The sequence below is a fragment of the Aedes albopictus genome, chromosome 2 (genome assembly GCF_035046485.1).
Source record: "Aedes albopictus strain Foshan chromosome 2, AalbF5, whole genome shotgun sequence".
NCBI lineage: Eukaryota > Metazoa > Arthropoda > Insecta > Diptera > Culicidae > Aedes > Aedes albopictus.
The window spans coordinates 453,469,426-453,541,514 of NC_085137.1; the positions used below are offsets into that span (position 1 = coordinate 453,469,426).

Here is a 72,089-nt window from a genome sequence, read left to right on the forward strand (position 1 = left end):
GGACCATCAACCAAAACGGAGAAGGACTGCCCGCAATCGAGGTGACTGAGCAGCAGATTGGCAAGATCATCGACGTTGCGTTCACGAAGTGCAACATTAGTAATGACTTGAAAACGGCCTTGTTGCGACTTCGTAAGTCGATGGACGATGCCAAGCAGGAACACGCGATACTCGCGAAGACTGCATCAGCGGCGGTACCTGTGAAAGAAAAGGATACGAGTCGAACAAGTCGAACCCCAGCCAGGTGTCCTGAAAAGCTGAGAAGGGTGGGCCTGAAAAGACTGGCCCGCCCCAGAAGGATGGGAACAAGGAGTTGCGACCGTTGGTTGGTAGGCCCTCAGCAGCCACAGCGTGGGGTGAACCAAGGGGAGGAACCCTCCTTGGACGAAAGTAGAGCGGAAGAAGAAGAAGATGGAACCGCAAGTAGAAGTAGAGAGGAACGCCTAACCAATGCGTAAAAGAGTAGGTCCCAAGCGCGTGAAAGGCGACGCGCGCAGTTGCTATCCATCTTTCAGCGAAACAGCACGCGTTCGGTTTCTTTTATTTTGCTTAACCACTATGCCGGTTACAAGGAAAAATTGTGTAGTGCTTGCCACATCTATTCTTTCGAAGCGGCCTAGCATCGCTGATGTAAAACAGTTCCTAGATTGTGAGTTGGAGTTGGATATGTCACTAGTAAAAGCCATCCAACCTCACATAGTACGGCATGTCATCTATATGACCATGAAAAGTGAAGAAGAAGCAGTCAGGATAGCCTCGAAGTACCATCTAAAGCACTTCATGAATTGTGAAGGAAAGAGACTTCCAATTCCAGTACCGATTTACGTCGATAGCTGCGCCGTTGACGTTCGTCTGCATGACCTTCCAGAGGAGATCGAAAACCACACGATTTTTACCCACATGCAGCAGTATGGAGAAGTAATCTCCATACGTAACGACGTGTGGAGAAGCTACTTTCCGGGTCTAAGCAACGGGGTACGTGTGGTACGTATGCAGCTAACCCAACCCATCCCATCGTACATCACAGTATCCGATGAAACAACATTTGTTTCATACACTTCGCAAACCCGCACTTGTCGCAATTGTGGTGGTCAAGACCACCCAAAGCTGCGATGCTCTGAAGCGGCAGCATCCACGACGAAGAAACAGCCAGTGCAATCTAATAAATCGAACGAGACACAAATTCCATCAACGCTTGCCGAAAAACAATGGCCTTCTCTCTCTAAGCCGAAGACCGGCGGTAAAGGCAAAACAATAAAACAAGTCAACAAGAAACAGGAGCCAAAGCGGCAACGATCAGTCGATTCGGACTCGGCTAACACAAGCGCATCCAAACGTCCACCACCAGCACCTGTTTCTATATCTAGCGAAAGCGATGGCAACGTAGCTGATCATGATGTTTCACCCTATCCCGCACCAGTGCGGTACCGACGTAGATCATATTCGCACATCGACGACCCCGATCTTCGAAAACAGTACATCGAGGAGGAGGGTAGACGGATAGATGAATTAATAAGACAGCGTTGTACACTTGATTAAAAAATGTAATCAAATACGTAAAATCGGCTCCGTTATGCCTAGTGCGCATGAGCCTATTAAATAAATGTTAAGAATAAAAAAAAAGGCGACGCGCTCGTCATCAAGACCGAACAGTCGAAGTACTCGGACGTCTAGAAGGCGATGCGGAGCGACGTCAAGCTTGTGGATCTAGCCGACGTGCGCAATTTCAGACGTACTCGTACGGGCGAGATGATCCTGGAGCTGAAACGCGATAAGGAGTGCAAGGCCACCATCTACAAAAGTTTAAAGGAAAAGGTCCTTAGCGAAGTGGTAGAGGTGAGGGCTCTCACACAAGATGCGACTTTAAAGGTGGAACACCTAGACACCGACGTGGAAGAGCTCATTACGGCATTGCGGCAACAGTGCGAGGTGCAGGTTAGGCTACGAAAGGGGCCGGCAGGGACACAGATATCTTTGGTTCAGCTACCTGTGGCAGACGCAAAAAAAGTCCGTTAAAATAGAGAGGCCATAAGGCACCGAAGGCCATAAGGTACAAGGCTGAACGTCCACCCATTTGTCTAATCTATACCGGGAAATCCGTGAAAAACAGGCATCCAACGGGAGGTCCAAGGTGTCCGGCCTTCAGAAGAAACGCTGGCCAAACTAGATGTCGACCTGGCTAATGTCGGTACTAAGAGTACCTTTAGTCGGACCGGGGGGTAAGCAAAAAGGCCAATGTGAATCCGTGGGATGGTGCTCACAGGATCGTGATGACAACGACAAGAGATGTAATAGCTCTTTCAGAGCAATTTCCGGAGATGTTTGAGGGGATCATCGAGAGGCTTTTTCCGCGTCATGATTAGGGTGGCCCACACTTATATGAAAAACAAAAATTTCAAAAAATGCCAAGTCTTACCTATTAAATCAGTTGTTTTGGACTCCCAGAAGCAACGTTCAAAATTTGAGCAAAATCGGTTGAGCCTAAGGGGGCGCTCAAAACGCTTGAAGTTTGTATGGGAAAACTTGGCCAAATGTATGCAGAAATTTTAAGTTTTCGAATTTTACCGCTAGGTGGCGCTGTAAGCGTTCAATAAATAAACCCCTTAGTATTTTTGTAGGTGACTATATGCCAAAGAACTTCGTCGAAGACCGCGAAGTGATCCGAGGGCTGTGAAAAAAGTTGTACCCTAGGCAAAATGAGGCAAAGTATTGAGATTTCATTATTGATATTATTCCTTTACATGTATTGGAAAAATAACAATTAAGTTTATCCTCACTTTACCTAGGGTATAACTTTTTCCACAGACGTTGGATCACTTTGCGGTCTTCGACAAAGTTGTTTGGCATATAATACCAAAGGGTTTGATAACTGAACGCTTACAGCGCCACCTAGCGGCCAAATTCGAAAACTTAAAATTTCTGCATACATTTCGCCAAGTTTTCCCATACAAACTTCAATCGTTTTGAGCGCCCCCCTAGGCTTAATTGATTTTGCTCAAATTTTGAATGTAGCTTCTGGGAGTCCAAAACATCTGATTTAGGAGGTAAGACTTGGCATTTTTCGAAATTTTTGTTTTTCATATAAGGCTGATACAAATTTTATTTTGACTTTTTGTCCCCCCCCCCTCCAACAATTTTTGGCTGGATTTTGAATTTTGAGGGGGCAGCTGAAAAATATTTATCAAAATATCGGGTTTTGCTTAAAATTCTTTAACAAATCCGATGAGTTTTTAATATTTTTTAGATTAAATGCTTTATTATTTTTATCCCCCCCCCCCTCGACCAGCCATAGAGTGGTGGGACAAAAAGTGAAATAAATATTTGTAAGGGGCCGTTCATAAACCACGTAGACTTTTTGGGGGGAGGGGGGGGTCTGGCCAAAGTCTACGCTCCATACAAATTTCAAAATTTTTGTATGGACAAAAGTCTACGAGGGGGGAGGGGGGGGTCTGAGATTGCCAAATTTTGGTCTACGTGGTTTATGAACAGCCCCTAACGGCCTAAGTGTGGGCCACCTTAGTCATGATCCTAGTACTTGGCCTCCTTTCGTAGAACAGCTAGGTACAAGCGGGGAGGGGGGGGGGGGGGGGTGATGAGGGGAGGGTCACCAATGTGGAACTTGCGGGGTTAGCCAAGTCCCTTAGCGTAGGTAAGGCCCCAGGTCCGGACGGAGTTCCAAGCCTAGCCTTAAAATTAGCTATTGCAGAGGCTCCCGAGATGTTCAGGTCTGCTATGCAGAAATGCCTGGACGAGGTAGTTTTCCCAGAAGCTTAGAAGAGGCAGAGCCTGGTACTGTTGCCAAAGGCGGGGAAACCACCCGGAGACCCGTCGGCATATAGACCAATATGCTTGATAGACACGGCGGGGAAGGTGCTCGAAAAGATCATCCTCAATAGAATGTTGAGGTTCACCGAGTACGAAAATGGTCTTTCGAGTAACCAGTACGGCTTCCGGAAGGAGAGGCCCACCGTAGACGCTATCTTGTCGGTTACAAAAACCGCCGGGAAAGTACTCCAGCCTAAGAGGAGGAGAATTCGTTTCTGTGCGGTAGTGACTCTGGATGTGAGGAATGCGTTTAATAGCGCCAGCTGGTCTGCTATTGCCGATGCGCTCTTGCGTCTGGGGATACCGGGGTATCTGTACCAGATTCTCGAAAGTTACTTTCAGAATCGAGTACTAGTTTACGACACGGAGGTGGGTCAGAAGTGCGTTCACATTACCTCAGGAGTCCCGCAAGGTTCCACGCTATGTCCGGTGTTATGGGATGCCATGTACGACGAGTTGTTGAGGTTGAAGTTCCCGGTGGCAGTGGCAATCGACGGTCTTGCTTACGACATTACGCTGGAGGTCTAAGGTGCAATTGACTGCTGTCAACTCAATCGCAGTTGTGCAGGAGCTCCAGGAAACTGGAATTGGCTCGCCACAAAACTGAGGAGGTGGTTGTGAACAACCGGCAGTCAGAGCAGCAAGCGGTGATCAGCTTAGGCGATTGTACTATCACTTCGAAGCGCTTCTTCGAATACTTGGGGGTGATGATCGACGATAAGCTTACCTTAGATAGTCACGTTGATTACGCCTGCAAGAAAGCCTCCACAATCCACAGCTATAGAGGCACTGTCCCGGATTATGTTCAATAGCTCTGCGGTGTATGTCAGCAAGCGCAAGCATATAGTTAGTGTCGCCTCGTTCATACTAAGGAACGACAACCCGGCGTGGGGCACGGCGCTAAGTACTGAAAGCTACCGTGGTAAGCTGGAAAGTACTTATAGGGTTGCGAGCGCGTACTGTACCGTGTCACACAATGCGCTCTGTATCATCACTGGCATAGTGCTGATCGATATCCTAATCGGAGAGGACAGAGTGTTTCGCAATGCGCGGATTAAGAGGCATATGCAGGACTGTCAGGTTGACCTCCATGGTCAAATGGCAGCGCGCGTGGGACAGTTCCACCAAAGAAAGGTGGACCCACAGGTGGATCCCAAGGGTTGGTAGTTGGGTTGACAGGCGCCATGGGGAAGTAACAGTCCACCTGATTCAAGTCCTTTCGGGCCATGGCTGCTTCCGACAGTATCTCCACCTTTTTCGGGAATGCGGGTTCTCTCGAGTGCCCTGTTTGTGCTGGTTTAGCGGAAACGGCGGAACACGTTTTGTTCGTGTGCCCGCGCACAAAGCGTGACCGAATGCTTGCCACATGCGGAGAAGCGGAGGACACAACTCCAGAGGATGTGTAGGGATGAGTTTGGCTGGTGTGCCGTTTTAACGGCTATCACCCATATCGTCTTGGAGCTACAGAGTAGGTGGCGCATGGAGTAGGAGAATGGCTAGTTTGGATGCGGTACAAGAGGTGGTCCAGAGGCTTGGATTCGGCTTCGTAGATCATTCCGGTGCCCTGCGGTCGAAATCAACCCTTACGGCGATTAAAGGGCCGCGGAGAGCAAGTCCTGGTAGCGTTACTGTCGTGGCCTCGGTATGCTGAGTTGGATCTGAGCCCGCGGTTGGAAAGGGGTCCCGGCAAGTTCGGACAGGTGAAGGCCCCATTTCGGCACTTCCTTCGGTGTGCTGGCTGATAGGGCCGTACTTGCTGGAAGGTCAAATCGTTGTATTAATTTTTGATACTTGCTGTGCAGTTGGAAACAGGCGTGGTGTCGACCCTGCTTGCCTTCCGAGGAGTGGGAGTGATAAAGACCACTCGGGAAACTGACAAAGCGCCAGCATGCTACCTTGCTGGACTCTCCAAAGGGAGTCATCGATGTTCGTTGCAGCAGGCAACACAGCTAACCTTGAAGGTGTGATGTGCACTAGCCCCTTTCTGAAGCAATTCCTGCTTGGTGGTTACGGAGAGACGTAGGGCGGTAATAGGAATATGTTTAGTGAGTCAGTGGTGCGATCCTGTCTTCTACTTTGCCTGTAAAAGGTGGTCACCAGCCTTACACTACCTGGACATCTCTGTTCAGGTGTCTGTTGAGCAGATTATTCCCCCATTGCTTAGAGAAGGAGAAAAATATGTCATAGGTATTGCATTCAACAGTTATAGATGTTTCAATCTAAGAATCCTTCTATGACACGTCATTCTATAATAATCCGAATGCGTCATTGGAACTAGTCCCCGAAAAGCCTCCCCCAATCTCCAACGCCAAATTCCATCATATTCAAAACATTTCAATTGACACGCCTAATCTGATCCAAACCCACCCGCGTGCAAGAATTCGCATCCTTAGCGCTTCCAACCCCTACGAACGAGAGTGTTGTTTGTTATCATCGTCATCACCACCGCCGCGCGCTCTGGTTCTTGCGAGCAGAGCTGACACACCGCGCGCGACGTCGCTACTTCAACGGTCGTTAGTCATCAACGCCACCGCCGTCGCGTCAATCCGTTTGCCGTCCGCCCGTCCGTCAGTTCGGCGAGTGCGAAAGTCTCGCGGTTCGCTGATCTTACCGTTGTCGTGCAGTCGACTTCGAAACGGCAACCAGAGTGGATGCAGCCAGCAGCGCAGAGCAACGAGCGCGCTTAGAACTCGGGAAGTAATAGTGAGCGAATTTTCGAAAAACTTAGAACAAAACGACAAACGGTTCGAATCGTTTAGTGGTGCTCTACTAGTGCTGGTCGTCGGTCGTCGTGCTGCAGTGCAAGTGGCACACGCGTGCGTGCGGTTCGTTGCGATCGTGACAAGTTCGTGAAATTAGTGCGTTTCGGTTGATTTAAAGGGGGACACTGCTGCGCCGCACCGCGGTTGCGTGAAGAAAGTGAGAGTGACGGAAGCTGGTGCACGACGTGTCACGACGGTGAATTTTGTTTTGTGCGAAGCGGTGAAGAAGAACAAGTTGTGTAGAAAAAACCAAAGGTAAATGAGGTTTTGTTTGAAGTGTGAAGATTTGGAAGACTTCGGTGACACAATTTTGGGAGGACGGTGCCATTCTCGGAAAGTTTCAAACGCAAAAGTGGTGGAACACTTGAGCAAATATGTTTGCTTATTTGAGGAGTGAGCAGCGTGGTACGGATTTTGCATGCGTGAACAAAGGGCTGTTTCGGTGCGAATTGTTTTCTACCGTGGATAAACTAGATTAGATTTCTTATCTGCTGGGTGACACTGCAGTTGGACTGTGCGGTTAGATAGAGGAAGTGTTTATTTTGTTTTCTATAGTGGCGCAAACAAACGTATCTGGTAAATCTGCGTTGTTGGAATTACGGCTCGTGTTACTTGTGATATATGTATCTGCAGTGAAGTCTTCTATAGCCAATGTACAGTGATTCACATTAATGCCATAAGTGAAGACAATGACTATCTGAATAGTATTTCATAACATTTTCAAATTCGCAAAGAACATGTCAACAAATTTTAAGTAACATAAAAGACTACTCAATAAACAAGTTACAATTGTTTGTACTTGTGCAATTTATCTAAAGAACGTGAAACTAGAGTTCTGAAGGTTTCAACGTAATATGTATATCGGTGTATTTGAAAGACAAATCCATGATGTGAATTCCAGTAAAAATGCTATAGAAGTTCATGACAACCTGTGAAAAACATGATGGAAAGCGGATTTTCTCATATATTTTGTGCAAACTTTTTTTTTTATTTTTGATTGAATTCTTGGTGAAGTCAGGTACAACATTTTCGAGGAAGGGTTTCTTAGAAAACCTGATGAATTTTGAAATAAAATTCCATGGAAAAAAAATCTAAAAAGAAGGCTGTCTAGTGAAATTTTGTGTGCTAAACATTTTGCTTAACATTTCCTGGATCAAGTATTGAAACAAAAAACCCTATTTAATCCACCTAGCGGTGATGGTGCCTTTCTCGTGCTTTAAAATATCCTTTCAACAAAACTCGAGCGACATGTTGATGACATTGACATAAATACAAAATGAAAACTGCTTGCTAAATCTACTCAATATGGATACATTTTATATTAGCATAACATCCAATATTCAGAAAATATAAGACAACGATCCAAAACTCAAACCAAACAAGTCATCATTTTATGACTCCGGATATCTACCCCAACTAAACTAACCGCCATCTTGCACATTGAGACACCATCTTGGATGTTCTGGTATTCATTTTTGGACTCTGCACCTAAAATTACATAAAATAGTCGCCGTATTGAATTTTGGCATGTCGTTTATGATTTTCTGGTTACCATTTTTGGACGAAGACCGGCATTCTTTCCCATTCAAACTATAGTCATATTGCAGACCTTGTGAAATAGCGCACAGCTTGGGTTTTCTGATTACAAATTTTGAATTCTGGACATATTTTCATACAAAATATGCCCATAATGCAAGAATTGAAAATCCTATAAAATAGGCACTAACTTGAATACTGAGCCATTATCTTGGACTTTGGACCGCTATTTTGGATACTCTGGTGGACTCCAAACAAATTTCCCATACCAAATACACTTATTTTACATAGTTTTAGAGCTCAAAATTCCTTAAAACAGCCACCATCTTCTGTTTACGCTATAACTTTACACCTTAGGAATCTGAAATGGTACGATTTGATGAGATCGCTTTAGTTTTGTCTATATTTTGTTCTCATATATGAGAACTTAGACCTATTCGTCACTGTTGTTCATACCTAATGTTTATCAGGCCATTAAACAAAGCCACGATTTAATTTTTCACATGAACGTTGGTTCTGCTACACAACAGCTAGTCTCTAATGTGATCTAAGGCTATTTTCTTGCTAACCGTTCATTAGATTATCAAAAAATCTGCGATCTGATGTGTCGTATGTATGGGTTTGGTTCATTTTTATACTTGGTAATTTCCGGTGGGATAGCCGGATCTGATTCCATGAGTCATGGACCATGACACTACCGGTTGTCCCAATTATGGTCTGAGAATATTTTATTGCTATTTATTCACCTTTACCTAATCACCGCGATTTGATATATCGCATGAATGGGTTTGCTTCACTTTTACTTCTAACCACTTTCGAAGCCACAGCTGAACCCGCAACACTACCGTGAATCTAATGTGGTCTGACCCTATTTTTCCATCAGGTTGTCGATAAGTCGTGATCAGTCTTCGTTCTATTGCTCGTGTTGTGTGTAGGTAAGAGGTAACGATAGCGCACGAATGTAACAAAGCCGACTGACACCCGACTGCGGCAACGAAATGAAGGTAGTAAAAAGTGTCGAATGTTTACAAGACTGGTCGTGATTTGATGTACCGCATCCATGGGTTTGGTTAAATTTTACATTTTACTACCCGGATCTAATTCCGGGTAACTACCGGCTGAACCAAATATGGTCTAACATTATTGTCTTGTTAACTGCTCATCGGTTAACCAAAAACGCTGCAAATTGAAGGTGCCACATGCAGGGTTTGACAATTTCGACGTGACTCTCTGAACCAATTCCGGACCACTACCAGTGACGTAAGGCTATTTTCTAGCTAACTGTTCATCAGGTTATCGCAAAAGCCACGATTTGATGTGTCACATGCCTAGATTTGGTTCACTTTTACATTTGGCCTCTTCCGGCCACTCAAAACCGATTCCGAAACACTTGCTGACCGTTCATTAGGTAATCTAAAAAGCCGCTATTTGATGTGACGCATGTACGGGTTTCTTTCTCTTTCAGATTTAACCACTTCGGCGGGAACCCCGGAACGGGTTCCGGAACACTACTGGTTCAGATATGATCTGATATGGTTTTCCTGCTCATTGTCCATCAGGTCATCGAAAATGCCGTGGTTTGATGTGTCGCATGTATGGGTTTGGTTCAATTGTATATTTGACCACTTCCAGCGGGACACCTAGAACCGGTTCTGGAACACTACCGGTTCAGATATGGTCTGAGATGATTTTCCTGCTCATTATCCATCAGTTAATCGAAAATGCCGTGGTTTGATGTGTCGCATGCATGGGTTTGGTTCACTTGTATATTTGGCCACTTTCAGCGGGACGACTAGAACCGGTTCTGGAACACTACCGGTTCAGATATGGTCTGAGATGATTTTCCTGCTCATTGTCCATCAGGTCATCTAAAATGCCGAGGTTTGAAGTGTCGCTTGCATGGGTTTGGTACAATTGTATGTTTGGCCACTTTCAGTGGGACGCCCAGAACCGGTTCGGGAACACTACCGGTTCAGATATGGTCTAAGACTATTTTCCTGCTTACCGCTCATCAGGTTATCGAAAATGCCGTGGTTTGATGTGTCTCATGCATGGGTTTGGTTCACTTTGATATTTGCCACTTCCGGCGGGACACCCGGAACCGGTTCCGGAACACTACCGGTTCAGATATGGTCTTAGACTATTTTTCTGCTTACCGCTCATTAGGTTATCGAAAATGCTGTGGTTTAATGTGTCGCATGCATAGGTTTGATGCATTTTCATATCTGGTCCCTTCCTGGGGTACCGTTCCGGAACACCTAAATGGCCATATCTCCGGAACGGCTGAACCGATCCTAACCATTTTCAATAGGAAACAATGGGACCAGATTCCGCGTCGAATGAACCGTCGGTCATTGAAATCGGATGAGGTTTACTGCCAAAAAGTGATGTGAGTTTTTTTGTACACACACATACACACACACACACAGACATCACCTCAATTCGTCGAGCTGAGTCGATTGGTATATAAGACTTGACCCCTCCGGAGGCTCTATCAAATTTTCGTTTTTGGAGTAAACATATAGCCTTTCGGTACACCTTGGTGTACGAGAAAGGCAAAAAACAGAACAGAAATCTTATGAAACTTTGTGTTTAATTATCTCGTAGTTAAAGCTCCCATATTATTAGACATTCATGTAAAAACTTGACGAAAGATTCAAACAGAAAACCAAGAATACCTCGGATTTACTTCAGAATAGCTTACCGAGCGTGTTTCCGGTGCAAATACGTCAATTTAATTGAAAATTTGAGTTTTTGACTAACGGAAATGGATTTTATGCTAATTCGATGAGTCTGACCTAATATCGGAAGTGGTGCACTGTGTAGTACAGTAAGGATCCGTTTTTGTCAGCCCCTGGTAACATTTTGGGCTGACGAAATCGAAACATTTTTTAAATCATTTTTTTAATGTAAATTGTTCTGAGCTCGTCAGAGACAGTAACAGCGAGTGTGGGGTTACGGAGAGAGGTGAGGAGGGTCTGTACTGTGAAAAAGGAAAAAAAAATGAGAGTTCTCAGTGCTTTGGCATAATGAATGTTTCTTTTTTGTTTTTTTTGCAACAGAACTATTGGGGTCTCCAGTTAGCCTAGTGGTTAAGGCTATGGATCGCCAATCCGGAGACGGCGGGTTCGATTCTCGTTCCTGTCGGGAAAATTTTCTCGACTCCTTGGGCATAGTGTATCATTGTACTTGCCTCACAATATACAAATTCATGCAATGGCAGGCAAAGAAAGCCCTTCAATTAATAACTGTGGAAGTGCTCTAAGAACACTAAATTGAAGCGAGGCAGACCAAGTTCCTGTGGGGACGTAGAGCCATAAAGAAGAAGAACAGAACTATTGAATATTACTTCTTCTTTTTGTCATAACACAGCCTTTGTGGTCTACAGAAAGACGGCAGCGGAAGCGGAAGCTTAAATCGTAAATTCTAGCTTGAGCTGTCAACGAATGAAAATGAACCAACATCTGATTCATGCTGCCCGAATTGGCTATGTTTCTGCTGCTTTTCCACTGTAATTTCCTGTTCCTGTCCACTGTAAAATCTTTGGAGAAATCTTTGATTTTTTTGTTTTGGAGGAATTCCTGCCCAACAAACATTTTTGCTGTACAAGAGTAGAACAAACAACTGTTAAGCAAACTTTAGCTTAAGAAACTGTTATTCAGATAGTTATGTTACTTGGGTGGATCTATCCAAAGAATTACGGGCGTAAACCTTAAGGCATTCCTGAAGGAATCTCGTTAGTAGGTTCTGCAAAAACCTTGACAGAAGCTTCAGATAAATTCCTCAAGAAGTTTCTGAAAGAATGTTTACTGCAATCTTTGTAGAAATCCCTAGAGGCATCCCTGGAAGATTTCCTGGAGTATTTCCTGAAAATAATTGAAGTTAGGACTTTTTGCAGAAATATCTACAGACATCTATGAATACAACACTAGATGAGTTCTTGTAGAAACTACTGGTGTAGGTCCTGCAGAAATAACAGCAAGAATTTCTGGAAGAATACCAGCAGGAGTTCTTGAAGAAATCCCTGGGGGGTATCATAGAAAGAATGCATGAACAACTCTTAGGGAAATATCTGAAAGGATTTTTAAAGAAATTTCTAAAAAAAAAAACTTGGAGGAGCTGCAGCAGAGCTTCATAGGTTAACCCTCTTGTGGATGTCCTTCTTGGGTTGCATAGAAACTCCATCTGGGATTTCGCCAGCAAGTCTTTCGCGGTTTTTCCACAAATTTCTTGCAGAATTCCTCCAGAAATTCCTTCTAAGATTCCCAGGGAGGTCTTTATGTGTTTCTTCCGGTGGTTCATTAAGGATTCCTTCAAAAGGTCCCTCTGAGAACCATTCAAGAATTTCTTCTGATATTTCTATACAGGTAAAATCTGAATAGTCCTCCTTTCAATATTTCTTAAGGATTCCCTTCTGGGAATCCTCCAGAAGTTCTTTACAGGATTCCTCCAGGTGTTTGTCCGAGTTTCCTCCATAGTTCCTTTTGGGATTCCTCATTGATTTTCTGCTGAGATTACACCTGTAGCTCCCCTCTGGGATCCTTCCGCCAGTTACACACGGGATTTATTCCAGGATTCCTCCAATAGTTTCATCGTGGAATGCTTCAAAAATTCCTTCCGAGATTTTTTCAAGATCTTCTAAAACTTCGTCAAGGATTCCTTCCAGGAATTCCACGGAGGTTCCTCCCAAAGTTTCTTCTGGGATTTCTTCGGGTATTCTTCCGCCAAGAGCTTCAGAATCTATCAATATACCTTTAAAACATCTCCCGGGATTCCTCCAGGAACTCCTTTCGGGATTCCTATGTAAATTACTTACAGGAACTTCTTCCAATATTACTCCAAGAACTTCATCCGGGAATCCGCCAGAAACTATTTCCGTGATTATTAGGTAACTCTTTCAAGAATTCCTCTTGGAACTGCCTCCGGGATCGTTCAGAAATTGCCTAGGATTTGTTTTCTTGATTTCTCCGGAAGTTCATTCTGAAACTCATTCATCATCAGAATGAAAATCATTCAGGACTTAATAAAACAATTCCTCCAGGAGTATTCTTGGGAATTCCTCCTACATTATTTTTATGAAATTCTTTATGAAGTCCATATAGGTGTTCCTTAAGGAATACCTTCAACAATTTCTTAAGGAATTCCTCCAGCATGTTCGTTTCCATAAAGTAAAAAGAAAATCGGGTTAAGTACTGCTCCTTTCAATCCAACTAAGAATTTGCATCCTCAGACAGATACGTGTTTCGATCTCAACTGTACGGCCGTCTTCAATGTCTTGTACTTGACTCGAATATACACCTGACATTTCGGTTATTTGTATTGAGTGTTTTTCTAAGAATAGATAATCACTCCGTTCAATCGTCAGCTGAAATTTGTTAAGCACAGTTGCACGTCATCCATTCAGTGGCTGAGTTCGATCGCTGATGCACTTCTTTTAAATCTACCGGTTCACTTTTATTGGGATTTGTTTTACCTCCTACGCTCTTGCACTTGCCAGTGACCGCGAAGATTGAAGGCCGAAAACCCCCGTAACTTAAAGGAATCCCGCGAGTGCTTCCAGAAGGAACCCTGACAATCTCCTGGAAGAACCCCAGAGGGAACTTTTGAAGGAATTCTAAATGAACCCCAGGAAGAATCTCATCGAGAACTCGCTGGAAATCGCAGGATAAAAAACTTTTGGAAGAGACCGGGAATAAATGTGGGAAGAAAGCACGAAGCAATTCCTGGAGGATGAATATTATAAATATTCTTGACATTCCCGGAAGCAGTTGCAGTATTCTCAGGATGCTTTTCAATACTGGCAGTGTAAGCGCTAGAATACAATAAAAAGTAATCATAGGTCCACTTAGCCACACAGAAAGAAATTCTGAAAACTATACTTGACGTAAATATAAGAACGTTCATATTTGCATTACATTCCATACGATTTTACATGAAATATTTTTTTGCACGCAAAGTTGAAAGTAAGCTCCATACACTACAGACCAGAGATGGCATGCTCCTCAGTGTGAGTGCAAGTGTGTGCGGTTTCAATATGAAAATGAGCTGCACTGTGCACATTTTCAGTGCGAAATGCCATGCCTGCTACCGACAACCTATAATTTTACAATCCGATGGAGAATTGTGTTGAAAGCGATGGAGGTTTTTTTATTACAGCAAACTCGATGTAAAGTGCCCCCCACAATGCATACGTTTTGCGTGTGCGTGACAGTAGTTTGACACATTTCTCATGGGAAAAGTGTCAAAAAATAAAACGCAAACATCGACGGTACGGACGCTATGTGTTCCAGGCTTAACAATTTTGAACTATGCACAGCTGTAAAGGGGTAGGTATTCAGCAAGACCAGTACGCATTTCATCAACAAAATCGTTTATTACTTATCGAAATCCACTTTAATGACAAGTAAATTTGTATTCAAACTGAAGGTTAGTATCGAGGCTAGTAGCACAAGGTTAGTTTGACAACATTTGGTTAAATAAGTGCGGCCCGCGGGACGCCTTTTTTTCGAACAAATCTCGAAAGATTGTAAATTTTAATGATGTTTTTCTCATAACTACACAGAAAACAATTCTGGAAACTACACCCGATGTTAATGTTAGAACACTCAAATTTCCATTTCAATTCATTCGATTTTACATAAAATAATTTCTTGCACGCTAAATTGTATGCAAGCTCCATACTGCAGACAACCTGTAATATAACAATCCGATGGAGAATTGTTTTGAAAACGATGGAGGACATTTTGTTACAGTGAACTCGATGTAAGCATTTTTTTAACTATCTAGTTAGCTACAACACCAAGCTTTGGATTGAACATAAATTTGTAACAAATCTCTTCAATTTCTATTGATTAATAACCAAATGTTGTGCAAAATAGCGAAAAGCGCTGGGCATCACTGAGCAAGATCAGCAAGATGTTTCGACTTATGTCTAATCTTGGCTTGAATTACTCTAGAGAGTGCATGCTGACTTGAATTGCTGTCAGCCTTCCAAAATCAACAATTTCCCTATCATTGCTCGTGAGAGGGCTGCAAAATGGTGAGTCGATAAGGAGAGCGTCCAACATAGTTCTGGTAACTCAACGTACATATGTACAGATGGGTAAATTATTGGTTTAATTGGGAAAAAATCCACAGCTCAGGTGAGATTTGAACTCACGACCCTTATTGTGTGTGTAGTTCAAATATTATCTGAGCTGTGGATTTTTTCTCAATTTAACCAACAATTTACCCATCTGTACATATGAACGTTGAGTTATTTGAAATTCATAATTGACCACACGGATTGGTATTACCGAAAATTTGCACTTTGAGTGAGTTATAGTTCTGGTCCTCATAAGTTCCTACCTCATGCTTCCACAGGTCAAGCGATGACAAAGGCCGCCAGCTAAGAGTTGTGTGCTTAGCTGGTAGTGCAGCCTGGGCACTGTTGTCCTTCTGACTTCAGCTAGATTGAGGAGGTACGACCCGAGCGTCTGCTCACCAAGGAGGTGCGGCTCAAACAGCGTCTGTTCTGGCATCCAGCAGCTGAGTAAGAAACGCTGCACCACGCCCAGCTAGATCCAAGGTGGTAGCCCCATCAGCGTGGTCGTCCCAGTGTTGGTTGGGACGTTAAACAGAACTGGCACGATGGCCCTCCGGCGAGACAGGAGTGTTGGCGTAGGCCCAATAAGCCACCCGTAAAAATCCCCATTGCGAATAACATAGGAGAAAATACGACTCGATACAATCGGCATAGACCCACGCGATGAAATAAGGACTACGATTGGAAACTTGGAACATGGAATTACAAGTCACTAGGTTTCGCAGGATGTGACAGGATAATTTACGACGAACTACATCCCCGCAACTTCGACATCGTGGTGTTGCAGGAACTTTGTTGGACTGGACAGAAAGTGTGGAAAAGCGGGCATCGAGCGGCTACCTTCTACCAAAGCTGTGGCACCACCAATGAACTGGGAACAGGATTTATAGTGTTGGACAAGATGCGACAACGTGTGATCGGGTGGCAGCCGATCAACGCAAGGATGTGCATGTTAAGAGTTAAGGGCCGTTTCTTCAACTACAGCATCATCAACGTCCACTGCTCACACGAAGGGAGACCTGATGACGAGAAAGAAGCGTTCAACGCGCAGTTAGAGCAAACATACGGTGGTTGCTCGCCGCGTGACGTGAAAATCGTTGTCGGTGACATTAACGCGCAGGTAGGAAGAGAGGAAATGTACAGACCGGTAATCGGGCGAAACAGCCTGCACGCCGTATCGAATGATAACGGCCAGCGATGCGTAAACTTTGCAGCCTCCCGTGGTATGGTAGTCCGATGCACCTTCTTCCCCCACAAAGATATCCACCTGGAGATCACCCGACCATCAAACAGAAAACCAAATCGACCACGTTCTAATCGACGGTAAATTCTTCTCGGATATAATCAATGTGCGCAAATACCGCAGTGCAAATATAGATTCGGATCACTACTAAGTCGCTGTATGCATGCGCTCAAAACTTTCGACAGTTATCACCACGCGTCGAAGCCGAACGCCGCGGCTCAACATCGAGCAGCTGCGTAACGTAGAAGTGGCTCAAGACTACGCGCAGTTAGCAGTGGCCCTACCAACGGAAGAGCAGCTTGGCGCAGCTACATTTGAAGATGGCTGGAGGGACATCCGATCCGCCATCTGTAGTACGCCATGCTGTAGTACCTCGGCTACAGCACTAGGCTTCGTGACTCCGAATCACAGAAACGACTGGTACGACGGCGAATGTGAACAGTTGAAAAACGAGAAGAATGCAGCATGGGCGAGAATGCTGCAACACCGCACGAGAGCGAATGAGGCACGTTACAGACAGGCGCGGAACAGGCAGAACTCAGTCTTCCGGATGAAGAAGCGCCAGCAGGAAGAACGAGATCGCGAAGCGATGGAAGAGCTGTACCGCGCTAAGGACACACTAAAGTTCTACGAGAAGCTGAACCGCTCGCGCAGAGGCTTTGTGTCACAAGCCGACATGTGCCGAGATAATCACAGGAATATTCTCACGAGCGAGCGTGAAGTGGTCGAGAGGTGGCGGCAACATTACGATGAGCACTTCAAGGGCGACGTTGCAAGTACCAAAAGTGGCATGGTAGCAGAACTAGGAGTATGTGCACAGGACGAAATACTTCCGGCCCCTGACCTCCAAGAGAAGCACTGGTGAGAGCACTACACTGGGTAATTACCAAGATTTGGGAGGAGGAACTATTAGCGGAGGAATGGATGGAAGGTATCGTGTGTCCCATCTACAAAAAGGGCGACAAGTTGGATTGCGGGAACTACCGCACGATCACACTACTGAACGCTGCCTACAAGATACTCTCTCAAATTTTATGACGCCGTCTATCACCGATTGCAAGAGAGTTCGTGGAGCAATATCAGGCTGGATTTATGGTTGAACGCGCTACAACGGACCAGATGTTCGCCATCCGCCAGGTGTTGCAGAAATGCCGCGAATACAACGTGCCCACACATGACTTGTTCATCGATTTCAAATCGACGTATGATACAATCGATCGAGAACTGCTATGGCAGATTATGCACGAATACGGATTCCCGGATAAACTTTTACAATTGATCAAGGCGACGATGGATCGAGTGATGTGCGTAGTTCGAGTATCAGGGACACTCTCGAGTCCCTTCGAATCTCGCAGAGGGTTACGGCAAGGTGATGGTCTTTCGTGCTTGCTGTTCAACATTGCTTTAGGGGGTGTAATAAGGAGAGCGGGGATAAATACGAGTGTGACGATTTTCACGAAGTCCGTTCAGCTGCTTGGTTTCGCTGATGGTATTGATATTATTGCTCGTAAATTTGAGACGATGGCGGAAACGTACATCCGACTAAAGAGTGAAGCCAGGTGAATCGGATTAGTCATTAATGTGTCGAAGACAAAGTACATGAGGCAAAGGGCTCCAGGGAGGAATCACCGCGCCCGCCACCCCGAATTTATATCGACGGTGATGAAATCGAGGCGGTTGAAGAATTCGTGTACTTGGGCTCACTGTTGACCGCCGACAACGACACCAGCAGAGAAATTCAGAGACGCATTGTGGCAGGAAATCGTGCTTACTTTGGACTCCGCAGAACTCTACGATCGAATAAAGTTTGCCGTAACACGAAGTTAACTATCTAAAAAACGCTGATTAGACCGGTCGTCCTCTATGTGCACGAAACGTGGACCCTACGTGCAGAGGACCAACACGCCCTTGGAGTTTTCGAACGGAAGGTGTTGCGTACCATCTACGGCGGAGTGCAGATGGAAGACGGGACTTGGAGAAGGCGAACGAATCACGAGCTGCATCAGAGACGGTTACTAGGGTAAGGGAGGTATTTTGGACCCCTTTAGGAAGTGTTTTCTGTTGAAAAAGGCCAAACAGAACTCAGAATTGTTGTAGTAAATAAAAGAAATATCAAAACTCCTGAAGGATCTCGGGCTTCTATTTTGGACCACTTGATTTTATTTTGGACCACCAAGTGCACATATTGTGGCCCACCAAAATAAACTTCAATTGATTGATGAAATGAAAGCCACCTCAGCAAAAATTTAAAACTAGTTAAAACTTCGTGAAGTTTACATCATTTCTATTCATTTTTTAAGTCAGGGAACGTTTAAAAATGACGTAACGGTAAAAAAAGATGAAATTTGGTTGCAATTGCCAGTTTTTACGCATTGTAGTATGGTGTTTCATAAAAAAAATGTTACGCAAAACGTGTATTTATTAATTATTGCATGACGTCAGTCACCATGCTTAAATTACGTAACGCTTAATAGGAAGTGTGAAAGTCTAGTGATTTTGCTAAATATAAAGGCGTTCCACACATATTGTAATGAGTGGAAAGGCCATCAAAAATAAAGGAATTTGAATGATACGTAAATTGTCAACCATACATTAGATAACACATTGTCTCAGTCATCAACTGATTGTCGAGAAGGACAATTTTTCTAAACTGGATGACTGAACACCTGAAAATTTCAACTTGTCGACAAGTTGTTAGGACACAAATCGAATCGAAATTTTTAACTTGGCGAAAAGTTGTTAGAACAAATCGAACCCACAACAATCTCATTGTAAAATAAACGTATAACAACCCAGATCACGGGAGGCCCCAACTTATTCTATTTATCTGTTTTTAGAGTACATTACATTGGCATGAATATTTTCTCCCTTTAGAAGGAACTGGAGAGATGAATTTGACAGGTCCACATCTGATTATGTTGAACATATTTTGGCCATACCTCAAACCACCATTTTAGTAAATATTATCGCTACACCGAGGTTAAGAACAGTTTATTTTGAGTTCTTACAAGGCCCTAACTACATTCACATGAAATAAATATTTATTTGTAAAATTTAATACCTCTTCGAAGCCGACTACAAATGTGTCACCTTCTTTGTTTTTGGTGCTTTTCCATGCGTTTCATTGGAAGTGAAAACATTTTCTCTATTTTTGATACTGAACAGCATATTTAACTGACATCCAAAATATAGGTCATCACATAATTGAATACTTTTCATGTTCCAATAAAAATTCACCAAGATTTAGTAGAGATTATGTGATAAGTATCATAAAACTCCCTAGGTGGGCCAAAATACCTGCCCGGTCCAAAATACCTTCACTACCCTATGTACAGCAGAGGCCACCCCGGGCTTAGCCTGATCGGTAAGGTAAGTATGCTAGTGACAGAACGCAACACTGCTAGGAATATCTTGGATGGACATTTTCTAGTTGGCATTGCTCAGTACTGAGTGCATTCAAACATATTCGTATGACTTACTATTATCGAATATCGATTAGTAAGTCAATGTTGTCCATTACATCCAAACCCCATCAAAAAAGTACATAATCGATAATGGATTTATTTTCCTTTTTTTTTGACTTACAAGCCCATTGATCTATTTCGAGGTTTTTAACAAATTAACAAATTTGCTGTCCACCCACCCACGCCTAGGGAAACGGCGTAGATACATCAAAAAACGGAAGCAACACGTTCCGTCAATTTCCAACTCATCATCGTTACTAGTGTTTGTTGCGATCGCCTCTTTAAGATCCATTTCGAGTTTCGAGTTTTTCCCTCAGTTGTCTCATATCATCACTATCACGGCAATCACATCTCGAACTGCCGTCGCGTCGTGAACTGTTTACTGGTTCATAAGATTGTATCTCAGTCAGTAAGACAGTCAGTCAGCCAGTGTGGTGGCATCGGAAGAAACCACCATATGTGCGACGCTCTGTTTGCCAACAAGCCACAGTCGCCGTGTCACCACCGCGACAACAGAAGTAAAAACAAAAATGCCTACCAAAAAAAAAAACCACAAGCGAAAGAAAGACATCAGCTCTTCGTTTGGTTGGGGCTACGTCGCACATCTGAGAGGAATGCATCCTCTTAACGCGCGCACGCTCGCGTCTTGGGGTGACGGCGGGCGAGGTGGTATCAACACCCAACACCCAAGAGAGTGCAAATGACTACAGCCCGCCTGTCGACTGATCTCTGCTGTTGCGATGTATGAGGTAATACGCCCGGATTATCCGCTAGCGAACTTAAGAACCACAACAATGTCACGGTGGGGTAGAGGAATGACTGGTTTGGCGAGAGGAGGCGTAATGCTTATATTTAGGGAAATTTTTTCTCACACTAATGTGCGGTCTTCGGATCCAACTTCGTCGATGATCAAAACCGATATGAACAGCAAAGATTGATTGATGGCATCTCATCTCAGCGCAGCAATGCTGATTAGCGGGGTGGGTTTCGAGTCGTCTTCGATTTTTTTTTTCTCTGTTCGGACGCGCAGACAACATTCTGCATCAGTAAGCAAATTGGGAGCTGACGTTAGTGGCGAAAATTGCCACGACTAGCTTGCCGGTAAGGTGCTAAACAGCTGAAGAATGCCAATCGCATTTTTGCCAACGTTGGGAATCGATTCGATGCAGTTCGCAGTACCAAATCCTTCAGGGATGTTAGTGATATTTTTTTTTTTTTCATTTACGGTTGGGTGGGTATTAAAACAATTGGGCAGCGATTCTAATTAGAGCACTCTAACCGCTGTAAAATAGCTTTGAATTAAAAGCGAACCACACTCTAAACTCTTTTTTTGTCTAACAAAGCTCAAAATCACGATCACGTTATCGTTACAGATAACTTTGTTTATTGCTCTTTCGAGTATTTTGTCAAGCACTCAGTAATCCCCATCAAGAAGGAATTGACAAGACCAGCATTTTTCAAGCTATACAGCTTAGTCGTAATCCACTCGTCTAGCATACTGGTATCGTAAGTTTGAAGCTGAACATTATTCTAATATCGACATGCATAATCTGTCCATATGTAATAGTTTGCAAAGATTGTTACGTATATCGAAGAACTTTGTCTTTGACAAAGTAATTTTGACTCGACTTGCAAAAGTTTGGAAGTCCACGCACTAGAGACGAGCTCAGAATAAGATAACCACAATTATCAATTCAGGCACATTTAGTTTCTGGAGATAGGCACACTATCAAAGATATCATTGTTCAAACAAATGCCACCTCATCCCGATTGCAGAATTCAGAAATTCCCCGGAATGCGCTTTATCTTGCTGCTTCCCATGGTTATAGATAAGAGTTTGATGGTATTGACATGTCTGTCAGCAGCTTCCATACTGGGGACATGATTCGTGCTTTTGGTGCGATGACTGTCACTGTTTCGGAGAAGATTCAATTATTTTGAGAGAACTTTCTGGACACTTAATAACTTATGAAATTTGGGACTTCTGGTAGGAATTCCTAGAAATACTAATTTCCTAATAAGTTTCGGGAATAAATTTCGAAACATTTTGCAGACATTTCTGAAAAACATCCATGAACTTCGTAACTGTTTACCGAAATGTTTATCGACATCATTAATTTTCCATTATTAACTACCATTTTGGATTGGTGATGGAAATAGACTGAAATTTACACCGATAGTGTTGGAAATTGATAGTGTCATGACATTTTATTCATTAAATTCCGTGACACTTCCCAACCTTGGTGCGTGAATCAAGATGATAATCTCCTTCCCTATTTCCTCCAGGAGTTTTTCTTGCAAATTCATGCTACAGAAGTATTTTCCCTTGTGGAAGTTTCCACAAAGTTACTATTGAGAGAAATTTTCAGATTTCTCTGAAGTTCCTCTTCGAATACATCCAGGAACAACCTCTGGAGGAGAAATCTCTGAACGATGCTTGGTGAAATCTCACGTGGAGTTCCGGGAGTTGTACCGAGAGGGATTATTGGAGAAAATAAAGGAGGAACTTCAGTAGCACTTCCAGAATAAACTCTATAATAAATCCTGTGGAAACCGCTAAGCGAAAGGAATCTGAAGGAATCCCGAGTAAAACTCTGGATCGTCCTGTAAAAGCTAATGTGATTAGTTTTGAAGAAAACATTAGGGAAATTCCGAGAAGAGTTCTGGAAAATGTTCTGGAAAGAACTCTAGGAAGAATCGTTAAAGAAACAAAGGGTGAAATTCTGCGAAAAGCTCGGACAAACTCCTGTGAAAATTTGCAGGACTTACTGTACTTACCGATCAGGCTAAGGCCGGGGTGGCCTCTGCTGTACATAGTAGCCGTCTCCATTCCACTCGGTCCATGGCTGTTTGTCTCCAGTTCCGCACTATGCGTAGGGTCCGCAGATCGTCCTCCACTTGGTCGACCCACCTAGCTCGATGCGCACGACGTCTTCTTGTACCGGTCGGATGACCATTTTAGTCGGATTGCTATCCGACATCCTGATGACGTGACCCGTCCACCGTAGCCTCCCGATTTTCGCGGTGTGGACGATGATTGGTTCTCTCAGTAGCTGATGCAGCTCGTCGTTCATTCGCCTTCTCCAAGTCCCGTCTTCCATCTGCACTCCACCGTAGATGGTACGCAACACCTTCCGTTCGAAAACTCCAAGGGCGCGTGGTCCTCTGCACGTAGGGTCCATGTTTCGTGCCCATAGAGGACGACCGGTCTAATCAGCGTTTAGTTAGTTAGCTTCGTGTGACGGCGAACTTTATTCGATTGTAGAGTTCTGCGGAGTTCAAAGTAAGCAAGATTTCCTGCCACAATGCGCCTCTGAATTTCTCTGCTGGTGTCGTTGTCGACGGTCACCAGTGATTCCAAGTATACGAAATCTTCAACCGTCTCGATTTCATCCCCGTCGATATAAATTCGGAGTGTCGGGCGCGGTGATTCCTCCCAGGAGCTCTTTGCCATCTTGTACTTTGTCTTCGGCACACTAATGACTGATCGGATTCGCCTGGCTTCACTCTTTAGTCTGATGTACGTTTCCGCCATAGTCTCAATTTTTCGAGCTATAGGTATCAATATCATCAGCGAAACCAAGTAGCTGAACGGACTTTGTGAAAATCATTCCACTCGTGTTCATCCCCGCTCTCCTAATTACACCCTCTAAAAGTCTAAAGCAATGTTGAACAACAAGCACAAAGGACCATCACCTTGCCGTAGCCCTCTGTGAGATTCGAAAGGACTCGAGAGTGTCACTGATACTCAAACTACGCACATCACTCGATTCATCGTCGCCTTGATCAATCGTATCAGTTTATCCGGGAATCCGTATTCATGCATAATCTGCCATAGCTGTTCTCGATCGATTGTATCATACGCTGATTTGAAATCGATTAACAAATGCTGTGTGGGCACGTTGTATTCGCGGTATTTCTGCAACATCTGGCGGATGGCGAACATCTGGTCCGTTGTAGCGCGTTCACCAATGAATCCAGCCCCACGAACTCTTGCAATCGAATTGATATTAACACAGACTAATGAAACTATTTAGACCTGAGCGTCTGTTTTCCAGGAGGAGCGGCTCACAATAGCGTCTGATCCCCATGTTAGGAGCGGCTGATCAACGTCCGAGTGCCAGGGAAGGACTCTAAGCTCAACTGTGCACCATGGTCCTCCGGAAAGTATGGGGTTGGTGTCAGGCCCTACGAGCCAGCCATAATAAACCATTGTAACGGAAAATCAGCAGCAGAATAATACGAACCGAGACCAACGGCAACGGCCCCAGCGAACAAAAAGGACTGCCGATCGCTCAACTTCATTGGATCACCCGCATACTCGCCGATCTACTGAAGGACCGCGGGTTCGGCATCGTAGCGCTGCAGGAGGTGTGCTGGACAGGATCCATGGTGCGAACGTTTAGAGGTAATCATACCATCTACCAGAGCTGCGGCAACACACGCGAGCTGGGAACAGCTTTCATCGTGATGAGTGATATGCAGAGGCGCGTGATCGGTTGGTGGCCGATCGACGAAAGAATGTGCAGGTGGAGGATCAAGGGCCGATTCTTCAACTTCAGCATAATGAACGTGCACAGCCCACACTCCGGAGGCACTAAGTATGACACGTAGGTCAAGAGAAGGAATTCAGACCGACGATTGGAATCTTCAGTGTTTACCTGCAGACAAACGAAAACGGCCTACGGCTCAGTGATTTTGCCGCCTCCGCCGCGAATGGCCATACGTAGCACCTCCTTCCAACATAGCTTCCCTTATCGTAACACCTGGGGATCACCAGAGCAGACGGAATCTCAAATCGACCACATTCTGATTGACGGACGGCACTTCTCCGACATTATCGACGTCAGGTCCTATCGTGGTGCCAACATCAACTCCGACCACTATCTGGTGATGGTCAAGCTGCGCTCAAAACTTTCCGTCGTCAACAATGTACGCTACCGGCGACCGCCACGGTACTGTTGTATAGACTACAGCATGATGATCTTAGGTGGCGATGAGCTACGGAAACCATCATAGAAGGCATTGATTATGGATAAATGTCAGAAAAATGAAAACGCATTTCAGTTCTTCAACGAACGTTAAACAGTGAAGACATACGAATGCGAAGAGCTGCCACAACGTCTGGTATTCCAATGAAGAACGAAGACTGGAAGAGGACCTTGGAGAACCTCCGGTCACAACATTGGCGTAGTTGTGTCTCCCACAAGTGGAATTCGATTGGATAGAAAAATATAGAAGTTTTGACGACGAATATTTGAAGTAATTGTTCACTCTGAAATACGGTATGCTTTAACTACAGTAAAACCTCCATGAGTCGATATTGAAGGGACCATCGACTTAAGGAAATATCGAGTAGTGGAACAAAATCCTTTAAGGTGAAACGGGACGCCGTGTTATTTTTCCTATCTTGCCTCTCTTTCTAACAATTTGCCTCGCGATTTTGAAGATGGTAATCTCGAGTTCTATCGCACTAAAGATGCTGAAAAACAATCAGCATAAGCACTGCAAGTGAGCATACACAGTGATAGGTTTTTGTTGCAAAATATGAAGTAGAATCTGAGATTACCATCTTAGTAGCAACAGAGCAATGGCGGATATTTCCCCGACCGTCCCGTCCGCCCTTAACAAGCTTTTTGGGGGGACCATCATAGTAACCCAGAAATTATTTTACAGTATGGAAAAATTTACCTCCATGAGTCGATATCGAGTCAAGGAACATCGACTCATGGAGGCTCGACTGTATAATTGATGTTGTTCTGTTACCAAACACTCTGGGCTCTGATAGATAATGCAGAGACCCTTGAAATGAACTCCGATAGAGAAGGCGGAGATTCATAGATAAAATAGGGCTCTGATTGAGAAGGCGGAGACGCTGAGACCCTATAGATGGACTCCGATAGAGAAGGCGGAGATTCATATAAATAGAATTGGGCTCTGATGGAAAAGGCAGAGTTACTTTTTAGTAGGACTCCGATAGAGAAGTTCCTTTAGAACAAATGAAAGGAGGCGGAAGAATTAACAGAATTTGGAAGTGTGAAGACTTCCACCGGTTGGAACAGAAAATTTTCCCCAAGATTTTCCCACTGATTACCGAATCAACAGAATACGGAAGTGTGAGGACTTCCGTCGGTTGAAAAGGAGAGTTCTGCTTCTGAATCAGCACTATTGGAAGTGATTGAATGTCTGATGCTCGGGGAAGGTAATTGCCAGCAGTTAAAACAAAAAAACTCAGGATTGGTTTTGTATTGGAATTCAGCTAAATTTGATTTTTCCCTAACCCGTTGTTGGGAAAATTGAGCCATTGCGTCCAATCAATTGAACGTGAGTAACAAGATTTTTTATTAAATATGGGTTAAACTTTGATGTTATTAGGACTGGCTTGGTATTGAATAATGATTGGATTTTTTTTTTGGATTGGATTTGGATTGGATCTGTATTGGATTTGGATTGAATTTGGATTGTTTTGAATTTGGATTGTTTTGAATTTGGATTGGATTTGAATTGGAATTGGATTGGATTTGGAGTGGATTTGAATTGGATTTGGATCTGTATTGAACCTGGATTGGATTTGGGTTTGATTTGGATTGGATTTGAATTGGATTTGGATTGGATTTTGATTGGATTTGAATTGGACTTGTATTGGGTTTGGATTGGATTTGGATTGAATTTAGATTGGTTTTGGTTTGATTTTGGATTTGGGTTGGATTGTGAATGGATCTGGATTGGATTTGGATTTGATTTGGACTTGATTTGGATTGGATTTGTATTAGATTTGGATTGGATTTGGATTGGATTTAAATTGAATCTGGATTGGATTGGCTTCCGATTTGATTTGGACTTGATTTGGACTTGATTTGGATTGGATTTGTATTGGATTTGGATTGGACGAGGATTGGATTTGTATTGGATATGGATTGGATTTGGATTGGATTTGCATTAGATTTGGATTGGATCTGGATTCGATTTGGATCTGTATTGGATTTGGATTGGATTTGGATTGGACCTGGATTGGATTTGGGTTTGATTTGGATTGGATTTGATTTGAACTGGATCTGGATGAGGATTGGATTTGGATTTAGATTGGATTGGATTTGAATTGGATTTGTATTGGATCTGGATTGGATTGGATTTGTATTGGACTTGGATTTGATTTTGATTGGATTTAAATTGGACTTGGATTGGATTTGGATTGGATTTGCATTTAATTTAGATTGGATTTGGTTTAGTTTTGGATTTCGATTGGGTTTGGAATGGATCTGTATTGGATTTGGATTTGATTTGGATTGGATTTGTATTGGATTTGGATTGGATGAGGATTGGATTGGATTAGGATTGGATTTGGATTGGATAGGATTTGAAGTGCACATGTATTGCAGGAAGATAATATTTGATTACGATGTGTTTGTCTTCATTCCGTGTCGTCGGGGAGCGTTCGAGACTCTTAAACATTGAAGGAATGTAATATGAGATTACAAGTTGCATTTTCGAGTTAAAGTATTTCGAAGAGCTAGGTTAACCAAGATTTAACCGTTATTTAAATAAGGTGTTATTGTGTTTTTGTAAAATTCCATCTACTAGCTGATGTTATGACTCGTTGTTCACGGATTATTGCTAAATCTATAAGTAAATATTGATGTTAATGATGAAATTAGAGTAGAGGCGGGAAGTAATGTTGTATAGACTACAGCATGATGATCTTAGGTGGCGATGAGCTACGGAAACCATCATAGAAGGCATTGATTATGGATAAATGTCAGAAAAATGAAAACGCATTTCAGTTCTTCAACGAACGTTAAACAGTGAAGACATACGAATGCGAAGAGCTGCCACAACGTCTGGTATTCCAATGAAGAACGAAGACTGGAAGAGGACCTTGGAGAACCTCCGGTCACAACAGGTACGACCTAGAGCGACTGAAACAACCGGATGTTGCCTCAGCATACGCGCAGAATCTTGAGGCCGCGTTGCCAGACGAGGGCGAGCTCGATGAGGCCCCTCTAGAGGACTGCTGGAGTACAGTGAAAGCAGCCACCAACGACGCAGCCGAGAGCACCATCGGGTACGTGGAACGGAATCGACGGAACTAATGGCTCGACGAAGACTGCAGAACGATTGGAGAAGAACGCAGCGCGGGCGGTAATGCTGCAGCAAGGAACCCGACAGCTCAGCGGTATTTAATTCAAAAACTTCCTTGAGCGGTACCAGGTGAAACACTGGACGAATGCTCGACACCACAGTCAAGCCAATCCTGTGGAAAGGCTTAATCGTAGTATCAATGCCTGTATCAGAACATACGTGAAAACGGACCAAAGGTTGTGGGACACGCGAATATCAGAGGTAGAGCATGTGACCAACACATCCGAGAGGTGCACGCGAGAGATTTGTCACCCGAAGAACGAATTGAGCAAAAGCAATCGGTCGATAGAAAGCTCGCGGATATCGTTCGTCGAAATTTAGAAAAGGCACATGAACACAGTCGTTGTAATTATAATCTTCGGTACAATAAACCGTCGCCGGTGTACCAAGTCGGTCAGCAAGTCTATCGTAGAAACTTCACTCAGTCATCCGCCGCGGATTCCTACAACGCAAAATTAGGACCCACTTACGTGTCTTGTACCGTAGTCTCGCGTAGAGGTACAAACTCCTACGAGTTGGCTGGTGATCAGGGGAAGATCGTTGGTATCTTCTCCGCTGTAGATCTTAAGCCAGGAGTCGCAGATTCAGAGTAGGTCGTTTGATTTGTCCTTGTTAATGTCATAGTTGAAGTCCGGTTCGTTTATAAATATTTACCACAGTCACGGTCAATCGCCCTGAGTTCAATAACCACTGCCCATGATAATCAGATGAGTCGTTTTGGTACATTGTCTGTCCTTCGTATTTTTGTAAAATTGTCGATCGATCGCTAAAAGTAAACAAAGTGTAGAGAGAGAAATGTTAGGTAGAGTCTCAGGTTTGCGTGTTAGGTGTTTGTGTGTATGTTTTTTTTTCATAGCCCCCCAATAATTTCCAACTACCGCCATTGCCATCTAAACGAGTAGCGTGCTCATTGAAATTGTCGGAATGATAAGAGTGATTAAAACTGCTAAATGCAGACATATTCAATGTGCAAAGTAGCAATTGTAACCGGTTTAGCTCCGCACTCAATTAGAAAGCACTGTTGGTGGATTTTTGTCCGCAATAGACCATTAAATTTGCACAATTAAGCCCAAAATTCAGCAACAACACTTGGCACTGCGATCCACACGAAGCTATTTGAGAAGCAAATGGCTATTGTGTAGCTTGAGAGATGCTCTATCAGTAAGCGAAACCGAGAAAGGTATAGGTTGAATTTCTTGCAGTTTAAGAACAATACACCCTCAAAAGCAGTAGGGTAGAAACGCGTAAAATGGTACTTGTTCGAGTTTCAGGAACGAGTTCACTATTTTGTTGAATTTCGCGTTCAGAATGCTACTTTCAGAATAGTCGGTAAACATGAAAGGTGTTGACTCAAACCTGGGCCTAATTTGTAGGTAAAGTTTGAATGAAAATAAACTTCATCTTTGATAAAGTTTATTTTCTAGAGGGAGTATGTGGTAGTGTTACCGTTTGTAACAGTAAGTCTGTGTATTTGTGTCAATTTGTTTATTCTATTTAAAAAAAATATATGTTGCATGTCTCCGGAGTATTTATTCAAAAATTTAAATTACCCTAATGCCATAAAAATACTCCTACACTTATTCACACAAACTCACCACAATGCAATAAAAAAAGCACAAATGAAATAGTTATAGTTCAGTGGAAAAGGAGAAATAAAAAGGGAAAAAGGGAAAAAGGAGAAGATGGCTATTGAACGATAGGGGGATTAGGCAGCGTTGAGGGAATGATTCAGGCTAGAGGGTCTTGTTTCCCGGACTGAAAAAAAATCCCGGGATTCGGGATTTTTATTTTTCAACTTTGAGTTCAACAGATTTCGAAAAAACCCGCTTGACGAAGAGAAAGAAACAGCCGAAAATACGTAAGTTCCCCCATATTGTTTTGATTATTCAATTGTTTGATTTCGCAAAAAAAAAAAGATGAAATTTTACGAAAAAAAATCTTAAAGTCCTAATACATTTTAAGCATGTAAGGCATGAACATGTTCTGGATGGAATTCCAATTGAAATTGTCGTCGAATTCTTTTAAGTCATTTCAAACTATGTTTTCGTTCCTATAAGAACTAATTGACTAAGACTCCACGGAATTTATGGTGAAATTATTTCATTGATCCAAGTGGCCTCTGCATATGGTATTCCAGCAAATTTGAGATTTTCTTAGAAGAATCTTTAAAATAATTTCTTCAAATAACCTTTAAAAGTTCTTTCAAAAAATATTTTATGAAATACTTAAGAGATTCCTTCTACCTTCAAACGTTTCTAATTTCGACTTTGATAATTTCATCCCGAAGCTTCACTGATCTTGTTTTCTATATATTTGAAAAAAAAATCAACCTTTAGGAATCTTCAGTTGTTTCCGTGTTGTTTTTGAAAGAAATCATTATCTTTTTATAATTCTTATTTCACAGTATTCATCACTTCTTAAAGAGGCTTTTATTTATCGAGTCATATACAGTTTAAAGCTGAATATGTACTTCCTATGCCAATAAACCATTTTTGCATTCGTATGCCTGTTTGATGATGTTATGTGGTATTTGGCAAGTTGAAAAAAAAAAACATAGATATTTATAATATTCCAAGGATTACATAATAAAGTCCTGTAGAAGTGTCGTGAGGAATTCTTTACAAGTTTTCTAGATGAAAGCCTCCCAAAATTCTGCGATTTATGTGAGCGACTTTTCGCCATAATTCTATTGTGTGTGCTTTAAGTGATTGCTCATAATACGAAAATATCAATACATTTTTCTAAAGGGATTTTTTTCATCTTCCTAGTACTCTAGGAATCCTGCTCCCAGAAGTGTTGCAAGGAAAATTGCCTGCAAATAAATCCTCAGAATCCACTCTCTGATTTCCTACCAAATCAGTAGCATATGCACAAGGATTCCCATCAAAAACTTGATTTCCGTAGAAAAAGATGGCCACTGGACGTGCCAAATAGTGTAGAATCGAATGCAAAATGGAAACATTGATGAAAAAACGTTTTATGTGAATAGTTAGCAAAACGCTATTGCCATTTTTTAAATTCCGGGAATTCCCGGGAATTGCAGAAACATATCCCGGGATTCGGGATTTTTCAGATCCCGGGATTTCCCGGGATTTTTGTCCCGGGAAATCCCGGGCAAGACCCTCTAATTCAGGCTATTTCTCGAGAGGCCCTCGTTCGAAAAAGTCGTTTAAAGGTTGTTGAAAATATAAAAGTTGAGAGTTAATTTGGAAAAAGTTTGTGAATACGTTTTAAAGTTAAACGTGGAGAATCAGGACCCGTTAGTTTTAACTCGGAATCCGATTTTGTCCGGTGTTACGGATACAGCCGGCTGCCCGGAGTTCCCAGACGTGCTGAGGTGGCCCGCAGAGCTTGGCCGACGCGACATACCGTAGGGCTTGCTGAGAGTCCGCCACCGTGAAGCTCCAGAACGAATAGGGCAGTGGACATAACCTCATTGTGTCTCCACACTGCGAATTACATCGAGTTTCGGACGTCATTGAGTTCTGCCGTAACCCCTCTACGCCAGGCAACCGTAGTTGTCGCTGGTCCAACCTCCAGACCGAGACCAGTAACCACCAAACGCTCCCGCCAATTCTCCAGCAGTTCCCGGCCGGCCCAATAGGTATTTGTTTAATAAGTGCACAACCCACACACACACACACTCATTCACACAGCTCTGTAATTGCTAGGGTAATAAATCTTGAAATTGTAATTCACCAGCTTTTGCATTACACCCACATATCCGAGGTCTGATTAGCCGACTAGATTCCATTCCAGCCGACCTTGAGACCAGAGAGGTGCTCCAGATCGCGCTAGCCAGGAAAAGAAGTTGTTGTAGAACCCGTCCTCACACGACAATCTGTTGCTCTGCCAAGCTTGCCGAGGTCTTTTGTCCTGGTAGCACGTGTGCTACCCCACCTACCAGTAACAAATGTGAAACGTTACAAACTGAAACGGAAACAGCATACCCGCCTTTTTCGGGAGAAAAAGCGCCGCCTGGAAGAAGCGGAGTGCGAAGAAATGGAACTGCTGTACCGTTCCCAAGAAACACGAAAGTTCTACCAGAAGCTCAACGCATCCCGCAACGGTTTCGTGCCGCGAGTCGAAATATTCAGGGCTAAATACGGAGGCCTCTTGACGGACGGACGTGAGGTGATCGAATGGTGGAAGCAGCACATGAGTACAAAACACTAATGAGACCGGTGGATCTCTACGGACACGAGACATGGATCATGCTCGAGGAGGACCTGCAAGCACTCGGAGTTTTCGAGCGACGCGTCCTAAGGACGATCTTCGGCGGTGTGCAGGAGAACGGTGTGTGGCGAAGATGGATGATCCAGATGATCGCTGCACTTTACGGCGACCCCAGCAACAAGAAGGTGGCCAAAGCCGGAAGAATACGATGGGCAGGGCATGTTGCAAGAAGGTCGGACAACAACCCTGCAAAGTTGGTGTTCCAGACAGATCCGGTTGGCAGAAGAAGCGCAGAGAGCATGATGAGTGGATCAGGTGGAGCGTGACTTGGCGAGCATCGGGCGTGACCGAGGATGGAGAACGGCAGCCTGGGAAGGGAACTTTTTTGGAAGGCCGCCATAATTCTGATGTCATTGTTTTATCATTATTCGATTCGTAATCAACCGCTACCAGCCCTGATGAGTGCTCACTCTGCACACAAGTTTCGCACGTAGGTGCGAAGCTACTGCACTTCGCATTGCCAGCAAAAATGCAATCCCAACAACGTATTTGTTCGGGTCAATGAGCCTCAAAATAAGATCGTCAAATATTTACGATGCTGTCTGCGTTTCGGATTAGCTGAGCTGAGTGATGCAAAGCATTTGACTTTCGCGTGGGTTACCACCCTTTATCGATAGAATTCTCGGAAACTCCACCAATGAATCGAAATCAAAACAACTTTGCTAATAAACTGACAAACTTAATTCCCTTCTGAACCGTCATAATCTTCTCCTCGCTCGAGCACACGGTTATGGTGAGTGATGCCATATTAATTAACATTTTCAGCTGGGTTTGCGGAACGGGCGACGCGTGTCTTGGGCAAACGCAAACATAAAATTATTGCACAAAAACAAGCAATAACTTGCCGTCCCGGGTGGTGTGAGGAATAGGATTACGAACGACGCACCATAGCTAGCACCTATCCTAGAGAGTGGATGCACATCTCTCATCACGAGACAAACCGCAACAAGTGCACGCGATCACGGCGCGGCACAACGACGACGACAACAGCCTACAACAGCGAGCGTGGTGTCGATGACGACGACGGTTCACATAAAATGAGACTGAATGTCGTCGTCCGGAATGTGGTAAGGGCACTGGGTACGACGGCGGTACGCACGGTTTGTCACTGTCGAGTAAAGAGCAACTGAGGCGGCGGCAGCAGCGACAAATTGGTGACACCACTTTGCACGGTTTGATGGTTTTGATTTTTCGGTTTTTGGTGTCGAGATCCGTTGATGCGGATGATAATTTTATGAACACTTAAGGAGGAGTAGGGATTGAGAGCATATTCTTGACTTTTTTGGGCAAAGAGTATCATTGCCCTTTGATAATAACTGTGGAAAGACTCAGAGACTTCCAAGGATAGTTCTTCTTGCCTAAGGAACGATCATGGGTGGTGTTCTGATTTTTGATATTCAATAAATACATACATATTATAGAAATAGATTCACAAAAGTAGTTTTAACAATAATAAATTAGTAAAAAAAGATTGCTGTTAACTTGAACTTATTCTCCGTCCCTTAGAATCTTCAATGATCAGCAAAGTTGTTCAACGCGTCTTGAGAAGCCTACGTATCGTTCTACACGCTAACGCCGCTCAGCACTAAAGTGCATAATTTCCAGACTACACCAAAAATGTGTAACCCTTGCACATTTACAAAATCAGCTCCAGTGTCCGCAAAATTGTTAAAATCGCAAAAATTTTTGTACGCCAATCTAGGTAGGATTACTAGTGACCTTGGAAAACAAAAAAAAATCAACATTTCGCATCTAGAAGAGTGTACGAGCTGTTTTTTGAGAATGTGTAACTGCTACACATTTTTGTGTGGTCTGGAAATTATGCACTTATGAGTAGGTCTTACACATTTTAGTGCTGAGCAGTTTTAGCGTGTATAGAACTACAGAAACAACATTCTGTTCTCTCTCACCTACAGTTATCTGTAAGTACTGTCAGTAGGTGGTTGTCAAACAACCTGTCATACTTAGTCGCACTGTCACCATCGCGCGGCCAGAGAACATCTCAATCACCCGGCATAATTCTGCAAAAAGTTTCGCACTCCAATCAGACATCCGAAGATCCGACACCTGCTGCATGGCGACCATAAAGCAAGAACACAAGTGCTGCACAAACAGAGTTTGCTCTGTTACCGTCATAACGATTGACGAGACGACGACGACGTGACGGTTGTTGTCGGTGAGAAGAATGTCAGTCAATGTCAATGGCAACGCAACGAACGCAACGCGCACGGTAGCAGCGGTTTACCTACCATCAGCAGCAGGTCTCACCTCATGTCCGGCTTGGACGCGCGCGCGCAAAAATATTTGAAATCATCGAAACAAAACCCCATCCCAAGTCCCAATACAAGCCGGTCCAGCATCAGCCGGTTGATACGGTCAGTCGTGGTCGCTGGCACTCAACCGCGATAATACGCCCGCGCACGGTAATGGTCCAATGCACGAATTTATGCTGGCCTGCTTACCCTCACGCGAAATTTGACGTTTGAGCGGTGCCGACACCGCTCAAACGTCAAATTTCGCGTGAGAGTAAGCAGGCCAGAATAAATTCGTGCAGTGGACCATAAGAGTGTGAGGGAACTCACTCTCTTGGAGAGCAGCGTCGCAACGCCACGCTTCTGCTCGCAGCTGTGCGATGTGACACCGCGTGGTGAGATGTGTCCGTTATTTTCAACATTTTGCTGAGAAGCATAATTGATATGCTTAGCATGTAGGGTATTGGTTCCCTTTTTAAGCATGTGGCTCCCATTTTCATCCTACGAAAAACAAAGGATTGAAGCGCTGTTTGTTTTATATCTTATATTTGTATTTTTTGTTTGAAGTGAGCACCCATAAAAACAAAAAGAACGGAATCAATCGGTGCCGTAATAACTTATTTTCAATTAGGATGAATTTGGAAGCGTGAGATTACTTATGGCACTTGTACCCTATATCTTTCAATTTGTGCTGAAATAATTAATTTTTTTCCAAGTTTTAGTGTATGTAGTTTTAATTTTTTGAAGTTAGAAAATAGTTGAAAAACACAAAATTTATTTGTTGCTTAAGCTTAGTTTCTTGTTGCCAAGTAGAGCGCTCAAGTAAAATTCCACCTTTTTCCGCAAGTAATTTTGACAACTGATCCAGTATGGGGAGAAACGTTACTTTTCCTTACGGAATAATAGCGCGGACTATTTTTCCGCAAGGAAAAGTGACAGCTCCATTTGATTCGCACGGGAGGCGTTACGAGTGTTACACTTTTTTTCTTACTTGCCATCTGCGAACTGCACAAGTAATTTTGAAGCGGAATCATTACTTGACCATTACTTGTCCTATCTTTTTGCACAGTACCTATGAAGTGGAAACTAGCCATTAAGGAGAAACTTCAGAGAATACAAACATGGCTGCTACAATGACCGACTTGGCCCCCTACTCACGTTTTCAAGAGCGCCAATCTTGAAAATTCGTAAATAAATGCTCATGATTTGGAAAAGCTGCCTCTTTTTACAAGTGAGCAAAGCCAGGATAAACAAATGCGGCTTGATTCGATGCTTCGTTCGTTAGATTTGTGCCTCTAAAGTTTGTATGGAAAATTGCAATGGTATTTCTTGATGTTTCACCTTAACAGGATGGATTTGGTTGACATTCCTATATTTCCTAAGTTATTTCCCATAAGGCCGTTACAAATATTTATTTCACTTTTTGTCCCACCACTCTTTGACTGGTCGAGGGGGGGGGGGGTAAAAATAATAAAGCATTTAATTTGAAAAATATTAAAAACTCATCGGATTTGTTAAAGAATTTTGAGCAAGAGCCACAATTTCGATAAATATTTTTTTATCTGCCCCCTCAAAACGCAAAAACAAGCCAAAAATTTTTGAAGGGGGGGACAAATAAATACATACTTGCTACACTGAAATCAATTTCATAGTATTCTAAACGACAAACAGGTTGTTAAATTCACAAGCATACAATTTTGTTAAATATACCATGAAATCAGTGAAATTAGCTGAAAAATAGTTGTTTTGATCCTGTTTTCCATGGTAATTTTATGGCAAAATTAACGACACAGAAATTTCAAAATACTCACTTAGCACGAGCACATTTGGTAGTAGAAACTATTATCATCGTCGTCAAAATAACAAAACAGTCATAGTTCAGTGATTTAACACTATCAATTTTACCATGCCAGTGGTAGTGTTAAATATATTCTACCAACAAAATTCAACCGAAGTGATTTTGTAGTTAATTGTACTGCTAGTGTAGTTAGGTATTTGTTGACATTCAAAATCTTGTTTTGTTTACGCAGTGAGTTCTTTAAAAAGAAATAAATCACCTTTTTGCATCTTTTTCATAAAAAAATAATTGTTTATAATATTAAAATGTAATAAAATCGACAAACATTTCCGGCATTTACCAGTAAATCCAAAAATTCATTGAAGGTAAGCCAGTGCTTCACGACATAAACATTATTTTTATATTATTTGTTTTTTGATGTGCCGCTCTAGGTGCTGATGCGGAAAGCTCCCGAACTATTTACGTATTTACGACGGCTTTGATAATTACTTTTCTATTTAATTGATTTCCCGAGCTGATCATGAGGATCCCATGGTAAGTTAACATTAATCAATGAAACAAGTTGATTTCAGTTCCACACTATGGACCGTGTTATTTTCAGGATTGGTTTACGGTGAAAGCTTCTGAATATTCCCGGCAGTCTGATGCGGGAGAGTTAGACGGTGAATAACTTTGAGGAAAAACCCGGAGCCTGCTGCAAACTGGCTCGCAACTCGAATATTTATGCAAACATCAGGCAAGAAGATGTCGGTATCGATAAACCGTTCCAGTGTTCCAACATTTCTATCTACCTTTTAGGCTAAATACGATTATAAGACAATGTTGTATATCATATAATTCTATTATGTAGTTATATAAATAAAATCAAATGATTTCAAATAAATAACATTTTGAATTCGAACTACGATGTTCATACGAAAATACTACCACGCTGCAGTAAATCTGAAACAGTCAAAGTAACTACCTTCTGTTGAATATTTGACCTATTCGTCAGTCAAATACATATACAAAAGTAGAGACATCAACCCAAAGTAATAGTGCAAAATACTATACTTAATTTTATAATAAACATGAAGTCACTTCGGTTGAAAAACGTTGGTGCGAGTCTGTTAATTATAACCCCTATTGTAGTAATTTTCACTATAAAGTTGTTTTCAGTGTAGAAGTAAGTCACAGTGACTTCTGCGCTACAAAAACCTGCGCTGCCGTGACTCTTCCGTGACAAGTGTGTTACTTGGGTATGTTGATAGCACGACTGGTGGTGTTGTTTGTAGACATTTTTCGGCATTGTAGCCAAAGAAAGCTTGCGTTTATTCTTTTCAATCATCTCCAACGTTTCGGTCCTTGTTAGGACCTTTTTCAGGGCAGGGCCCACCAGTTTTTCACTTTTAATTTTGGGGGACATTCCGTAGGCATATCATGCACGAACAAAAAGGTTGTCAAATCTGTCTAAGTACGAAGGGTGCTATCTCATCGATAAACAGATACAATCTTGTTTACAAAATCAATTGCAATGAATGTCGCTGCTGTTATGTGGAAACTACAGTGTCCGGCCATTAGGCCGAATTCCGTTTGGCCGGATGCCATTTTGCCGAATGTCATCTGGCCGAAAGGATCATTTGGCCGAATGCCGTTTGGCCGAATCGTGATCAAAAGAATTCAGAAGAAGTTTTTGACATTCTAACTGCCAATATGATCATCAGAAATATTTCCTTCTTTTAATTATAGGCTATTCTTTTTAGTTTTTTTTTGATATTCAGAGATTACTTGGCGTTGAAACTGCCTATATTTTATAACAGATTTTTCCTTCTTTGACTCATAGGCTGTTGTTTCAAGTTATACTGAGGCCAAATGACGTTCGGCCAAATGACCTGGAACCGGAATTTACTACCAACACTCTGAAGACCAGCATGTATGGACATCAAACCCATATAAACAAGCTTCAAAGATTCCTCGAAAACGGGGTCGAAAATGTTGATGCCCATATACAAGACTTCTGAGAAAAAATTGTTTTAATGGACCATTGCATCGTCCACAGACATCGGATCGATGCAAACCATCCACAAATCATGGACAGCACACACAAAACAACATCACTACCAATACTAGAAATATGTCATATAAGAGCGACCCCCTTACCCTAAACCGTCGCACACTGGGGCAGGATTGAAAATACATGGAAAAAACCTCTAGCTCGTCCAGATGTCGAGATACTCATTTGGTGTCTTCAGAGAAAATATTTCAATGGACATGGTCGATATTCTGAGCGGTAGTCAATTTTTCTTACGTTATTCGCATAAAAGTCCTATAAGTCATTTTGGCCAAATTGCATTTTAGCGATATGGTTTCTTCGGCAAAGTTGTTCGGCTATTTATGCTGAAAAAGTTTGCTGAAGACGTCAAATTTCCAAAGCCTACTATTCTTGAGATATTGACCGATTTATAAAATACCTACCTAAAATCGATTTATTTCATTAAAATACGTTTTTAAACAAATTTAATGTCCGTTTTCGAGTTATAATAATGAAAAATACTAAAATAAAACATATATCGAGGAAATTAGTTGAAAAAAATAAAATATGCATTGATTTTATATAGAAAGTTCCCGAAAAACACGCAAAATGTATATAGGACGTTCTTGCAGTCGGGCAAGTTCGGGCAAGTTTTTTCATCGGAAATCACCTAAAAAATACATTAGCTTTCATGTAAAAAATTTTCACAGACATAATATTTAATGATTTTTTCTAAATTGAGTTCAAAGTTTACTGTTTTGGGTAAATTAGTACAAAATTTTTGTTCATTAAATACTACGTTTTAAGGTGCCAAGTGAACCATGAAAAGTATAGATACCATCTAGTCATAGATTTAGTTGTTTCTAATCTCCAAACAAATTGTAAAACACAAAAATGTCCCAAACGCCAATGAAAGTATGCTTTGGTTTTATCATTCGTCAATGCGTTATGCAGTCACACATCATGAATATTGTTTGATTGTATGATTATTATCTTATTTAATAGAGATATTAAAAAAAACTTGGAGAGTTATAAGCATAAATAAATGTATTCAATGATCTAAAAACTCAAAAGCATGTGAGTAAAAAATGTAGAAAAGCTTTTCAATTATTTTAACCTAGTCGTACGTACTACTAAATATTCAAATATTTTGCGTACCGTTAAGGCGCCATTCACCGTGGGGGCTCCATTGACCTAAGCAACATTAATAACAATTCATCAGAAATAAACAGTAAATAACTATTCTTTGTTATTTGATTCCTCTATTATTTAGCTGAACAGGGCCCATATAGCCGAGGCGGTAAACGCACGGGTATTCAGCATGACCATGCTGAGGGTGACGGGTTCGATTCCCGGTCGGTCCAGGATCTTTTCGTAAAGAAAATTTCCTTGACTTCCTTGGGCATAGAGTATCTTCGTGCCTGCCACACGATATACGCATGCAAAATGGTCATTGGCAGAGGAAGCTCTCAGTTAATAACTGTGGGAGTGCTCATAGAACACTAAGCTGAGAAGCAGGCTTTGTCCCAATGAGGACGTTACGCCAAGAAGAGAGAGAGAGAGATTATTTAGCTGTCTTTCAAATTAGTGGCCATCACAGGAAGCAAACATATATGTCTAGATCTCTACAAAATCTGTATGTGTTGTAAAACAGTCAATGAATCATCACGCAAATACATTACGTGTGAATAAATCATTAACGAATGATAAAATCAAGGTATGCTTTTATTGGCGGCATTTGGGACATTTTTGTGTTTTATCAATTTGTTTGGAGATTAGAAACAACTAAATCTATTACTAGATTGTATCTATCCTTTTTATGGTTCACTTGGCACCTTAAAACGTAGTATTTTAAGAACAAAAATTTTGTACTAATTTACCCAAAACAGTAAACTTTGAACTCAATTTAGAAAAAATCATTAAATATCATGTCTGTGAAAATTTTTTACATAAAGGCTAATGTATTTTTTAGGTGATTGCCGATGAAAAAACTTGCCCGAACTTGCCCGACTGCAAGAACGTCCTATATACAATCAATACATATTTTATTTTTTCAACTAATTTCCTCGATATATGTTTTATTTTAGTATTTTTCATTATTATAACTCGAAAACGGACATTAAATTTGTTTAAAAACGTATTTTAATGAAAAAAAATCGATTTTAGGTAGGTATTTTATAAATCGGTCAATATCTCAAGAATAGTAGGTTTTGGAAATTTGACGTCTTCAGCAAACTTTTTCAGCATAAATAGCCGAACAACTTTGCCGAAAAAACCATATCGCTAAAATGCAATTTGGCCAAAAAGACTTATAGGACTTTTATGCGAATAACGTAAGAAAAATTGACTACCGCTCAGAATATCGACCATGTCCATAGAAATATTTTCTCTGAAGACACCAAATGAGTATCTCGACATCTCGACGAGCTAGAGGTTTTTTCCATGTATTTTCAGTTCTGCCCCAGTGTGCGTCGCACTTATACGGATGATCTCAATACTTCCCACAATTTTCTACTCTGTTTGATTCAACGTCTACAAATGCGAAAAACATCATGATTACTAACATCAACAAACGGCGGCATGTTCAATAGCCGGGGCCCGTGGTGCAATTGGTCACACGTTTGCTTCATAAGCAGATGGTCATGGGTTCAATCCCAGCCCCGGCACTTTAGTCATTTGATCTTCCCCCTTAGAGCAGCTGACACTGACCCTCTTCTGAGCCCATGGCTCAAATGAACCCGGATACATGGACATCGGCGAACGGCAACCCATAATGGACCCCCAATCGGACTGGAAAAAAGAACAACCAACAGCCAAATATCAACATCCTCGTGCTTATCATTCTACCATGATAAGGTAGCAAGTGAATGCAGTGCAACAGCAACCAGTTCGATATAGTAGAATTAGAATAGAATACATTTATTTATTTATTTGCCGTCCACACAGACCTATAGGTAGTAGAGTAAACATAGATACGCGGACATCGCCGAGTAAAATGTTTCAAGCGCGTGAATAGTATTTTTCAAGAGTGCGGCAGCTGAATATGACGTCATGCGTTCCATCTGTGTTGTTGGAATCATGACGTCATGCTCGTTTGGATACAGATTTTGACAGTCCGTTTGGATACAACGGATTCATCATCAAGGATCTATGTTTACTCTACTATCTATACACAGACCGATACTTAATCCTATTTTTAAATTCTATTCTACTAACATTAAAATAAAATTCGTCATAAACGGCACAAATAGTACAAAGTGTAAGTACAGCTTCCAATTGGAATCGCTCACGTAGTGCCCTAGTGTAAATTAGGTTAAGTGATTGAAGAATAAAAAATCATACTCAACGGAAGAAAACGTCTCTCAGATGAATAGTATAGAAGGCTCACCACCTGTAGTTACTATCGGGCACCATTTCGGAAATCTGGCGTAGCGAACAAGTGAACGTTAGACCCGAAAAATACAAATCCACACAATGAGTCTTGGCTAGAAAAATACGTTTAAACTAATGCTTAATGAACGTAAGAGCAATAGCTATGAATAGTGCATTGGGTACTTTGCCTAATTTGACTCCTATTTAGCGATACCAAAGCGGAACAAAACCCGAACCCGAACTTTATGTTTGAAGATTTGTAATTTGTTTATTTTCATCAAGTTTATTTAAATTTTATAATGTTTGTAACAGTATCTTTTGAAATATTCCCTAAAAATAAATTAAACGAATAAATTTTAGGCCCTGAGCAAGGTCCCAACAAGGGCCGAAACGTTTGCGAAGATTTAAAAGAATCATATAACGCAAGGTATCTGTGACTATAATGCCGAAAAATGTCTACAAACCACTGGAATAATTTATTAAAAATCTTCAAAGGATTTTCTAAAGAAATCGCCGTAGAAAATTCTGAAGGAATACCTTGATAAACTTCGGATGATTTTTTTTCTTCCGTATTCCTTAGAAATCTACCTTTAAGAATTCTTGGAGAAACTTGTGTGAAGTTTCTTGAGAAATTTGTTAAGGAATCTCAGGAGGAATTTCCGAAAAAAAAATTGCTGGAGGAGTTTCTATGAAAATCCAGACCAGACCAGATTTCAAGACCAAATTCCTGGAGTAATTTCTGAAGGAACCCATGGATTAATGTTCGAAGAAATCCATAGAAGATGTTTTTGGACTTGTAATCCTTGGAAATTTATGGAGGAACCTCATGAGATTTTGGTTTTAAAAAGCACCAAGAAAATTTCTAGAAGAATCGCTTGAAAGTTTTGAGAAGGAATCTCTGCAAGTATTTCTGAAAGAGTCGAAAGATTTTCTAAAGAAATCTCTGAAGAAGTCAGAGGAATTTGGAGTTTGATAAAGAAAGGCTGAAAGCATTTATGAAGGAATTCGTCGACGATTTTCTGATCGAATTCTCGTACCCTGAAAAAAGCCTATGGCGGATTTTTAAGGAAATCCATTGAAGCTTTTTAGAAGAATTTTTAAAGAAATTAGTGGGAGATTCTTCAAAGAAAATTCCGAAGGAACTTCTGCAGGAAACTCTGAAGCGATCCATGGAAGATGTTCTAAAGAACTTTTAAAAGAAATCAGTGAAAGCCTTTCCTAAAGGAATTCTTGGAGGACTTTATAAAAGAAACCAGGGAAGGTTCTTGAATAGTTTCTAAAATGTTAGCTGGGTAATCTTCAAACAACTTTCTGAGAAATTATAATGGAAGCTAACAATTTTCTAAAGGAATAAATGGGAGAATTTCCTGAAGGATTTCCCGGAGATATCTCCGTAGGCATTCATGGGAAAATTTCTTTGAAATTTTCTGGAAGATGTTCTAAGAAAATCGCTGGAGGTATTTCTGGAGAAATACCTGGAGAATTTGTTTATGAATTTTTGTAAATATCCATGAGAAACTATAGAAATCGGTGAAGAAAGTTTCAGAATGAATCTTTGATACATTTTTAAAAGCCCGTAGAAGAGTTTAAGGAGGAATTTGGAGGGTAGTTTTTGAATAAATTTCTTAAGAAATCTCGTGACTAATTTCTGAACTGATCTCCGAAATATTTTTTTTTAATTGTAGGGATTTCTGAAGGAATATTTGAAAGAATTCCCAATATCACAGAGTCTCACAAAGATAATTTATTTTTATTTATATAGATAAAGCAACTCAAAATTCGTTGAAGGTTTCTTATATTTAAGAGGAGATACTTCCACGACGAAAATTGCAATACTTCGAATCACCAAAAGTTTGCACAACGGTTGTAAGTTTTAGCATCCACCCCTCTGGTATGTTTGTCCTACAATAGTGTCATCTAAACTATGTTTTGAGGCCCTGTACTATCTCTGATTGGGATTTCGAAGAAAAAATACCAAACATTTTTCCAAGACGTGCCACATTCAAGTCGACATGTTTAAAATTTAGTTCGAATCATTTTTGCATTAATAGTAAAATTCGGTGAATTGATCATGGTTTTACTACTCCAACAAATCCACCTGCAACAAGTGCAAAGTGTGACTAACCGCGAAATTGCTTCCAATTCGTTTTGCTGCGTCCACTAGCTGATGTCATCCACACCGCAGCAGAAATAAACAGGCGGAGAGCGACGTCGCGTCGCGATGATTCTCGAGCTCGAAAAAGTGTTATATTTACCGTTGCCCTTTCACACTTGAACTCTTTGGTTATTTTTTCCTTCGTCCATTATTTTGGCGGAGAGCGCAGCTAATAACCCGGACGCTCACCTGAAGCACCACTTTGATCGTTGACCTGCATTACGCTGCGGTGCGTCCGTCTTACTCTGCCTAGAGCATGGAGCACGTGCTAGTGGCCCGACCGAAGTCTTCATCCAGTTGAAAGTGAGTCGTCTCTAATGCCAACGCTTCTGTCTCTGGCTTCATTTCAGATCTAACAAACAGTGCGTAGCAAGCATGATGTATAAAGTGGCAATCGTCCTGCTGGTGTTCAGCCTAGTGGAAGCGAATCGCTTTCGCGCCGAATATCCCGGACCGTACTGTGCTTCCCGTCGGTACGACAAGTGCTGCCGTGAACGCCAGGATGGCTGCTCGCAACCGATCTCTAGTGAGTCGTATTTTCCCACGGGAAAATGTGGAGGAAATTGTTGTAATCTAACGCTTTTGATTCTACAGCTACTCTCTGCTACTGTGATGAATTCTGTGAACGTGGTGAACACGGTGACTGCTGTCCGGATTACGAAGAAGTGTGTCTAGGGATATCGCCGGATCCTGTCTACGCTCCCTGTACTCACAATGGCCACAGGTTTACGCCGTTCGATCCACCCGTGGTGGATAACTGTAATACTTGGTGAGTATGGCGATCCTGATGTCAAAGGAACGATCCATGCTAAACTGTATTCTTCTCGCAGTAAGTGCAACAACGATGGAACGAAGACCTGCACGGACGACGTCTGCTTGGTGGACAACGAACTGCTGAAGCAGCTGGGTCATTTGGAACGATCGGTCGGTTGGAAGGCGACCAACTACAGCGAATGGTGGGGTCACAAGTACGACGAGGGCAAAGTGATGCGCTTGGGAACGTTTTACCCGAAGATAAAGGTCAAGTCCATGAGCCGGCTGACCAATGGGCAGGACCATCTGCCGACGCACTTCGATGCCACGAATTATTGGCCTGGATTCATCGGAGAGGTTAAGGATCAAGGTAAGATGAATTACTTAAGTGAACAAGAACTCCATTTTAAATCGTTGTCTCTTCAATATCTAGGTTGGTGTGGATCATCTTGGGCTGTGTCAACCGCTTCGGTTGCCTCCGATCGTTTTGCCATCCTATCCAAGGGCCGCGAGATTGTGCGACTTGCTCCTCAGCAGATTATTTCCTGCGTCCGCAGAAGCCAGGGTTGCAGTGGAGGACATTTGGACACCGCTTGGAACTACTTCCGTAGAGTTGGGTAAGTTCTAAATTACGACACAGCTTATCAATCTCCACGATCCCTATTCATCCCGTATTCCCCCCAGAACCGTCAACGAAGAATGCTATCCGTACATCTCAGCACACAATGTCTGCAAGATCCGTCCATCGGATACTCTGGTCACTGCCAACTGTGAACTGCCAACCAAGGTCGATCGGACCAACATGTACAAGATGGGCCCGGCGTTCAGCCTGAACAACGAAACCGACATCATGATCGAGATCAAGAAACACGGACCCGTGCAAGGTTAGTGGTGGATTTGAATACTAAGAATCTACATCTGATTACTAAATTGTGTTCCTTTGTAGCTATCATGAGGGTGCATCGTGACTTCTTCTCGTACAGGAGCGGAATTTATCGGCATTCGGCAGCATCGACTTCTGCTGATCAGCGGGCTGGATATCACTCGGTGCGTCTGATCGGTTGGGGAGAGGAACGTCAAGGCTACGAGGTTACCAAGTACTGGGTGAGTAACGTGTACTTTACTGCATATGCTTTTAAATGTTTTCTTACTGTACTGTTTGGAGAGTTTTGAAGTTATTACCACAGGATATTTTTCCAAAATTTCTCCAAGTTATTTTATTGCAATTTTTTTTAAACTCCCTCAGAAAAATGCGTAAAATGTATCTCAGTCACTTCTTTAGAATTCCCAAAAAAAAAATCGCGCAGAATCCCACGAGAAGCTTTTAAGAAATTCTTTAAAACGACATTCAGGCATTCTGTAAGTTACGTTTTGATTTTTTCCCACAAGTTTCTCTAAATGTTATTTATATTTACTACTTGAACTAAATTTGTCTACTAATTTAAGATAGCAAAGGTGCACCTCCCACTCTTTTTTAGTATTCTCCGTAAAACTGATGTAGCAAGTCATTCAACAAAGTTTTCAGATTCCTATCTTATAAAGTTTTAGAATGTTATAGAAAAAAAAAATAATTTTTAGAACTTCGTTCAGAAATATATTACACAAAAACCAAAACAGCGATTTTCTGGAAGAATCCAAAAAAAAATCAGAAATGTTCTCATGAGATTTGAACATGATGTTTCTCCAAATAAACTCGAATAATGTTTCATGAAGAACAGTTTTCTATACATTTAAAAATGTCTATAGCAATTGCTACGGGAGGCTTTCTTGAAATTTTCTTTATACTTGGAGGCGTCCCCATTAAAACACCAGAAGAATTCCCAATGGTATTTTCATAGCAAGCTCAGATAAAATTACAGGAGGAATTTCCCAATCTCTAAAGATTTTTTACAAACAAGATATTCTGTGAGAATTTCCTGAGGGAATCTCGTTGGGAAAATTCCCCAAAGGCTCTATAAAGGAATTATTGTTCAATATACTTCGAGAAATTACAAATCGAATCCCCTAATGAATTTTCCAACGAAACTCTTGGAAAATTTCCCATGCAATTCTGGAAGATATTCTCGATGGAATTCCTGGAGGAATTATCAAAAAAAAATGATAAATGTCACTGGAGAAATCACTGAAATTTCTGAAGAATTCTCCAACGGATCCTTTAGAAATTCCACTAAGAATATCTGCAGACATTGCTCAAACAATCAAAAAAGGATTTCTGGATGGAAACGCTTGAGAAAATCCCGATGAATTCGAGAGAGAGGATTTTCTGAATGTATCCCCCTAAGAATTCGTTGCCACTATTGTAATATTAAAAAAAAAAATCTGAAACGATTCCAGAAAGAACGTCTAGAGATATTTCCCAACTTTTCCTTGAAAAAAAAAATCATCAAGGAATGCCTGCAGAAATAGTCTTCGAAATAATTGGAGCTATTTCCGATGGTTTTTTGATACATTCTTGAAGTAATCTCTGGAAAATTTCTTCAATAAATTCCTTCACATATTCCCCAAGGATTTCTGAAGAAATGCTTCAAAGAGCCTCTGAAAAAAAAATCCCAATAAAATTTCTGGGGAATTGCCGATGAAATTCCTAGACGAAATCCTCAAAAAACCTCCGGACGAATTCTGTAATGAATCCTTTCAGAAATTCCTCAAGAATCCCCAAAGAAATTTCCAGAACAAACCCCTGAAGAGATTTCCCTGTTGAAAAAAAAATATCTCTAAAGAAGCAGAAGTTGCCGATGATTTTTTAAGGGAAACTTACAAAATGCCTGAAGCAATTCCGAAAGGAATTCCTGGAGGTATTCTCCATTGAATTCCTGAATATTTTCACTTGAGAAACCCCACTAAGAATCCCCAAAAAACTGTTAAAAAGCCTTTTTCGAAGTTTCCGATAGAGTCCCTAGATGAATTGCTGAGGAAATCTCCAGAGGAGTGCTCCTTAAAAGAAATCTCCCGAACAGCTCGAGAGTAATTCTCCAAAGAGTTCCTAAAGAAATTCCGATGAAATTTCTGGAAAAATTCATCTCGGGACCCATTTACTTTCTTCCAAAATGAAGAACTCACATTGTGTGAGTTTGTCGGGAATGGGATTCAATCCCAGGTCCTCGGCGTGATAGATATGTGCTCTTTTCATTCGACCAGGTCCGTTCCTGAAAAAAAATTGGAGAAATTACCCGATGGAATTCCTGAATGATTTCCCCAAAGAATTATTCAAGGAATTCTTCAAGGAATCGTTGGATCATTTTTCCAAATAATCCCCGAAAATATTTCTCACCAAATCCCCTGGAGAAATTCTAGTTAGAACACCTGGATAAATTGCTAATTTATTCATTTTTTTAAATTTAAATCTCTGAAAGAGTACTTAAACGAATTTCACGAGGAATTCTTCACAAATCTCTTCCGAAATTTCTCAATGAATCCGAGCAGAAATTCCCCAAGGTTTCTTGAAAGAATTCTCCACAGAAACTGATTCTCATTAAACTGCTTGATGAAATTTTGCAACATAATCCCCAGATGAATTTCTGTAGGAATTTCAGGAAGCATTCTTTTAAGAACTGCTTTGGAAATTCCTCAAAGGTTCCTGGCGAAATACCCCAGAGAGTCCATGAAGATATTTCACATGGAATTTCTTGAGCAATCCTCTGAAGAAGTTTCTTTGGCAATATGGCAAACTCTGAAAAAATATTTCTTGTAATATTTTGATTCGAATTCCCCTTAAGTAATACTCCTTAAGTATTGTCTGTAGATTCCTGCATGGAAGAATTCCCAAAGAAAATATTAGTGGAATGCCCACTGCAACCGTTTGAGGAGTTCCTGAATGAAAGCATTCTAAAAGTGCATTAAAAATCTCAAATTTTCACTGAAAATCGATCAACTAGTTTTGTATCAATGGTCCAATTTTGGAAATGATCGGATAATTCTACATGAAGTTAGAAAGGATCTAGCATTACCCGACATTTAACTGTTATATCTCCGGATTCAATGCATCGTATGCAATACAATTTTGAGCGTTTATGACTTATATGATGAGCTTTGAAAAAAACATTTTTTTCTAGAATTTCCTTCAAGAAAAGTTTCCAAGAGTTTCCCCAATCCGCATATATTTCGTTCAGAATTTCTTTCAGGAAATCCTCCACGGATTGCTTCAAAAATGCTTTCAGAAATAACATTAGATATTCAAAAGTTCCTAATTCCTCTAAGAATATGATTAACCCTAAAAGGGATACCTGGGGTCCATTGGACCCCAGGCGCCTTTCAGAGCTCGTCTTTGATGGAACACACTCAGCGAGGTGACGAAACTGAGGCCATGAAGGTATCCCTTTTAGGGTTAAAGACTCCTTAAAACTTATTTTCAAAGTTTCTTTCAGAAATTATTCCAGGATTCCTTACAAAATTTCCCTGGAGATCCCTTCAAAAAATTTTTTTGAGACTCCTTCATAAATTTGTCCAGGATTCCTTTGAGAAATCAATCTTCTATTGATTTCTTCCAAAACAGTTCTATGGTTTCCTTCAGAAAATACTCCAGGAACTTAAAATCTATAAAGGTTTCTATCAGAAACCCTACTTGAGGTTGTTCAGAAATTCCGCCGAGGATTTTTAAGGACATTTCTCTTGGGCTTCCATATGATATTCCGAGAAGAATTTCTCCAAGACTACTTCCTGGTAGATGGACATGTGTTTTTTTGGCACTGTGCCAGAAATTACTCTTTAAATTCTTCTTAGGAAAAAAATCCTTCGGAAATTTCCTAAAAAAACAAAATTTTCTACAGGAACTCTTTAAGAAATTCTTTTAAAGATTCTTTTAGATATTCTTCCAGAGATTCCTTCAGGAATTCGTACAGATGTTTTTTAAGAAGCCCACCAGAGACTTGTTCAGACTGAACAACTTCTCACCCAGGTATTCATCCAGAAAATTCTTCAAAAATTCCCACCGAGTTTCTTATTACTCTCTGTGATTCAGGCAGGAACTCCTCCCAAACTTCCAGAGGTTTCCATTTTATACAGAAATTGCCTCATGTAGCTCTAAAAAATACATGGAAGAAATTCTTCTAGCATTTCCTCTTAGAAAAATTTAAAAATTTCTTTAAGGATTCATTAAGGAATTTGGAAACATATCTAAAACAGTTCAATGGTTTCCTTCAGAAATTACTCCAGGAATTCACCTCTCAAATCTACGAAGGTAAGAATACTTTCAGAAACTTTTTTTTTTTTTTTTTTAATCACTTAACCTAATTTACAGCTCTTTTGTCCACTAGGGTACTACGTGAGCAATTCCAATTGGACGCTGCACTTCCACTTTGTACAGCGCCTAAATGTATTCTATTCTATTCTACTTTATTGAACTGGTTGCTTTTTTTTTTGTGCTTCTTTCACTCGTCTACCCTGTTCATGGTAGAATGATGAGCACGATGATGCTGATGTGTGGCTGCTGTTCCTTTTCCAGTCCGATTGGGGGTCCATTATGAGTTGCGGTTCGCCGATATCCAAATTCCGGGTCCATTAGAGCTATGTGCTCCGAAGAGGGTCAGGTGCCAGCTGCTCTCGGGGGGAAGAGCAACTGACGAAAAATTGCAAGTGCCGGGGCTGGGTTCGAACCCATGACCATCCGCTTATGAAGCGAACGTGTGGACCACTGCGCCACGGGCCCCGACTGGCTTTCAGAAACTTCACCGGAGGTTTCTCCAGGAAATCCTCCGAGGATTTTTCAGGAAATTTCTCCAGGGCTTTCATAAGATATTCCGTGAAGAATTTCTCCAAAACTTCTTCCTGTTTTTAATATACTCTTTCTTTATGATACTCTGCCAGGATCTTTGAAATCTTCTTAAGAAAACAACTTGCTGAGAAAATCCTTCGGAAATTTCACCCAACATCCCTGCAGAAATTTCAGAAAAAAATCAGAATTTTCTACAGGGATTCCTGCAGAAATTTTTTCAAAGATTCTTTCAGAAGTTCTTCCACTGGTTTCTTATGAAAAGCTTCCAGAGATTGCATCAGAAGTTCGTACAACTATTTTTTTTCAAGAAGTCCACCAGAGACTTGTTCAGACTGAACAAATTCCTTCAGGTTACAGGAAATTTTTCAAAAATTCATCACGAGTTTTTTGCATTATTACTCTCTCTGTGATTCAGGCAGGAAATGCATCCAAAATTCCTGCGGATTCTAGTGTATCAGAGATTGCCTCATGTCGTTCTGGAAAATACATGGAAGTAATTCTTCTAGCATTTCCTCTAAGAATAAATCTAACAATTTCTTTATGGGTTCATTTAGGAATTTACATATCCTTGGAATTCATAGAGGAATTCCTGTATAAATATCAAAAATAGTGTTTTTTTTCTATTAATCTTTACAAAAACTTAGCCAGGTATTTTTTAAGGAGTTCCAGAATTACATCAAGAGATTGCTAGAAAAAAATCTCTCAAAGAATTTTCCAAACATTTTATTGAAGGATTTTCCAGAAATTGAGGGTTTCCCGAAGAGTTATAATATTTCTCAATGGAGTTTTTCTGGAATTTCTCCTAGGAATTCTTCAATAATTTCCCTGAGGATTTCTTAGATACTCCTCTAAAGATTCATTCAACAGTATTTCTCACTCTAAAGGGATTCTATGGGTACTCAAGTATAATGCTCGTGATTTCTTCAGAATTTCCTTCCGGATTCCCTGTAGAAATGGCTCCAGAGATTTCGTCCGAGTTTCAAAGTTTTTTTTAAGAAATTTTAGCAAGGGGTTTCTGAAAAAGCTTTTCCATTGAATATTTAAGAAGTTCCTTTTGAAATTTCTTAAAAAATATATGAAGAATTCTAGAATAACATTTGAAAAGGGCGGAACAACCAATGCAAATTCTCACTTGTTCCGTCCTTCCTGGGCGTATTTCAATATGTTTATGCAAACTTTTCCCGTTAACAGATAGAGGGGAGTCAGATCTATCTGTTACTGGTAAAAGATTTCATGTATAATGGGGGGTAAGCCTAGGGCCCATATAGCCGAGGCGGTAAACGCACGGGTATTCAGCATGACCATGCTGAGGGTGACGGGTTCGATTCCCGGTCGGTCCAGGATCTTTTCGTAAAGGAAATTTCCTTGACTTCCTTGGGCATAGAATATCTTCGTGCCTGCCACACGATATAAACATGCAAAATGGTCATTGGCAGAGGAAGCTCTCAGTTAATAACTGTGGAAGTGCTCATAGAACACTAAGCTGAGAAGCAGGCTTTGTCCCAGTGAGGACGTTACGCCAAGAAGAGAGAGAGAGAAAGCCTAGGATGGACAGGAGAAGCAGAAATTCGAAATGGCTGTTACGCCCATTTCAAATGTTGGTCTAGAATTTCTCATGCACAAAAAGAAAAAAATAAATAAATTTCTGAAGGAAGTCGGCAAAATTAAAAAAAAAAATTCTGGTGGATTTCTTTGGCGAACTATTGAATAAATTTTTCAATGTTAGAGCGGACCTTGTGTGATGGTTAGAACACTTGACTATCACGCCGAGGACCTGGGATCGAATCTCAATTCCGACAAACTCGCAAAATGTGAGTTCTTCCTTCGGAAGGAAAGTAAAGTGTGGGCCCCGAGATGAACTAGTCTAGGGCTAAAAATCTCGTTAATACAGATAAAAAAAAAAATCAACCCGTGATATTTTAATGGAGTTCTTGTTTCTCTGGAGCCAGCCTTCTGATGCATGATATCTGAATAAATGAAAAAAATGCTGAAGAAAGATCTGGATGAATTCTAGGCAATCCTTGTAAAAATACCTGGTGGGCATTCTGGAGAAACCATTAGAAGTTCCTGAAAAATCGCTTTAAAGTTTTCTAGCAATATTTTTAAATAAATGCCTGAAGAATGAATTTAATAATCTTTGAGAACAAAACTCTCCTGGAGCTGCAAATTAAAAAAATCTAGAATCCCAGGAGAAATCCTAGAAGAAGTTCTTGAAAAAAATCTAGAATTCCTGGAGAAAACTAAAAAACTCCTGGAGGAAATTCTGATGATATTTCTGAATTAATTCCTTCAGAAATGTTTAAAAAAAATACATGAAGGAATACTTGGATAAGCTTCTGAGGCAATCCTTGAAGGAATTTCGTATTTCGTAATTCCCTGAAGAATTTTCTATAGAACTTCTGAAGGAGTCCATAGAAAAAGTGTAGAGGAATTTAAAAAGGAATTCTTGCTAAAATCATTCAAGGAAATCCTGCGAGAACCCACTTCTCTGGAGGTAATTGCAGAAAAAAATCGTGAAACAATAATTAATGGAGGGGTTTCCCTAGACAAAACAACAAGGTATAAACAAGATTAAATAAATTTCTGAACTGGACCTGCAGTGCAGTCACAATGTCATTAAGAATTTCTCGGAAAATTCCTTTAAAAAATTCTAAAGCATTTCCGAAAAAAATATAATAAAAAATTCGCTGCAGAAGGGTCTGGATGAATTCTAAACAATCTTAGGAAGAATACCTGGTGGATGTTCTGGAGAAACCACTGGAGAAACTCTCATCGAACTCCCAAAACATAAAAACTCTTGTAAATTCTGATGATATTCCTGAAGAAATTCCATCAGAAATGTTAAAATTAATATCTGAAGAAATACTTGCACTGGCTTCTGTAGCAATCCTTGAAGGAATTTCGTAAGGATTCCCTGAAAGTATTCCTTGAGGAATGTCATAAAAACTTCTGCAGGAATCTTTTGATTAATTTTTGTTTAAATCATTCTGTGAATCTTGCGAGAATCTTCTTTTCTGAATTCTTGGCAGTGTCTTTGAAGGTGATTGCAGAAAAATTTGGTGAAACAATAATTAATAGAGGGGTTTCTCGGATAAAACAATAAGGTAGTAGTTCTCTATACAATGTATTTTGAAAATACTCCAAAAGTAATGAGATAGTGAATAGAAATCTATGATAATTTCACTCAATCATGAATAATAACAAATGAACGTGTTAAATACTCTCCCTAAAAATCTGAATTCATGCATCGAGAAAAATAACTACTCAGTGAATGAGTTGGTCCTACTCAAAAATCGATAATTCATTTTTTTTTTCTCAGTTTCCGTTAGAAGTGGAACAAAATATTTTTCGATTTCTGAGTAAAAACTGGAATGCGCAAATTTTGGTCATATTTTTTTTTTTCATTACTTTAGACTGCGTACACCAAAACAGCTTTTTTGGAATAGTGATGGTACATTTGAGAATCTTGGGCCAAACAAACACTTTAAAAAATATCACATTTTTTACCTAAAACTGTAGAGCCAAAAATACTGAACCGATTTCAATGAAAATTCTTCTGTACAAGTAGTATGTATGTAGATGTATTGTGTCAAAATTTCATTCAATTTAATTTGACCTTTAAAAGTTATAGCCATATATGTAGCACTATGTCACAATAAGCAGATGTGGTTTTTGGTATAGTGACATTCAAACTGCTCTAACTTTTAAAATGTTCAATCAAAATGGCTGAAATTTTCACTGAGAACAGATTAACACAACGATTTAACACTGTCAAAGTTTCAAAAAATCGGGACAGTGTTGCCAATACTACAGACAAAATAATGCACACTGAAAACTCAGTTTTTTTTGTTTGAATTGTTAAAAAAGTACTGAACTGATTATAATGAAACTTCAAAACTTATTATGACTTACTTGAAGAACTTACATTCAAATTTTCAGACGTATTGATGAGCTAACAACCAAGTTATAGCCTAAACAATTTTTAAAATGGAAACCCAAAATTTCCAAAATTACAAAATTACACCAACACTGAACCGATTTTGATGAAATTTTTAGAGCATTAACTACACATAAAATGCTATTCCTGGTTAAAAAATCAGATATTTTTGTGAACGCAATCGAAAGTTATACATTATTTTGTGTGTCTCATTTTTTTCGAGTCCAGTCTTTTACTATAAAATTCTCATCAATATCGGTTTAGTATTTGCAGAGATATTGTTGAATCCTGAGATCTGCAATTTTAAAGATTTGTACAATGCGCTCCATAGTGAATTTTCGGCAATTTAGGGACAGTCAAGCACAATTTTGATTATAGAACTCCCAATTACTTAAGAAAATATAACTTTGTAACGGTTAACACCCCATTAGACGTGACAAATATTTGACCAAACAAGTCCGAAAAATGACCAACACAACACAATGTGAATCATAGCAACCTTGGATAAATGTTGGACTTCAATGGCAAATATTTGACATAATGACAAACAGTCTAATGGCACCTTTAGATAAAATTGAATGACATTTTTGCACAGCATTTTGACATGCATACCAGAAAAATTTTCTTTGAAATTGGTTGACATTTTCTGGTTTTATGAATAAAACAATAAAAATTTATTCTTATTTTTGAATCCTCTTTGTACAAAACTTTAAAATTGCAGATCTCAGGATTCAACAATATCTCCGCAAATACTAAATCGATTTTAATGAAATTTGTATGGATTTAGCCACATACAGTGTACCATTACTGGTCCAAAAATCAGCTATTTTGGTGTACGCAGTCTTAAGTTATGAAAAAAATTGTATGACCAAAATTTGGGCGTTCCAGTTTTTAAGTCCATAGCTCAGTCACTGCAAGAGATTTCTCTGTGTGACACACACGCTTAAAACAGATTACTCATCGCATGTGTCAAAATGACACAAATCGTCGAAATGCTTACAAAAACGCTTGAATGCGTTGAAACGGTTTGTGAAAATGACACAGAAAATGTGCAAACCTAAAGTTACACATTTTTGTGTGCGCTGTATTGTCGAGAGCGAGCATGCTAAACGTTTCGAATCGCTTCGTTATTCACTTCTGATGTTTACAAACAATCGCGCGGCTAGGAGCAATTCAGTAGTTTCTGTAAGTTTTGTAGTTTTGGATGTGACTTGTTTGGGCAAAATGTGAATAGGATGAACTCGGAGTCAGACTCTTGAGCTTCCAAAATATATATCTGGCTAATAGAATCAAGAATAGAATGCTGTATTACGTTGAACCAACTTTTACTAGTAACCAGTCGAAATTTAGCTTTGTAGCATTGAATTTTCTAGATATATATTTGGAAAGTTTCAGATAATGGAGTCCGCCCGGTGCTTCTTTTGCTAACCGGAAAAAATCCTCTGCTGTCTTCAATCGCGCCTAAACGCTGTAGTAAATAAATGCGGATTTTTTCCGGTTAACAAAAGAAGTTAACTTTTAAAAATAAATTATTATCCTAAACATTTCCGTAACCGAAGCGTTCGTTTCCAAGCGTTTTTCAAGCGTTCGTTCCATGCGTTTTTCATGCGCTTTCTCACTGTGTCATTTTCACACTCGGTTAATCGGCGACGTGGATCAACACAAATTTGTGTAAACTCACCTTTGCACAAATTGAGTGCTGATCCGGTCGACCGCAAATTTGGCTCAAAGTAACACAAATTTGTGTCAATTTTGTGACCGTGCACGACACTAATGTTTAAAAACTTAAGCGTGTTCTCTCACAATAACTCACCTCTCACCACTCGCACAACCTAACTGTTGCATAACTAATGGCGCATTCGCTTCTTCTCCATTCCCACCAACAGATTGCCGTCAACTCCTGGGGAACTTGGTGGGGTGAAAACGGCCGCTTCCGCATCCTGCGCGGATCCAACGAGTGCGAAATCGAGAGCTACGTGCTGGCCTCGCTGCCGTACGTGCACCAGCAGGTGAAACCCATGCGGCAGGTCGGCGACCTGCAGGAGATGATCGTCGGTACCGGATACGTTCCGCACCCCAGCCGGAGATACCCGCCCTATGGCCGCCGCTCCGGTTAAACTGCGTCCTCCCAGCCACAGCCATCCTTCGCTCACTCCGTGATGAACCAAGAGCGATAGCGCACAGCAAACAATGTACATACAGTATTAATGTAAGAAAACCCCGTTTCGGAACCCTCTGTGGCACAGATCTACAAGAGCTTATCTAACTATAATAGAAATTACGGCCGGCGGTCGTCGGTGCCGCCGCGTTGGACGCCGAAGGCGCCCAACTCTACTACACTCATATAGCGCAAGCAAACGAACATAACCAGTCGCGCGTTTCGAATGTATACTGCCTTGTTGGACCCTCCTCCATTTCTATAGCGCAAAGTTATAAATGTATGCGTTTTTAGCAGAACGTTTAAAGATTGTTCAGACAAACCCATTTTCTCTACAAAACTTAGTGATTTGTTTCGTTTCAAAGAGCACTAGTCGACAATGCAAACACAAAAGTAAACGAAAGTGTTCAAATTCTCAAAATTTTAAGGAAATTTATACTTGATTTAGCTGTAAGTTTCAAGTCGAAATTGGATATGATCTAGTTTTTTTTATTATTGTTTAGTTGTTAAGTCGCCTTAGTTACCTTTCGCCTCGTTAGGAGAGTACGCATATTTAGTGGAGAACGATAAAAGCACAGGATTTTAGCGCCAAAATTGAGACAAAAGTTTAAGGAAATTTTCTGATCTAACGACACACGCCTTATTTCGTAGTTTGGATTAGTTTTCCGTTGTAATTGTTCTCTTTTCGAGATAGTCGATGATATTTCATGCGCGGGGGAACCATAACCCCAGGATAGGATTTAATTACTGCATGTAAATCTTGAACGTTGTAATCGTAAAAATATTGTTTAATAAAATAAATGTGTTCATAGGCCAACGTGGTTCTTTAATTTTACTGTTACTTTGAGAAAAGCACGTGTTAAGTTTTGTTGCGCTTCGGTGAAAGATTTCAGTCGTTTGGTCGATGAGGCATGCAACATTCTATGTATTTGCACTCTCCACACTCTCTCGCTTATGAGAATAAAAGAGCAAGCTAGAGCACACTCTAAAACAAATGAAAACAAATTTTTGATTTGCATTTATTTAGTATTACATCAAGTTCAAGGTAAAACTGAATCAACAAAATTTGTTTTAATTTAATTTAATTTAATGTTCTCCATAATACACGGTTCGTGGCTGCCGTTCTCCATCCTCGGTCACGACCGATGTTCGCCAAGTCACGCTCCATCTAATCCGCCCATCGATCGGTCGCGAACACCAACTTTGCAGGGTTATTGTCCGACATTCTTGCAACATGCCCTGCCTATCGTACCCTCCGGCTTTGGCCACCTTCTGTATGTTGGGTTCGCCGTGAAGTGCAGCGAGCTTGTGGTTCATCCATCTCCGCCATACATGGTCCATGGTCCCAGCATGGTCCATGTCTCGTGTCCGTAGAAGACCACCGGTCTTATTAGCGTTTTGTACATGGTGCGTTTGGTGCGTGGGCGAATCTTTTTAGACTTCAGCTTCTTCTGAAGCCCATAACACTAGTTTACAGCATTTTTGAACTCGGTAAGCTGATGATTGTTTTTGGTGTAGAAGCATGCCCTGAGTTCGAAAACGCGAAGGAAAAAAAATACAGTAGAGCGGAAATTTTTTCGACTTTCCATACAAGGTTGATGATTTGAAATCGATTTTTGTTCTATTTTTAAGCAACGTCGCTTACTTCAAACATCTCATTCTCCGTAGTCAATGCTCCGATTAAGCTGAAATTTTTACTGTAACTCGCCTACATATGATATGTCAAATAAACGTCGAGAAAGAATTTTTAAGTTGGTTTTTTCTTATTGAAAAAAATACATTTCCTCAAAAAATTTTGGAAATTTTGCTAAAACTTAAGAAGATCATCCCTAAAACTCGCCAATATCTTGAATTTCATCAATCTGATGCAAAACCTGTATTCAGATGTTCGAATGGTATTTTATTCAGCTTTTAATTTATGGAAAAAGATTTAAAATTGGTTAAACAAAACGCAATATATTTGAATTTAAGTAAATTACATATTTTGAAAAGTTGCAAAACTCGATATTGAGCCAAAACTCAAAAACTGTTCTACTTAAAATTTTTTGAAGGTCGGTTTCGAAATTAGCACTAAATTGTGCTTCAAAAACTTTGGTCGTTGACAGAAGTTCACGACTTTCGTTTTATTTTGTAAACTTGTGTAATAGGTAGGGGACTGTTGTGGTCTTCTTGTTTTCTTACCCAGTATTAAAACAATGCTGCTGTGTTAAAAGATAGGTTGTCAGCTTGAGCCTCACGCTTGAGCCGCAGTTATGTTGACTACGAAAACATTGCATTGGTGGGACAGGGATGCCAATTCCTTGGTAATAGGCCCGACTACCGCTGATGATGCACTTCAAATTCCACGACTTACGTTGTTGTCAGCTGTCAGTAAAGATCGGAGGTAGACGAATTCCTCCACCACCTCGAAGGTGTCCCCGTCTATCGTAGCATTACTACCCAGACGGATCCGGTCGTGTTCGGTTCCGCCTACCAGCATGTACATTTTTTTAGGCATTCACCACCAGTCCAGCTCTGTATCCAGCAATGTACAGCTCTGCCACCGTTCTAAGTGTTCTGGCGATACCTGATGTCCATGTCGTCCGCAAAGCACAAACATTGACCGGATTATGTGAATAACTTTCCCCGGCTGTTGAGCCCGGCTCGTCGCATCACACCTTTCATAGCGATGTTGAAGTGTAGGCATGAGAGTCCGTCACCTTGTCGCCGTCCCCGGCGAGATTCGAATAAACTGCATAGTTCGCCAAAAACCCTTACGCAGTTTTGCACAACGTCCATTGTTGCTTTAATCAGTCTAGCCAGCTTCCCAGGAAAGCCGTTTTCGTCCACGATTCTCCATAGCTCTGCGCAGTCGATACAGTCGTATGCCTCTTTGAAGTCGATGAACAGGTAATGCGTTGGGAGCTGGTATTCACGGCATATTGGAAGGATTTTCCGTACGATGAAAATCTGGTCCGTTGTCGACCGACCGCCGATGAAGTCGGCTTGATAACGGGGCAGATTACCCCTTCCACTCCTCCGGTAGCTGTTCGGTTTCCCAGATCCTAACTATCAGCCGGTGCAGACAGGTGGCCAACTCTTCTGGGCCCATCTTGATGAGTTCAGCTGCGATACCATCCTTACCAGATGCTTTGTTAGTTTTGAGCTGATGAATGGCATCCTTAATTTCCCTCAGCGTGGGAGTTGGTTCGTTCCCGTCCTCTGCTGCACCAACATAGTCATTTCCTCCGCTGCCTTGGTCCTCCGTGCCTACATTCTCTTCGCCATTCAGGTGCTCGTCGAAGTGCTGCTTCCAACTTTCGATCACCTCACATCTGTCCGTCAAGAGGCTTCCGTCCTTATCCCTGCATATTTCGGCTCGTGGCACACAGCCGTTGCGGAATGCGTTGAGCTTCTGGTAGAATTTCCGTGTTTCTTAGGAACGATACAGCAGTTCCATTTCTTTGCATTCCGCTTCTTCCAGGCGGCGTTTTTTCTCCCGAAAGAGGCAGGTCTGCTATTTCCACTTCTGTTTGTAACGTTCCACATTCTTTCGGGTCCCTTGCTGCAGCATCAGCGACTACGCTGCGTTCTTCTCCGCCAAAATCCGTTCTGCCCTCTTCGTCGAACCATTCGTTCCGTCGATTCCGTTCCACGTACCCGATGGTGCTCTTGGCTGAATCGTGGATGGCTGCTTTCACTGTACTCCAACAGTCCTGTAGAGGGGCCTCATCGAGCTCGCCCTCGCCTGGCAACGCGGCCTCGAGATTCTGCGCGTATGCTGAGGCGACATCCAGTTGTTTTGACGTCGATAATGTCGGATAACTGCTATCCGTCAATCAGAACGTGGTCGATTTGAGATTCCGTCTGATGTGGTGATCTCCAGGTGTAACGGTAAGGGAGGCTGTATTGGAAAAAGGTGCTACGTATGCTCATGTTTTTGGAGGCGGTGAAATCAATGAGTCGTAGGCCGTTTTCGTTCGTCTGCTGGTGGGCGCTGAACTTACCAATCGTCGGTCTGAATTCCTCCTCCTGGCCTACTTGAGCGTTTGGATCTCCTATGATGACCTAGTTATTTCTCCTGCTGCTTTGGTCATCTATGCTCCCCTCTCAACACCATTCAGGTATTCGTCGTAGTGCTGCATCCACCTCTCGATTACCTCATATCCGTGAATCCAGATGCCCCCATCCTTATCGTCGCATATATCGGCTCACGGCACGAACTCTTTGCGGAGCTTTTGAGACAACTTTCGTGATTCTTGTGAACGGCACAGCAGTTCAAATTGTATTTAAATATGTAGGGTGCCTGTACCAATTATGGCTCTACCTAAGCAAAACTATTTGTAGAAAAATAACGAAAAGACCAACGATTGTCATCAATATGTTAAAAGATAGCTTAGTTTCCATACTTTACAGGAAAATATAGAAACGGAGCCGAAACTGCTTTTAGCATTTATGCCAGCGTGTGCAAATGATGGGAACCCTGCACCAGTTATGGTTACATTTTCTAACATCCGGTTCCTTTGCGCACTATTTGCATGCATTCCTTATGGGCCATAACTGATACACTATGGCGAAAAAAGGTGCAAGGAAATTTTAAGGAAAATTGAACACATTGCTCAGTTTTTTGCCTTTCTCGTACACTAAAGTGTACTGAAAGCCTATATATTCACTCAAAAAACGAATTTTCGTTAGAAGGCTCGGAGAGTCGAGTGATATGTACCAATCAACTCAGTTCGATGAACTGAGCTGATATATGTATGTGTGTATGTATGTATGTCTGTGCGCAAAAAAAATCACCCACTTTTAAGGCACTTCCCATTGGGTGATTTTAAGGATTATAGCTCGAATCTAACCGGAATTTTACCGCATTGAAAATGGTGCGGATCAGTCAAGGCGTTCCGGAGTTATGGCCATATGGTGATCCGGACCAGCACCGGTGAACTGGTCATATATAAAACTAAAATAAATTCTATCATGCGACACATAAAACAGCGCCAAATTTCAGCTCTTTTTCAAAAACTTTACTAAAAACAAATCATGCCGGATCAGTCTGCCGATTCCAGTTATTCACGCATGCTCGATGGTGTCATGCGTACAGGACAATCCAGCATTAAACTCGGCAGCATCATTATCGGTCTGTCTTTGGCAGTCTTGCAACAATTTTACTACTAGTTCCTTGATGAACTTAATCATCTGTGTTTTCGATAAGCTTTCGAGTTCTGCTGGCACTCGCGTTGACAACGGAAGACCGTGAAGAAACTTCAGCGCTGTTATTATTTTTTTGATGCAATTAAAACAGCGAATGAAGTGCTCCAATCTCGTTTCATTCGAACTTCAACGAGTTTTGACGTCCACACACACAGTTGAAGTGGTTTATGTAATAGCTTTGTGATTTTTCTTGAAGGCAATTTTCGAAAAATGTTCACGACTCACAGTGGTTCCATTTGTGCAGAAAAGCGGTCATAAATCATTTTCTTCGTTTTTCGAAGGGCAGAATCATTTTTAATGACCAGAAGTAGCATGTTATGACTGAAATATGATACTCCAGTACGTTTTCATGAACATCACTTGAAAAATATACACATTGGACATTTTTATTTATGACAATGAAACAACAAATAAAAAAGCTGTATTTTGCACAAAAATCAGTAATCAAATATTTTTAATTATTATGAAAAGTGGGTCAAATTATATCAGTTTCTGCTAAGTATAACAAGCTAAAACATGTATCATACGACAGTATCATAATAGATTCTTGTGAATAGTATCAATAACACTAGTTTACAGCATTTTTGAACTCGGTAAGCTGATAATCATTTTTGGTGTAGAATCATGCCCTGAGTTCAAAAACGCGAAGGAAAAAAATTACAGTAGAGCGGAAATTTTTTCGACTTTCCATACAAGGTTGATGATTTAAAATCGATTTTTGTTCTATTTTTAAGCAACGTCGTTCACTTCACACATTTAATTCTCCGTAATCAATGCTCCGATTGAGCTGAATTTTTTACTGTAACTCGCCTACATATGATATGTCAAATAAATGTTTAGAAAGAATTTTTAAATTGTTATTTTCTTATTGAAAAAAATACATTTCTTCATATATTTTTGGAAATTTAGCTAAAATTTAAGGAGATCGTTCATAAAACTCGTCAATATCTTGAATTTCATCAATCTGACGCAAAACCTGCATTCAGATGATCGAATGGTATTGTATTCAGCTTTCAATTTATGGAAAAAGATTTGAAATTGGTTGTACAAAATGCAAGATATTTGAATTTTAGTAAATTCCAAATTTTTAAAAGTTGTAAAACTCGATATTGAGCTAAAACTCAAAAACTGCTCTACTTAAAATTTTTTGAAGCACGGTTTCGAAATTAGTGCTAAATTGCACTTCAAAAATTTTGATCGTTGACACAAGTTCATGACTTTCGTTTTATTTTGTAAACTAGTGTAATAGCTTCATAATTGAGATTTAATTAATAGGTTTCATTTGTGCTGTAATAAAACATTATATAAAACTGAAGATTTTTCCTCAGAAATATTTGGGTAGTTTTCATTGTCATACAGAAAAATCATCACAAATCGAATTAGTACGTTTAACTACAGTATCAAATAATCAATAGTAATAATTTTGAAACAATAGAATAATAGTGCAATTACAGAATCAATTACTACTTAAATTGCAAAGTTTTGAACAAATATTCGAGTTTATTTCACAATACGTACGTAAAAGAAAGTTTTAAAACCGTAAATTTAACGCTTTACACAGTTGCATGTCATGCGATTCATGGGCATGCGTTTAAAAAAGTATTTCCAGTCGTTTTTGTTTCTTGCAATTGCATTGGAAATGCTATCCAGTAATGAAGTACGTGGAATTTTAATCAAAGATAGCTCTAACCCAATAAAAGAAATATATACAAATAGCACTCTACATTGCTATATGTATATTCGACAGAGTGCCTGCAATAGTATCAAAGACGTCAATTTGAATAGTAAGGATTAACATACATAAATAGATCAAATATTTAGATTTGGGAAGAGAATATGAAGAATTATGTCTAGTAAATATCACTCAAAGAACATATTCGCTCCTTCTTCCAGCACTACAATTTTAAGTACTGGATGGATTTTGAGGAAATTTTGTCAATGTTAGCTGTAAATGAAAAATTTCTTATTAAATTTGACAATAGAAAGGCAAGTTTTGACAAGGCTAAATGAGAATGGATGTTATGTAATGACTCATACCTCAAGACATACCTCCTCCAGAATTGTATTTTTTTTCATAATTAAAAACCATTTACAAAGTTTGTTTCAAACAAAATATCCCCAAATCATTGTAAAAAGCATTGAAATATCTCCTGTACAAATTTCAGTAATTTTGGTACGAATTGCAGACAGTTACAGAAGTACTAGTAAACATACATAATTTTGTAGTTATTTTTATAATATTTTTATACAATATGGAGTAACTTCCAATACGTCCTGCAAACTTGCATGCAGATATTTGCAACTACAACCTTCACAGATTGATTCTCCCACTCAAATCTGATCATTTGATGGCTGACGATTGATTAAATGTGATTAAGAACATGTTTGAATTTTTATTATGTATATATTCTATGGGCAAAATTATGTGGCTATTACTAACATCTCCAATGGTGCAAAAACATCCATTTCCACTTCTTGGTGCTTTGAATTTGTCAGATAAACATCCATTCTGATTCTCTGCGTAGAAAACCATTTGAAAATCCGCTTGGTTTTGTTATACGAAGACGCGGTGTAAAACTCAAAAGTAATGTAATTTTTCGACAAATTTTGAGATTCTCAAATTGCATGACAGTACCCATACTCTCACGCAAAATATGCAGCAGAAACTTACCTAAAAATGACTTTTCTGCATTCTTGGGAACATAATTTATTTGTAAAAATTATACAGACTCATGAATTGAAAAATCAATTTTTCGATTTTTGGCCTATGACGGTACCACTGTGCGACTCTTCGAATACATTTCAAAGACTCTTCAAATCTAAATCAAAGTAAAACAAATATGTAGGAAATATGTGTCCCGGGAATCCCGGGACTTTCGGGACGGGAAAAAAATTTATCCCGGGATTCGGGAAATCCCGAATTTTTCAAGATCCCGGGATTATTTGTCCCAGGTTATCCAGGGTTGGAACTTCTAATGGAAACCACAAAACCACACTTGTGAAATAGTAGTTTACGCAACAAGGTGCAGAATGACGATTTTTACAGCACGAGTCGTACATTTATCCAACGAGGCTTGCCGAGTTGGATAATTACGACGAGTGCTGGAAAAATCGAGTTCTGCACCGAGTTGCGTACAACGTTTTTTGCAATTTCATAAATTACCCTTGAGGATAGTTTTAAACAAAACTTTTTCATCAAACTGCACACTGATGTTCAAAGCCATGCGTAAGAAAATCTGATCATAACAGGTTATACTGCGCAGTTGTCACAATTTTTCAAAACTGCGTCCAGGAAGCATCAAGAAGTTGATCAAAACTGAAAACAGTGCTGTAATGGTTCATTACGCAACGCAAATCAGTGGTGTGGGAAAGTAGGCCTTTTCCTGTCAGATGTGCGTGAGGTAAAACAGCCTATTACGATGAGAAATTGCAAAAAAACTTATAACGTACAGATTTCCCGGTGGTGCTTAACATTTAGCATGTAAAGAAATTACATCAATAATAAAATCTAAATTTTTGGCCTAAGTTACCAAGCGATTTTTTTTTTTCACAAGCGTCGGATCACTTTGCGCTCTTCGGCAAAGTTTTTCGGCATATTCTGGGCTATACTTTAGCGTCATCAGTTAAATGGTATTAGACAAAAGAATTCAACTTATGAGAGAAATGCAAAAAAGTACGTTTTCCCATACTAACTTCTATGCAAATTTCAATCGCAATGCGAAACACGGGGACATAACCAATCGCTCCCAAATTTTGCACAGTTGTTGTGGACGCTAATATAGATTGAAAAAGCTTTGTTCCGGGTTGATACGATCATATTTAAAGTTTCTCCCACTCTAATGGATATATGTATTTGGTATGAGGAAAATATCCGAAGTCCAAAAAATAGGTACCAGTATATCCAAGATGGCGGCCAAAAATCCAAGATGGTTGCTCAAAGTTCAAGATGGCAGCAGTTTATGGAGTTTTAGATTCTAAAATTGCATGGTTTATTTGGTATGGAAAATATGTTCGGAGTAAAAAACTGGGAACCACAATATTCAAGATAGCGGCCCAAAATCCAATATGGTGGCCAAAAGTTCAAGATGACGGTAGTTTGTAGGAGTTTTAGGCTCTTAAGCTATACAATAATGGGTATATTTGGCATGGGGAAAATGTCTGGACTCCAAAAATGGCGACCAGAATATTCAAGATGGCGGTCTAAAATCTAATACGGTGGCTCCAAATTGGGTTTTTAAATTAAGAAAAATGTATCAAGTTTTTGATTTTATATGAAAGAGCACCTTTTTCTGGCACACTATGATTTTTTTCAGATTTTTAGAACTTTATTTTGGTACCTAAAACCAATATCAAAGATATTTTCTGAAATCACCTTTTGACAGCTGGGTAACTGTTTGACAGCTCCACTCAGTACAAAATGCGACGAGGGTTGATTCAACAAATCGCTCCCATACAAACTTCAAATTGATTTTTAAATAGGTTCCCGGCCACCAAAATTCATGAAAATTTGGATTTCGGCTCAGTTTCGCATGCAGATTTAAAATATGGAATTATCTCAACACCGCTAAAGAAGCCAATTCAAGATGGCGGCTTTTTAATGGTGTTTGGGTACTAATACCATGCAATATGGGTTATGTATTTGGCATGGGGAAGAAGTCTGGAGTCAAAAAATGGCGTCAAAGATGGTGAGTTAAAATTCAAGATGGTGGCTTAAAATTAAAGGTGGCGGTTGTTTAATGGTGGTTTAGGCTAATTAACCATTCAATATGGGTATATTTGGCATAAGAAGGATTTCCGGAGTCCAAAAATAGCAACCAGAATAACCAAGATGGCGAACCAATATCCAAGATGGCGGCTATTTAATAGTTTTAGGTTAGAAAATTATTCAATATGGGTATATCTGATATAGAGAAGAAGTCTGGGGTCCAAATAAAGGGACCAGAATTTCCAAGATGGCGGACTTAAAACCAAAATGGTGACTCAAAATTCGTGGTTGCGGTTTTTTGAGAGCTAAAAACTCAAATATCCAAATCCAGATAAACAATATGATTTTTGGTGCCATTAAATGGATTTAGTTGATCGTATGAAAGAGCGATATTCATCAATATTTTACTTGAGTTTTGTTGAAATGGATTTTTGAAGGCACGAGAAAGGCGCCGTCCCCGCTAGGTGGACAAATTAGGTTTTTTACTTAGAACTATCCCAAGTAACATTTTGATAGCCAATTAGTCTTGTAGATGTTTTGACAGTCGTCATAAAACCTAGTATCTGTTATTTTGGATATATGATGGTTTTTAGAACCTCTGCTAGGCTATTTTACTAAAAAATGTTACTTGGGTATGATACATTTTTTTAAATTCACATCTTTCAAAAATCAATAAGCTCAAATATTGAACCTGATGGATTCCATTAGGCCTCCATTAGAAGCAACCAGTGTACTCATAACTACAGTAAACACGCAACAAGGTTTCGCCATAAAAGCCGGAAGGAAGTAAACCGAAGAGGAAAAATGGTACGGAAACCAATGCGAAAAAAAAAGTTCAAAACAGTGCACTTTGTTTTCCTTCTTCCAGCCACAGTGCATAGTGGCAATGCTGTTGTTCCATTGCATTGCATTGCATGCATGGACAAACAAGTAGGCATGGCACTGCACTTGCAACGAATCGAACCTGTAGATGGCAACAAATCACATTCAGATTCTGTAATGCTTTTGGTAGAGAAGTGCAGCAAGTGGTTGAGAGTCAAGAAGAATATATTCTCTTTCTCTGAGACTTACACGCCAGATGGCAAACTGGGAAGTGAAAACCATTACATATGCTTACACCAGGAAAGTGTACGTACTCTTTAACCTTTTAGAGACGCCATAACGAATTCAAATGAAGTCTGGGTGTTGTGATGTCTTTAAAAAGCAACTTGCAACTAATGAAAGATCAGTACACGAACATCTTGAAGAACATAAAACAGTTTCGTGAAAGTATTTAGCTCTAGAATAAGCTTGTGTCTCTCAAAACTCATCCAAACTTTCTTAAAAGTAACCAGGTAACACCACGTGGCACCATGAAGGCAAAGATTACTTTAAAGAAAACGTACCAACAAAATCCTTAATCGTTTCCCCCAACCCCCGTCAGAAAAGGTGAACAGGAAAAGTTATTCCTTGCAACAGCATCCCATGTGATGCACCGACCCAGAAAATTGTTTTTCCAACACTTACTCAAGCGCTGCTGGTCTGACTTGGCGAACAAAGCGAAAGTTTTTTCCACTCGACCAAACTTCGATCACCGCGTCAAGCAAGATTCGATCGTCCACCTTCGTCGTCCTCGCCGTCGCCATCGTCCTAATTGGCGCTCCTTGTGTTGCAATAAATGCCGGGAAATTGGCACAAAGAAAAATTTACGAGAGATAAAAACTCAGTTAATTTCATCCCTCGAATCTGCATCTAGTTACTTTGGTGTGACGCGAAGCGACGGGAAAAAATCCCCGAATCATATGGTACGGTTTCGAGAGTACGTACAGGGAGGAAAACTCCCGGCTTCAACCTAATTTGTAATTCAAATTGCACTGCGAAAACTGTATGCCGAACCGAAGACGACTGCAAGCGTGCTTTCCATTTATGGATGAAGCGCGCGACGGGAAAAAGAGCAACTTGAACGTTGACGATATTTTTTTCGAGCACAAAGATGCAAAAGTTTGTCGTGTCTGGGAAAATTGAAATCCTTGGATGACATCCTCGGGTGAAGTGGGTGACTGGGTGGGGGATGAGTGCTTGTGGGAGGGGAACTCATTCTCACTCAGGTGAAAGTTCATTCCCGAAAAAAGAGAGAGAGGAGACAAGAGAAGTGGGCATTTAGAGCAACTCGTTAGAGAGACGTTGTCACACGCTTCAATATTTTGATAGACAATTTTCCACCTTTGCATGCTTAAGAAGTTAACATATAAATTTGTAACAAAACAATGCTAATAGTATTTGAATTAAAATTTAAAAATGCTTCAACCATGTAAAATAAGCACCATCTGTTGGACCTTTCCTTATTTGTTGCATATTTTCAGGCGTAACTTTCGTGGGAATATGCGAAAGTGTGCTGAGGCTTTACGAGAGGCAGAGAATATACTAGAGAGAATCCCTTTCTGAGAACCTCCAGCATCCACAGCTGATTCTGGCTTTGTTTCGTGCACTCCAACGATGAGACCGTGTAGAGAAAACCAAACAAGAAACGACGAAACAGGACTCAGACGGCAAAGCAGGAGAAAAAAGTGCCTATGTTGTATTTTAACTCACTGTCGGTAGTGGTCTGTTGAATTCCCCACATCAAACATTCGAAAGCGGATGGAGCTGTGGATGTACTTATGCAAGCTTAAGCTCCCGCAGCTCTCTTCCGGGTAGAACACTTGAAAAGAATTCTGGAGTCATTCGGTGAAAGCCACTCGATGAATTATTTACCATCATCGGGACTGCTAGCTGTGACCATTGTGAAGGAAGTACATCAAGGACTGTGATGGTAGAAGGATGAAAAATGAATGCCATGATAATTAACTGTTATGAGCTTGGGGCTGTTCATATACATCAAACCTTGTGACTAATGTTGGACGATGAGTATCCTCACTTCACAGTATTACAAGACACACAAATTCTACAATAACTTCAAGCATATACGCACCCAGTCATAACCTTTGCATTAAGGTGGCCCACACTTATATGAAAAACAAAAATATCGAAAAATGTCAAGTCTTACCTCCTAAATCAGTTGTTTTGGACTCCCAGAAACTACGTTCAAAACTTGAGCAAAATCGGTTGAGCCTAAGGGGCGCTCAAAACGCTTGAAGTTTGTATGGGAAAACTTGGCTAAATGTATGCAGAAATTTTAAGTTTTCGAATTTTGCCGCTAGGTGGCGCTGTAAGCGTTCAATAATCAAACCCTTTGATATTATTGTAGGTGACTATATGCCAAACAACTTTGTCGAAGACCGCAAAGTGATCCAACGTCTGTGAACAAAGTTATACCCTAGGAAAAGTGAGGATAAACTTTATTGTTATTTTTCCAATACATGTAAAGGAATAATATCAATAATGAAATCTCAATACTTTGCCTCACTTTGCCACTTTTTTCACAGCCGTCGGATCACTTCGCGGTCTTGGACAAAGTTCTTTGGCATATAGTCACCTACAATAATACCAAAGGGTTTATTTATGGAACACTTACAGCGCCACCTAGCGGCAAAATTCGAAAACTTAAAATTTCAGCATACATTTGACCAAGTTTTCCCATACAAACTTCAAGCGTTTTGAGCGCCCCCTTAGGCTCAACCGATTTTGCTCAAATTTTGAACGTAGCTTCTGAGAGTCCAAAACAACTGATTTAGGAGGTAAGACTTGACATTTTTCGAAATTTTTGTTTTTCATATAAGTGTGGGCCACCCTACTTTGCATCCACCAAGGGGCTGTCCATAAACCACGTGGTCATGAGGGGGGGGGGGGGGTTCGGCCAATGAGCATTTTGTATGGACGAATAAAAAATTTTGTATGGACCAATGACCACGCGGGGGGGGGGGGTTGAGAAGTCCCAAAAAAATGACCACGTGGTTTATGGACAGCCCCCAAAACGATTATGTCTGCTTCTGTTTTCACCAGCTATCATGTAAGTTTCTGTCACTGCTCCTCGATTAGAACTAATGAAACCAATACTGCATAGCGCCAGTACCTCCTAATCGCTTCATTGAGTTCAATGTTGAACAGATAGTAGGACACGTTATGGCTGCCAAATAGTGAGACGACAAGAAGCGTTCAACATAGCTCTATCCCTCACAAGTTCCTACCTCATGTTTCCACGGGACAATCGATGACAAAGACCGCCAGCTAAGAGTTATGTGCTTAGCTGCTGGTGCAGCGGCCTGGGCACTGTTGTCCTTCTGACTTCAGGAGGTACGACCCGAGCGACCCGAGGAGGTGTGGCTCAAACAGCGTCTGTTCTGACATCCTGCGGCTGAGTAGGAAACGCTACATCACGCTCAGCTAGACCCAAGGTGGTAGCCCCATCAGCGTGATCGTCCCAGTGTTGGTTGGGACGTTAAACAGAATTGGCACATCGACGAACCAGATTATAACTAAAGCAACACGACTTGTTTCAAAGCCAGTACCAACCACATCAGTGCAATTTATTCACTGTTTGTATTAAAAACAACAGAACACAATTGATTCTTCTTTGAAACGCAAAAAGCGCAAATTCTAGATCGTTATGCAACTTGAGCTAGGCGAAATGATAAAAAAAATGGAATAAAATATGTCCAGACTCAAACCATGGACACTAGGAAGGAGTATTAACCACTCAGCTTACATACTGTGCAGTATCATACTGCACCAGAAACTCTGTGAGAGTTTCACTGCTCAATACACCATAAAAGCTACTGAAGTTACGCGTTACTTCATTGTACATTCTTTGTCACAAGTTAGAAAACTGTCAAAATGAAAGACGCATTAGAAAACATCATGTTAACCCGCTGTTTCATCTTACTCCACCCGTTTCAACTTGCCCAGGTGTACCTTTGTGTTTTCGCACAACTTTGCGCGATATTTTTTCTTGCAACATAATAAGTTTAGTTATTCTTGTTTGCGAAGCAGGTACTGCTGATTGCTCTGTCCCGGTTTGAATGTCACACGGGAAAAATACGGATGGTATCCTTAAAGCGTTTATTTTTTAGCTGAAACTGTTAAGATAACCGTAAAATGGGGTAACTTTGATAGGTTTTCAGCGAATTTACTTAATATTTTTCCATGTAACAGTATTTCTCCGAGTTTTATATTTTTAAAACAAGTACTGGGGTATCAGTTTATATCAATTGCAATTGAAAGATTCGATAATCTGAAATTTTGTGGGTGACTTGTAGTTTTCCATATGAGCGAGAATCAGATTTTCATTTTGGGGTAACTTTGATAATGCCCTGAAAAACACATCAAATCGTAAAAAAATATCACAGCTTGAAATCTTAGGAGTATGAACATGATGAGAGTGAAAATATATGTTCAACGGTTGATCAACATATGATTACATGCTATTCATGGTGAGTTCTCTTATTTTTTGGGTTGTTTTTAAATGTTTTATTGACAAATTTGAACAACACTAATTTATCTACATGATATTATAAGAGCATTGCATACTTTTAGGCGTTTATCAATGTATGGAGATTTATGTCACAATATACAAAACTGCTTCCATTTCGTAAAAACACACTTCGTTAAGAGGTTCAAGGCCAGATTTGGAATCTACTATGATGATTCTAACGAGAATAAGAGTCCATTCATTGAAAAAAATAGTTGTAAAGAAGTCGTATAGCACATTGTTTGAAGTGGTTGACAAATGACAAAAATATTACAAATTTTATTTTTTTGTCCAAAAAGTTCTATTTAAACTAGGTTTTAAATACAATGCCTGTTGCACTATCAAAGTTACCCGCATTATCAAAGGTACCCCG

At 40.6% G+C, this 72,089-nt stretch overlaps 1 protein-coding gene across 1 annotated transcript; it reads left to right on the forward strand.

Moving 5' to 3' along the window:
- Nucleotides 1–6,434: 6,434 nt before the first annotated feature.
- On the forward strand, nucleotides 6,435–57,252 carry LOC109419705 (uncharacterized peptidase C1-like protein F26E4.3). The gene is made up of 8 exons (XM_029853972.2): nucleotides 6,435–6,842; nucleotides 44,228–44,403; nucleotides 44,472–44,646; nucleotides 44,708–45,000; nucleotides 45,064–45,247; nucleotides 45,315–45,514; nucleotides 45,577–45,734; nucleotides 56,164–57,252. The coding sequence occupies exons 2-8, from the start codon at nucleotides 44,253–44,255 to the stop codon at nucleotides 56,392–56,394; spliced, it is 1,392 nt and encodes a 463-aa protein (XP_029709832.2). The 5' UTR covers nucleotides 6,435–6,842; nucleotides 44,228–44,252; the 3' UTR covers nucleotides 56,395–57,252.
- The last annotated feature ends 14,837 nt before the right edge of the window (nucleotides 57,253–72,089 follow it).

Bases quoted from the DNA above. Each gene is read 5' to 3' on its own strand.
- LOC109419705 (XM_029853972.2), top strand. From the start codon at position 44,253: ATGATGTATAAAGTGGCAATCGTCCTGCTGGTGTTCAGCCTAGTGGAA. The intron at 44,404-44,471 runs GTGAGTCGTATT...TTGATTCTACAG, and splicing joins CTGCTCGCAACCGATCTCTA to CTACTCTCTGCTACTGTGAT. The intron at 45,001-45,063 runs GTAAGATGAATT...TTCAATATCTAG, and splicing joins CGGAGAGGTTAAGGATCAAG to GTTGGTGTGGATCATCTTGG.